Here is a 72,089-nt window from a genome sequence, read left to right as displayed (position 1 = left end):
GTTTCAGGCAGGCCAAACAACTCAGTTCATTTCATTTCACTTCCATTTCAATTTCAAGCACGGGACAGGCCAAACAACTCATCTCATTTCCCAGAGGAGCAACCTTTACCCAGCCACTGACACTCTCCTCCGCCTAGCGGAGTTGGTACTCACCCTCAACAACTTTACGTTTGACTCCTCCCATTTCCTCCAAACACAAGGCGTAGCTATGGGCACACGCATGGGCCCCAGCTACGCCTGCCTCTTTGTCGGGTACGTCGAACAATCCTTGTTCAATACGTACCAGGGCCCCATCCCCGACCTCTACCTCCGTTACATTGACGACTGCTTTGGGGCCACCTCCTGCACCCACACACAACTGACTGACTTCATCCACTTCACCACCAACTTCCATCCAGCACTTGAATACACCTGGACCATTTCCGACACTTCCCTACCATTCCTTGACCTCACCATCTCCATCGCAGGGGATAGACTTCTGACCGACATACACTACAAACCCACTGACTCACATGGCTATCTGGACTACACATCTTCCCACCCTGCCCCCTGTGGGGATTCCATCCCATACTCCCAATTCCTCCGTATACGCCGCATCTGCTCCCAGGATGAGACGTTCCACACCAGGGCATCGAAAATGTCCTCGCTCTTCAGGGAACGGGGATTCCCCTCCTCCACCATAGATGAAGCTCGCACCGGGGTCTCGTCCATACCCCGCAACACTGCTCTCTCTCCCCATCCCGGCACTCGCAACAAGGGCAGAGTCCCCCTAGTCCTCACCTTTCACCCCACCAGCCGGCAAATACAACAAATCATCCTCCGCCATTTTCGCCACCTCCAACGTGACCCCACCACTCACCACATCTTCCCATCTCCCCCCATGTCTGCCTTCCGCAAAGACCGCTCCCTCCGCAACTCCCTTGTCAATTCTTCCCTTCCCTCCCGTACCACCCCCTCCCCGGGCACTTTCCGTTGCAACCGCAAGAAATGCAACACCTGTCCCTTTACCTCCCCCCTCGACTCCATTCAAGGACCCATGCAGTCGTTCCAGGTGCGACAAAGGTTCACCTGTATCTCCTCCAACCTCATCTACTGCATCCGCTGCTCTAGATGCCAGCTGATTTACATCGGTGAGACTAAGCGGAGGTTGGACGATCGTTTCGCCGAACACCTCCGCTCAGTCCGCAAGAACCTACCTGAACTCCCGGTGGCTCAGCACTTCAACTCCACCTCCCATTCCCAATCCGACCTCTCTGTCCTGGGTCTCCTCCATTGCCAGAGTGAGCAACACCGGAAATTGGAGGAACAGCACCTCATATTCCGCCTGGGTAGCCTGCGGCCGGCGGGCATGAACATTGAATTCTCCCAATTTTGCTAGCCCTTGCTGTCTCCTCCCCTGCCTTAACCCTCGAGCTGTCTCCTCCCATCCTCCCGCCCTCGGGCTCCTCCTCCTCCCCTTTTTCATTCCTTATCCCCCCACCCCCTATCAGTCTGAAGAAGGGTTTCGGCCCGAAACGTCACCTATTTCCTTCGCTCCATAGATGCTGCTGCACCCGCTGAGTTTCTCCAGCATTTTTGTGTACCTTCATCTCATTTTCATTTCATTTCATTTCCATTGCCATTTCAATTTCAAGCACAGGGCAGGCCAAACAACTCATTTCATTTTCATTTCATTTCATTTCCATTGCCATTTCAGTTTCAAACACAGGGCAGGTCAAACAACTCATTTTATTTTCATTAAGTGCTAACAAATCATTTATTGCAAGTACATTGCAGACTCACAATTTGGTTGACTCACAGAAGAATCACAGTTGTGGCCTATCCCTTGCGATCTTCTCGAGTGACTGACTCACGTCCAGGCATCCGGGGTTTTTTAGTCCTGCCCCCCCCCCCAGGGAGGGGCGTTACCTTCATTGTGGTGATTGACAGGCGAGAGGACCAATCAGCTAATCTCAAGATTTTATAAACATACATAACTTATTTTTCCATCGATCGGAAAAATCCTCGGGGCTGCCTCAGCGGAGGAGGACTTTGAGTAAGATGGCCAAAAATCATAGCGATATAGGGTAGCGTTTTTTCTAAAATAAATATAGAGCGCAGACAGGAAGTGGTCAAGATGAGACTTTAAGTTATATAGATTTCACATTTGAAATCTGCTGCCTTGTTTAAATTACATATTGTGGTGTTACCTAAATATACAGTTGCTTTAACAAACTTGGCATGTTATTGCAACAACATGCATGAGCACTTTTAAATATTTTCAGTATGCTGCAGATGGTCTCATTTGAAAACCATTGCAGTAAAGGTTTGTCTTGTAAAGAGTATAGACTCACCTCTGAAAAAATTGGTGAAGGATCTCACAAAATTTTGCACAAGATTTGTGAAGAAAACTGTGGGGCAACCAATGAAACAGAATTTCTTGCTAAAATAAAGAATCAAATTTGAGAATCAAGAGGAGATTCTAGAGTCTTTAATTGTCACATATACCAACATGCAATGGTGACATTCTTACTTGCAGCAAGTTAAGATGCCAGTAAACCCAATACACATGGATAAATATACTAATCAAAAAATGAATAACTATAATACTAGCAGAGAAACAAAACTGAAGTCTGCAGTGCAATCAAAGAAACAGTTCATAGTTGCTGAGGTTATTGTCGTGCAGTGTTCAGAGGCTTGCTGGTTGCTGGGAAGAAGCTGCTCTTGAATCTGATGGTCAAGTTATGCTGGCAGAATATGCTGTGATGCATATGTAACTTTAGTCAGAGGGTGGTGAATCTGTGGAATTCATTGCCACAGAAGGCTGTGGAGGCCAAGTTTTTTTAAGGCTGAGATAGATAGATTCTTGATTAGCACGGGTGTCAGGAGCTATCGGGAAATGGCAGGAGAATGGGCTTAGGAGGGAGAGATCAATCAGCCATGATTGAATGGCAGAATAGACTTGATGGGCCGAATGGCCTAATTCTGCTCCTATTAATTATGAGCTCATGAAAATACTCAGAAAAACACTATGGGATTTAGTAAAGATTATTAGTTGATGACTGGCCTGAGTATGGTGGGCTAAAGGATCTGTTTCTGTATGGGTTTGTATAAATAACCATAATTAAAGTGAGAGAGGGATGATATTTAAGATGTCCTATGTTAATCTCCAAAGACAAAGAAGTGTGGAAATATTCTGATCCCCAGAGATAATCAAGGAATTAAAAATGCTGTCTTCTGTTATCTAAATCATATTGCTTGCACACTCTGGTAAAAGAATACTCTTGTTCAATAATTAATTGACAAACTTTCTTGCAATTAACAAAATGACTGAAATAAATGTACTTTAGTTTTCACAGGCATGCTGGTTTTTCCCAAAATGTCATCTTAAAAAGATACCGAGGGTTCTGCATGCGATGATATGTAAATAAGTATTGAAATGCAGATGAAAGTAAACAAAGTGCAAATGATGGAAATCTGAGGTAAAACAGGAAGTGTAGTAACCATTCAGTGGATCAAACCACAGTCTGTGGGAAGAGAAATGATAACATTTCATGCCAATGACCTTTGATCAGTTCCAATGAAGAGGGTTAATAGACATGAAATGTTCGCACTATTCCTCTCTCCAATGCATGCACCTTTTCCAGCATTATTATTAATATGTATGTTAAGGGTGGCCTGGTGGCACAGCAGTAGAGTTGTTACCTTACAGCGCTTGCAGTGACGGAGACCCGGGTTCGATCCTGACTATGGGTGCTGTATGTACGGAGTTTGCACGTTCACCCCATGGGTTTTCTCCGTGATCTTCGGTTTCTTCCCACACTGCAAAGACGTGCAGGTTTGTAGGTTAATATTTGTATAAGTGTAAATTGTCCCGGTTTGTATAAGTGTCAATTGTCCCGAGTGTGTGTAGGCTTGTGTTAATGTACGGGGATCGCTGGGTAGTGTGGATTCGGTGGGCCAAAGGGCCTATTTTCGCGCTGTATCTCTGAACTGAACAAAACTAATTGAAAAATAGACACAAAACGCTGGAGTAACTCAGCGGGACAGGCAGCATCTCTGGACAGAAGGAATAGGTGACTTTTCGGGTCAAGACCCTTCTTCAGACTAGTTAGGGATAACGGAAACAAGATATATAGATGGTGATGTGGAAAGGTAAAGAACAATGAATGAAAGATATGCAAAAAAAGTAAAGATGATAAAGGAAACAGGCCACTGTTAGCTGTTTGTAGTGTGAAAATGGAAGCTAGTGCGACTTGTGTGGGGGAGGGGTAGAGAGAGAGGGAATGCCGGGGCTACCTGAAATGAGAGAAATCAATATTCATACCACTGGGCTGTAAGCGGCCTAAGCAAAATATGAGATGGTGTTCCTCTAATTTGCGTATCTAAACTAAGTATATCCATTATTACAGGTTCATTAATACTTTGCAAAATGATTTGTGGTGAATTGTTCCCCAGCTGATTTGGGGTTTGAATGTTGATTAAAATGATAGTGCTAGACTTGATATTTCATTACAATTCATTGAATACTTTTGACTTTTTGACTTTATGATGCTTTGCTAACTGATTTATTATGTGTATAGAAATGTTTTTAGTCGCCTTTTCAAATTGTGAGGTGATTTAATAATAGATTAGTAAGCCTCCGATATCATATTAATTCACCACTGACTGCATCTACAATTCACGCTGCCTTGTAAAAGCAGCCAACACAATCAAAGACTTGCCCCATCCTGGTCATCCCTTCTTCTCCCTGCTCCCGTCTGGCAGAAGGTACAGAAGCTTCACACCACCAGACTCAATAACAGTCCCCTCTGTTATCAGGCTTGTGAATGGTCCTTCCATAAGCAGGGGTACTGTCCAATTTACCTCTGCCCCATTGTGGACGTTGAATTTTGTCTCTGGAACTGATGCGCTACAACACACTACAATGCTGAGAACCATATTCTGCACTCTGTCTTCTCCTTTGTGCTAACTAATTGAGTTTGCATTAATTGTATTTATGTTAGGAGGGAGAGATAGATCAGCCATAATTGAATGGTGGAATAGACTTGATGGGCCAAATGGCTAATTCTATTCCTATCACTTATGATCATAGAAACATAGAAACATAGATACATAGAAAATAGGAGCAGGAGTAGGCCATTCGGCCCTTCGAGCCTGCACCGCCATTCAATATGATCATCGCTGATCATCCAACTCAGTATCCTGTACCTGCCTTCTCTCCATACCCCCTGATCCCTTTAGCCACAAGGGCCACATCTAACTCCCTCTTAAATATAGCCAATGAACTGGCCTCAACTACCTTCTGTGGCAGAGAATTCCAGAGATTCACCACTCTCTGTGTGAAAAATGTTTTCCTCATCTCGGTCCTAAAAGATTTCCCCCTCATCCTTAAACTGTGATCCCTTGTTCTGGACTTCCCCAACATCGGGAACAATCTTCCTGCATCTAGCCTGTCCAACCCCTTAAGAATTTTGTACGTTTCTATAAGATCCCCTCTCAATCTTCTAAATTCTAGAAGATCGTATGACTTATAATAGTATTATCCATTCTGATTGAATAGCATGCAAAACAAAGCATTTCACTGAACCTCAGTACACATGACAATAATAAACCTAAAATTGAACCTAAGCAATATATTCCGTAATACATGTAAACACTTTCTTCTACATGTCTGTGTACTCTGCACCTTTAGTTGAAATTGCAGATGGCAATGGGCTCTCCCTCTCTGCAGCATAACTCGATCCATAGATTGAAAGAGAACTCTGAACAATATCTTCAACAGCAAATTGTAGCCATTTATGTCATTCCTCTATAATTTCTACCAATCATTTACCTGTGGAAATTCCAGGTGTATGTTTATACTGTAATTTAGGATGTACATTTTGAATGACTTGCTCCAAGAGCGTTTCACTTCCACTTCAACAGCCCGATCTTTCATGGTATTGATTAGCTAGTCAATAGCATTGCAAGAAAAACAGAACAACATAAAAGGTCTGAGCTATTTGTTACTGCATCCGAGGGGGGAAGGAATTTTCTCTGTTAACCCTGCTAGAAAAGAAGATAAAATTGAGTGAAACAGAATATCACTGATGTCCCAGCTTCAAGCTGCATCCGTAACCCATTGAACTGAATCAGACCAAACTGAATCAGTCTGAAGAAGGTTCCCGACCCGATACGTTGCTGATCCATGTTCTCCTGAGAACCCGCTGAATTACTCCAGCACTCTGTCTCTTCTATCCTTAACCCATTTCCCTGATCTCTCAGCTTCATAGGTCTATGGTGCAAAACCTGACATCGGCTGGAGTTTGTGCAAATGGTGATGGGAGTAGAAGCACAGAAATAAAATGAAGAGACAAGACCTAACAGTGATCGCCTCATTCTCAATTTTCTCCAGATTTTCTGTTGGAAGTTTTTATTGAAAAGTTTGCTGATTTCTTTTAAGATCCTGTTCTCCCTTTATTGCCTTCAACTATCCCATGATGTCCCAGAAGCTGATACTGGCTGCAGTCCTGCCAGAGGCTTGCATGAAGGGAAACTACTCACATCAGAACAGCGAGTGAGATGAATCCAGTCAACCGAGGATTTAATTTATTGAATAGTTTTCCACTCAACAAGCTCCAAGCTTCGTATGTAAGTATATTGCTTAAATTGTTAGCACATGAATTTCAATTAATAGTGGTGTCGCAACCTGTTTACACTTCTGTTGGTATGTTGGCTGATGATAGATCAAATTATTAAAATATGGGCTTTGCCAATGTAAAATATCTGTAAAAGGGAACTCGGAATGATTTCATTCACATCATTCAGTGACCTGGAGTCATATCATGGCACATGTGCTCCATATGGCATACATCAGAAACTAATCACAATGATAAATGCATTATGTCATCTGCTAAAACCATTACAAATTATTAAAACAAGACAAATGTTAAAGATAGGTCTCTGGCCCAGTAATGTCTCTAATAATTGTTAGCATATTAGTTATAATGTATTGCAGTGGTCAGATATTACATACCACAGGCAGAATATATACTGAAGCCTTGAGTTGGATGTAAGTGAATCAGGAGATCCATGTATCAAGAGAGCTAGCTAGCTCAAGTCATTAATCAGTATCCTATCTATCTCACACTCGTTAACTCAGTTCGGCAAATGGAAGTGACACATTATCTCCCATTCTCTCGCACAGAAACATAAGCAGCCTATCCCTCTAACCATTCATGTTGGCATTCGAATAGAGACATGTATTTATTAATTCAAAATCAAGAGTAAAAATTGAAATATTATTATTTTTCTTAACGAGGCCATAATAACTATTGTGATATAACGATGGCACCTTTCTGAGAAAAGGTCTTGACCCGAGACATCACCGATCCATGTTATCCAGAGTAGCTGCGTCACCTGCTGAGTTATTCCAGCACTTTGTGTCCTTTTGTGTATTAACCAGCAGCTGCAGTTCTTTCTTTCTATCTTTCTGTTGTGGCGCCTTCATGCCCTCATTGGTTTTGCACACAGCCGGTCACCGCTGACGGCTCGCCAGCAGCCTCATGAGAAGGTCCAGTCGCAAGAGCTCAATAACAACTCCAAGGTCAGCCTTATCTGCACACGGGTTATGATTGGTGAGAATGTAGGTAAAAGGGGCTTCTGGAATAAACGTGACACAAGGTGTCTGGCTCAGCCAAGTGTCATTTGTTTTTTGCTTTCTGTCGTGGGATTCAGTAGATCCTACAGTGTAGCCTTTGACAGAGTCTATAGAACATTGGAAAATGATCACCGATGCATACTCAATTTCTCGGGCCACCTCCTTGGGATGCAGGCCATCAGGCCCTGGGGATATATCTGCCTTCAGTCCCAACAGTTTACCCAACACCATTTCATGACTAATGTGAATTTCCTTCAGTTCCTCCGTCACGATAGATCCTCAGTCCCCTAATATTTCTGGGTTTTGGAGAGTAATTTTCCAGTATTTAGTAAATCTGTTAACTAAAGCAAGATAAGAACAGTTGTGGTGGATGTGGAAATGGGGTAATCCATGTACCCCGTTAACCAGAAAGATCAGAAATGTTCCTTTAACCTCTCAAGCAAACCTTTCATTGATCACACAGGTTTTTTTTGTTCAGCTCTTCAATTGTCTAACCAACTCTGCCAATCCTGTGCAAGCCACAATCGTCATCTCAGCCTCCTGCATTTAAGACCTAACTTTTGCTTCAGTCAGCATAAGCTTGGCAGTATGGAACTTGTCAAAGTTTCAGTCTGGCAAACCGCCTGAATAGAAGGGAATTTTCAAGCTCGCATCTGGCTGGAGTGAATGCAGCATCCCCTAGCTTTTTCTCACACCTGGCCAGTGGCCAGCTTGTCAATTTGGTCCACTGTCCTGTTAGAAACTAAATTTTAAAACATTATTAAAATCTCCTGCCACTAAATTGGACAGAGTCTCTGATTCTCTGGAATATCTGGAATTGTCTACAATCACCACATAACTTATGTTCTCTTCCTGTTTCCCCATAAATGTCAGGCCTACAGTGTTCATGACTGATGCTTCCCATGACTTCCACGCCTAACGTTATTCAGGGAATTTGCTTCCTACCTAAAGCAATATGTTTGCCCTCTCAAGACTTGCAATGTTCTACAGATCATAATACTGATATAAACTATTTGCAGTTTCTCAACTCTGTCAATGCTAAAATATGCCTATTCCAAGTCTGGCTGACCCATTCACGAGCATGTTGTTCACACTCATGCTCATTCAGTCTATTAACAATTGATCCATCAACAGTGTTAGAGTTGTACTCCAATTCTCTATTTGGCTCTTTCAATGCATTCTTCAACAAAGCAAGTGATAGTTGGTTTTAGAGATACAGCAATATAAACAGGCACAGTGGACCACTAAGTCTACACTGACCATCGATCACCCCTACTCACTTGTTCTATGTTATTCCCAATTTCTCATCCACTCCATATACACTAAGGGCAATTTACAGTCCAATTGACCTCCAAACCCGCACGTCTTTGGGATGAGGGAGGAAACCCACACAGTTACAGGGAGAACATGCAATTTCCACACAGACAACACCAGAGGTCAGGATCAAACCCAGGACTCTAGTGCGGTGAGGCAACAGCTCTACGGGCATTCCCACTGTGCTGCCCGCACATTGTTCTGGTTTGGCCTTGTGTCTAGTGAAGTGAAAAGAAAGAGTGAGGGAATACAGAAAGGGAAGTAACTAAAATACGAAAAAGAGAAAAGAAGGAAAAAGAAAAAGAAAAAGAAGGAAATAAGAAATTATGTTACATTTATGTCATCCCTTTTACAGTCCCAGGACATTCCGAAATATTTTACATCCAATTAAATGCTTTTATAGTCAATTGAATATTGGATTACACAGTCCCTACATCATGTAACCGCTTATCACTCTGGTACAATCCGAGCAAATACTGCTTGTCAAGCCTTTCCTTGATTGCTCTTGAGATGCTGGTGATGGAGACAGATCTATCCCTAATTGTCCTGTGGAATGGAGATGTTTTTTTCGTTATTGAGTGTAGTTGCTCAGCGACAATCCATGAATCTTGGTGTAAACTCTTAGAAACATAGGGAGTTGTATATTTTCTTGATATTTTGATATTTTCCATATTTTGCCAAATTTCAGTGTATTTTTCTGGCACATCAGAGTTTACATTTGTTGAGTGCACTATACCGACAGTACTTTCCTTTCAATTAAAGCTACAGATGAGGGAATTAAGAACATATCATCCATGCAAAGTGATAATTTGCTCTATATTTAGTCAGAATTATATTTACTATTAATTGGTTTATTTTTTATTCCCTAATTTAAACACTGACTCATAATTTCTGACCATTCATCAGTACAAGCCAAATGTTATCAAGATCAAAAAGGATTTTATTTTAGCTAATGCTCAGATATTTAAAGTGTACTAAACTTAGTGGGACCCATTGGGTCCCAGCACCACAGGGGACGACTGGTCCCCCAATGCAAATTCCAATATTGGTGGCCATTGGGGGGGGGGGGGGGTGGGGGGGGCTTTCTGGAGCGCTACTATGGGTGTTGTGGGCTGACGTGACTGGTTTCCAGATAGCTAGTATGGACATTGTGGGCCGAATGGATTATTGGACTGGCGGCTCAGTCACTCAAGCCTGTTGTACTGGCAGCTCACTCACTCACGGCTGGTGGGCTGGCAGTTGACTCATGGCTATTCCTTGAAATTTCATTTCAAGCAGGGTGCAAGGCCACCAAATTCAAGAGCAGTTTCATATCATTTCAAGCAGGATGCAAGGCCACTAAAGACAGCGAGTCATGACCTCTCCCTCCTCCATCTTGCAGAGACTGAGCCACGACTACACTTCTGGGTTTTATAGTCCCTCCCCCTCCTCGGCACCTGATGAGCGGAGGGGGACTCTGAGTAAGATGGCCAAAACTCACAGCCGTACGTGGTAGCGTTTTTTATAAAATCAATATAAAGCACAAACAGGAAGTGGTCCAGATTAGACTTTTAATTATATAGAAGGCAAGGCAACTTTAATTAGGCAAGGCAACTTTAATTAGGCAACACAGCTATAGCATTTCCAAACCAAAAGCAACACAGCTTTAGCATTTCCAAACCAAAGGCAACACAGCTTTAACATTTCCAAACCAAAGGCAACACAGCTTTAGCATTTCCAAACCAAAGGCAACACAGCTTTAGCATTCCTAAACTATATTTTCAAACCCCATTAAGGGCACTGACAGGTCAGTAAAACCACTCACAGTTTAGTAGACATGTGTTTAGTGTTATTCACAGCTCAGACTGAGAGACGTGATCCTCTCGCTTCCCCCATCTTGCAGAGACTGACTGAGGCACTCAACACTTCCGGGTTTTATAGTCCCTCCGGAAGGGGTGTGGCCTTCAGGAGAGAGAATCTCAACATTTTATAAACACTAATAACTCTTTTATTTTTCATCGATGGGAAAAATCCTCTTGTCCTGCGCAGTGGAGGGGGACACTGAGTTAGATGGCCAGAAATCACCGCCGTAAGTGGCAGTGTTTTTTTCTAAAATCAATATACAGAACAACAGGAGGTGGTCAAGATCAGACTTTTAGTAATATAGATATCATAAAGTCCACTTCAATATTAGTACTGGTACGATACAATCAAAATATGGGTGTCAGGGATTATGGGGAGAAGGCAGGAGAATGGCATTGAGGGGGAAAGATAGAACAACCATGATTGAATGGTGGAGTAGATGATGTCTGAATGGCCTAATTCTGCTTTTATAACATGACATGATTATTAAATGCAACTTTAACACATTAAAATTCAATGATCTCATACCTCAAATTAAACAGTGCAGAGCGAAAAGTTTCAAATGATCAACCGCGTGGCACTATCATAGCTTAATTTAAGGGCTATAAATGTCATGTATATTGTCAGGAAATCAAATCTCCACACAGATGGGGTAAAAATTGGCCCTGGAACATTTTCAGATGGATACCCAATGGTGCATACACAACAAGCCAGTTCCCAAATTAGGACAAATGATACTAAGCCAATATTTCAGACTTAACTGAAATGTACAATTTGGTAGTATTTTCCTTAATATTATGTTTCAATTATTTTGTTGGTTTTGGGCCAAATAGTGCTTTGCTTTAAGCCCCATGGATAATAATTATAATAGTCATGGACCTCTGAATATATTGTTACATACAGACAAAATTCTAATGTAACAGTATGTCTTAAGCTCATTTGACTGTAATACTTTTACTAAGTGAATATCTGATATGTGAATTTTCCATTGACTGAAAATCAATCTAGTTTTAATCTTCTCCTAATTGCTACTGTTAACTGAATGTGGGTAATTTGTGCACAGAACCCACATTGGTTATAAATGTAATAGAGATGGGTGCATCATGTTGCAAATTGCAATGTGTGTATATTTAATATCTTATCATTAAAATTATGTCTTAGGCCAAAATAAGACATACTTCGCTGACAACTTGCTGTAAGGTTCTCTGCCTGAATAGTTACATATGTTTGTTGGGGAAAGGCACACAAGAAGCAGTGTATATTAATATCAGATTCAAACTGGTTTCTAATAACTGCATTCTTGAAGGAATTTCTGGTGCCTTTATTCGTGAGTGTCAGAGAATGAATGTGGCAGATTTGCAAAGAGAATTTGGAGTTACTAATGCAAGAGAATTAACAGAGAAACAAACTTCTCCTCTTGTTGATTAAGACACAACTGAGTTATACATTTTCTCAGGCAGTGTTTTGTGCTTTTGCTACTGCAGAGACAACACTAAGCTTCTAGGGATATCCAGATGACAAGGTGATATTTTCTCCTCATAGTAATTGTGCACATTTTTCCATCTGACCAATTTAATCTAATGTTGATGCAACAAAAGGGGCAAGGCCTAGAACTTTGTCAAGCATTATGTGTTCTCTTAATCTGTGGTAGAATGGAAATTTACATTTCCTATGAATGGAATTAAAAAATAATAATCATGCTATACCATACCTATAACAGTTTGGGTATTTAATGCGATTAATGCACAGTCTCGAAGATTTCACTAAAACTAACATCGCCCCAAGACAGCCTGAACTAGCTCAGAAATCGGGCCTGCATAAAGCCTATCAAGTTCTTCATATAGTAGAACCAAGGAACCAGTGGCGGACTGGCCAGGGTGTCAGCTTGCCCGATGGCAAGTGGGCCCCTGATGAAGTGGGCCCTCTTTGTCTCCTGGCAAGCAATATTTTTAGACCCAGTCCGCAACTGCAAGGAACTGCAGATGCTGATTTAGGAAAAAGGACACAAAGTGCTGGAGTAACTCAGCAGATGAGGCAGCATCCCTGGAGAACATGGATAGGCGATGCCTGGAGTCAAGACCCCTTCTTTACTCATTAATTACTGCGAACTGACATTTTATACTCCATCCCCAACTGTTCTGGAATGGGCGAGGGAGTCCGGAGTTACAGACAGGTTGACAGACAAGTTTTTAACAACAATTCAATATTCAGTTATTAACACGAACATCTCATTCCAAATTGACAAGTAATTAAATTTAAATTTGAAATGTTAACTGCTATTATTAAGGGAGTTATTGCAGCGCACTTAGAAAGAGTTAAGGTAATCATGCAAAGTCAATATGGCTTTGCAACAAGGAAATCATGTTTCACCACTTTATTGGAATTTCTTTGAATAAATAACATGTGCTGTGGATAATAAGTAGAAATTTGGGTTACCAGAAGGCATTTTTATATGATGCTACATCAAGCAATATTGGAGAATATAGAAGCAAATTGGAGGTACTCATATTGGCATGGATAGAAAGTTAGCTGGCTAATATGGAATCGTGATGAAACTTAAATTAGTCTTTTGTTTCTGGCGGGAAAGATGCAATGAGTGCGGTGCTGTAAGGGTTGGTGCTGATGGCCAAGTGTGTTTACAATTCATATCAATGATTTAGATGAATTTACAGATTTAGATGAATGGCACAAAGATAGGTAGTAACATAAGTTGTAGTTTAGTTTAGTTTAGAGATACAGGCTCTTTGGCCCATCGAGTCCATGCCAACCAGCGGTCCTCGCACACTAACACTACCCTACATGCACTAGGGACAATTTTACAATTACATTTACACCAAGCCAATTAACCTACAAATCTTTACATCTCTGGAGTGTGGGGGGAAACCAGAGCACCTGGAGTAAACCCACGCAGGGCACCGGATGAACGTACAAACTACATACTGACAGCAGCCGTAATTAGGATCGAGCCTGGGTCTGGCACTGTAAGGCAGCAACTCTGCCGCTGCACCACCGTGCCGCCCAAAGAAACAAGGAACTGCAGATGCTGGTTGACAAAAAAAGGCACAAGGCCCAATCTTCAACTAAACCAGGTGAGTTGCAGACACTAGGTTGTTAACATATACAAACAGGAAAACATATTCACGTAATAATATCTACCTGCATCATGAAAATATAAAGGTCTTCCAATAGCTACCTTTTTTTGTTTAACCAGTTTTACCATAAATATTTACATATATAGGTTATTGTAATGAGAAATTAATTTGAATGTAGAAATAATTGCTTGAGCCAAAGCTCATCCATATATACTGTATATTTTATTCCACTGTCGGAAACTGTTTTAAAGTAATAGTGAGAGTTAAAGTCTAGCCCTTACTTGCTTATTTTATTTCTTGTTGTCAATATTTCTTTCCTACAATAAACATTTCTTTGCTAAGCCCAGAATCAACTTTCCATTTGCATAGTATTGCTCTTCCCATTCCTGTGGCAATTCATATTGTATCTGATGCACTTCAGTGGAAGATAAATATTGTTAACCCCGATATGAAATTAATTTTCTAATACATTGCAACCAAAAGAGGAATGCACCCTGATAATGAATAGTTTTATGCAGCAGGAATACGCTAAAATCATTAGTATATAAAGCATGTGCCAGAGGTCATAAGATCATGTCATAAGTGATAGTAGAATTAGGTCATTCGGCCCATCAAGTATACTCCGCCATTCAATCATGACTGATCTATCTCTCCCTCCTAACCCCATTCTCCTGCCCTCTCCCCATAACCTCTGACACCCGTACCAATCAAGAATCTATCTATGTCTCCCTTAAAAATATCCACTGACTTGGCCTCCATAGCCTTCTGTGGCAAAGAATTCCACAGGTTGGACATGTCGAAAGAACAAAGGGCGACCATTGGGACTGCATTGAATACTTTGCATGATTTGTGTATGGTATGCACAACAATAAATTTCACTGTGACATCACATGTGATAATATAGTATCATTCTTTCTTTTTAAACTGAGTGCTTTCTTACCCTTCATAGATTCTTTATTACTTATGTCATCAATATACATATCAAATTATTTATTTTATCCATGCAAAACAGCCTTTTAAAACTGTGCTGAAACTGATATTTTAGAAACTGTGTTTTCACAATGTGTGATATATCTCCAGACGATGGAACAATTTCTTCCCGGCTGTTATCAGACAACTGAACTATCCTATCACCAACTAGAGAACCGTCCTGACCTACCATTTATCTCATTGTAGATCCTTGGACTATCTTTAATTGGACTAAACGGTTTCCCTTTATCCTGTACGTGTACACTTTCAACGGCTTGATTGTAATCATATATATGTCATCATATTCCATGCAACAAAAAAGCTTTCACTGTACCTCAGTACACGTGACAATTAACTGCACTAAACTAAAACTAAACTAAAAAAAAAACATATTATGAAAGACAAAATGGCTGGTCTAGAATTTTCCAAGTTGAAATAAGAGTAAATAAAATAATAACAGAAAAACTATATATAGGCTAATTTACAATGGTTGAAATAGCAGTAAAGTATTCATTGGTTATATTTGTTAGATATAGAACTACAATATATTGCTCATGAAAACAATATTTAAAATTATTTTTCTATAAGACTTTGAAATAGATCATTTTATAAGTAACTTCCATTTAGGAAAATAATCAAGTCATCAATTATTTCAGCTAGGAACATTTTAACATTCTGTATTCACCTCAAGACTCCAGAATCCCTGTTTCTCTGTAACAGTTTTGAGAGAATGGAGGTACTGAATAATCATAATAATAATATCTTTTATTGTCATTGCACATAAGCGCAACGAGATTTGGTATGCAGCTTCCATCCGATGTCATAACTTAAATAGCTAATAAAATTTAGACTTAGATACCCAGAGAACATGGTTTGTAAAAAGAACATTACAACAGTAAAATAGTCAAACCAGTTCAAACAGACTAAAGTGCAGATGTGTCTGTGCGACGTGACCATCTGAGGGAGACAGTCCATGGGGGGTGGGGGACACTCAGCAGGGCCGGTTCAGAGCCGCTATAGCTCTGGGAATGAAGCTGTTCCTGAGTCTGGAGGTGCGGGCGTGGAAGGCCTTGTAACGTCTGCCGGAGGAAAGTAGTTCGAACAGTCCATTACAAGGGTGTGAGGAGTCTTTATGGATGCTGACGGCCTTCCTGAGGCACCGTGTGTGGTAGATGCCCTCCAAGGCTGGTAGCTGTGTCCCAATAATCTTCTGCGCTCTGTGGACGACGCGCTGAAGAGCTCTCCTCTCCGCCTCCGTAGAGCTGAGATACCACACAGATGCCATACGTTAATATGCTCTCTGTGGTGCTGCGGTAGAAGGTGTCAGCAGCTGTTGGGGTAGACCAGTCATTACTGTGCCTTCTTGACCAGCGCAGCGGTGTTGGTGGACCATGTGAGGTCCTCTGAAATGTGAATGCCCAGGGCATATATAATCCCTGGGCATTAGAAATAGATAAACGACCCAGTTAAAAGTGAATTCTGAATCCTTGCCTTATTGATAAGTGCTAGGTACAGTTTGGCAGTGAGCCAATTTTCTGATGACTTTTCTCTAGTCTGCGACTATCCTTTGAGCAACTTAAGGGAACATGATTCCAAATGTACTTTCAGGTTTTTACAAAGGTACCACACCTTTCAAAAACAATTGAAATGAAATATTCTTGGAATGGATCTTCTTAAACTTTGAATTCAAGTTTCTTGCTGGCCCACTCCAGAGCCAACATCACAATCAGACACTTGCCAGATTCAGGCTAACTCAATTCATTTTAACCCAAAATCTAATACAATTCAATTGAGAAAAACACTCCCTTTGTTCTTTCCTAAAAATACAACAATTACCAATCAAGTTTAGTTTAATGTCATGTGCACAATATGGTGGTACAAATGAAATGTCCAGAGCCTTCAAATGCTCCTCATACATTGACCCAAACATCCCAGGATCATTCTCGTAAACCTCCTCTGTTCCCTCTCCAACGCTAGCATATCCTCCCTCAGATATGAGGCTCAAAACTGCTTGCAATATTCCAAATGAGGCCTGACCACCACCATATAAAGCCTCAGCATTACATGCTTGCTTTTATATACTAGTCCCTTCAAAATGAATGCCAGCATTGCATTTTCCTTCCTTACCACCGACTCAACCTGCAAATTAACCTTTTGGGAATCCTGCACCAGCACTCCCAAGTCCATATTCACCTCCCCAACATCAGTGCTCCATGACTATTTTGTTTGAGGGACAGATTGACTTCTGAGAGCCATGTACGTGAAACTATCTTTATTTTAGTCATATATAAGTAACCAGACACTAATCTTGAGTCAAAACAGAATCATGAAATCAAAAACTGTATCAATTGCCAAGTTAGTGATGCAACGACATGTTCTAAAATTAGAAGGTCCACAGCTGGCTTGCATGGAGCCTGAAATCGACAAAACCCATGAGATTAAAACTTGCAGCCATTTCAAAAGTCTGCTAAACTTGCATAGTTCTTGCATAATACTACCATTCAACTATGTGGAAGTATATGATTTCCAAAAATTAAATTTAAGTTATTATTTCTGATGTTAGCCCTTGTTGCTCTTTTAGAATTATATTTTTAATTTTTGACAGATAGTTTTTGCATATATATTTAAGTCGATGTGTACTAGTAAACTTACTACCAAGAATTAGTGGAACAGATAGGTTCCATATGTTATTTTACAACAGCCAGTATGATTGCCAATTTTATCTGGTGGATATAATGACCTAGCAACACATTTGGCACATGCTAGATTTCCTGATTTGTGCCATGATGGTCCACTCAGGGTCACTGAGGGATTAGAAAGCTCAGTTCTAGTCATGTCATGTGAACCCAATGCATCAAATAGGTTGATCTGTTCTGGGAACGTCCCTTTTTAAGTTAAGTGAAGTGAATAAAGTTAATAAAGTTAATAATAATTAAGTTAATAAAGTGAAAGCACTCAAAATGTGGGTAGTACCATGGAAATCCAGTGGATCGATGGTCGGCGTGGACAGTAGACCGAAGGGCCCGATTCCACGTTGTATCTCTAAAGATAATGTCATAAATGAAAATATTCACTGATACCATTTGCTCATATTATCATGCTACTATATAGCATTCATTTCAATAAAGTGTGAAAATGACTGGTGTGTAAATACTTTAAAAGTACATTCACAGGTGGGTAAAGCAATAAGCTATTGTGTCAACACTTAATAAATGAAAGATTTTGGCTGGTCTGGAATCATGCAGATGTGGTATCACCAGTCATTATTTTCAAACTGCATTGGTATTAAATAAATAAAACAGACTTAGGTTTCTAAGATAAAAAGTGCTAGTTGTTTCATTCACCATTAGCTTCTCTGCATCACAACTGAACAGACCAGTGGCTTTCCCTTTCCAATCCTCAGCTAACTTAACCTGAACTTCTGAGAAATGATGAATGAAATTTGAAGATGAGCGAAATAATTAGCTTTTTTAGATGATTATTTAAGATAGTGAATATGGACCGTATAAACATTCCTATTATATTTGTAACACGTTCTTGAGAACATTTCGGGACAAGAACCTCCTTCAATCTGAAGAAGGGTCTCGACCCGAAATGTCACCCATTCCTTCTCTTCAGAGATGCTGCATGAGTTACTTTTTCCTCCTAAAACCAGCCGAGTGTTCCCTAACCAGAAGATTTGGATAAACCTGGCATTCTACTGAGAGCCATGTTTTGGGCATTCTAGCCTGGCGATGCAGTTGTACATGAAGTCCAGACCATCAGAAAGGCTAAAAGGCACCTTTGCTCCAAACTGGAGGATGAGGTGAATGCTCGGCAGCTGTGGCAGGGCTTTCTACAAGGCGGAATGAGAGGGCAGATCAAGTGACAGCGAAGCATCACTCCCACAGGAACTCAATGTGTTTGATGCATGCTTTGATAGGGAGAACACTGATGTGCCTTCCCAGTCCCTGCAGCCCCTGATGGTAATGCAATCTCAGTCACAGAGGCTGATGTCAGAAGATCCTTCAGGAGGATTAACCCTTGAAAAGCATCTGGACCTGATGGTGCTCTGAAAACCTGTGCAGACTAACTGGAGTTTTTGCGGACATCTTCAACCAAAGGCGGCACGGTGACGCAGCGGTAGAGCTACTGCCTTACAGCACCAGAGACCCGGGTTCAATCCTGACTGTGGGTGCTTGTCTGTACTGAGTTTGTACGTTCTCCCCATGAATCTGCATGGGTTTTCTCCAAGATCTTCAGTTTCCTCCCACACTCCTAAGACGTGCAGGTTTATAGGTTAATTGGCTTGGTATAAAATGTAAAATTGGCCCTAGTGTGTGTCAGGTAGTGTCAATGTGCGGGGATCGCTGGTCGGCACGGACTCGTTAAGCCAAAGGTCCTGTTTCCGCGCTGTGTCTCTAAACTAAACTCTCAGTACTGAAGTCCTGAAGTCTGAGTTTGCCCCACACATCTCCTTTAAACTATGCCCTTCTTGCTTTAATGCTATGCCCTCTAGTCTTTGACATTTGTACTCTGGGAAACAAGTAATTGACTGCCTGCGCTATCTCTGCTTCTCATAGTTTTATATGTTTTATATAATTTTATATATGATTTTATTTATGTTTGAGATTGAATTCTTATGGCCCTGTCCCACTGTACGAGTTCATTCAAGTGCTCTCCCGAGTTTAAAAAAAAATCAAACTCGTGGTAAGTACGTAGAATGATCGTAGCGGGTGCGTTGGAGCTCGGGGACATCTCTTAGTGGCCCGTAACGCTAACAGCAGGTACTAGGGAAACGCGGTAATTTCGGGAAGACTCGTGAAGATTTTTCAACATGTTGAAAAATGTCCACGAGAGCCCCGAGTAACTGCGAGCGGCCATTACCGTAAATCTCCAAGTTCAAATCAGGGCAAACTCGGGAGAACTCTTTGAATGAACTCGTACAGTGGGACAGGGCTTTTAGCAGTGTTAAAATCTGCTGTGGAGAACACCATGGAGCCACATTCATAAGCTACGTTCAGTTGAGGTCATGATGAGGACACTCAGTGAACCCTTGATCACTTTTGTAACAAGTTGCATTGGATAACTCCTGCTCATGTACACTGTGTAAATTAACTCCAGTTCAGTGGTTTCAGATCACTGCATCCCCATCAGAACATAACCTAAACTCAAGATTATCCAAATACAAATATATAACAATAGTCCAGATGTTCTTGATTCAACTGATGGTACTGTATCTTTAGATTTCTATTGCACAGCCCGCCTCACTTCTTTGTAGAATAAGTTCAAATATGCATTTATTCATGCCATCCATTTCCATGGTAATTAAATGCGAATATCACAATAGGTTTGTAATAATTATGTCATTGTCAATACAAATCTCATCACAAAGCTACTTGAATCAAAAAAGGATAAGCCTGAATAAAATCACTATCAAATTGCCCAATATTTTAAGAGGATAATGAAATTCTATTAAATGACCTTAAGACTAGTCTGAGGGGTTTAAATGATAAAGTTCTTAAATTTCAGGTTTCTGCTTTTGTCGTCTGATTGCTGAATTACTTTTTTCTCCTGTAACACAATATATGTAATTCTCAATGTAGCAAATTATGTATTATCTAAATTATGTTACGTGTATTCTTATCCAATTATGACAATTCCATCTGACTATGAATCTGGAAGAATCTGTTTAAATGCAATTCTTAATGCATCCATTATTTGTAGGATCAATTTTAAACAGACAATTATAAAATATGTGCAAAATGTTAAAATACTTGATTGAATATCACTGGAAATGGATTAAACTGAACAATTATCTGCGATAAAGTCTAGAGTAATTCTGGTAGAATACGTTGCAAATAATTAACAACTGTAATAAGGTATGTTGAATAGCTCAACCAGGACTGGCATGTGGTTAAAGCTCATAAACAACAACAGGTATGAATGTGGATCACAACTCAAAGTGCTGGAGCAACTCAACTGCTCAGTCAGCATCTGGGAAAGGAATGGACAGGTGATATTTCAGATCAGGAGCCTTCAATGTAGATCAATTAATGATCAATTAATGCTCAATTTGCAGCTAATTTGCATATTGAAAGCTATGCAAATCACATGGTTCATGTGGAACGTGATATATTACGCAATGGGATGTAAATTGCAACTTGTGTGAAGTTCAATATGATTTGCAGGGAACATGAGTCTGGATAAAACATAAAGAGCAGGTGTAACTCAGCGGGTCAGGCAGCATCTCTGGAGGACATGGATAGGCGACATTATGGGTTGGGACCCTTCTTCAGACCTAGATTTTTGCATATTCCAACCTCTGCAGTTCTTTATGTCTCCTTGTCAGAGAGTCATTGAGTCATACAACATGGAAACAGGTCCTTCGGCCCAACTTGTCCACACTGACCAACATGTCTAATCTACACTACGTTTGGCCTATATCCTTCTAAACCTAGCCTATCCATGTACCTGTCTAAATGTTTCTGAAACGTTGCAATAGTACCAGCCTCAACTACCTCCTCTGGCAGCTCGTTCCATGCATGCACCACTCTTTATTAAAAGCGTTACCCCTTGGGTTCCTATTAAATCTTTCCTCCCCTCACCTTAAACCTATGTCCTCTAGTTCTCAATTCCCCTACATTGGGCAAGAGACTGTGCGTTTACCCAATCTATTCCTCTCATCATTTCGTACACCTCCATAAGATCACCCCTCATCCCCCTGTGCTCCAAGGAATAGAGTCTTAGCCTGCTCAACCTCTCCCTGGAGCTCAGACCCTCGAGTCCATATAATTTCAAGCACATTGACCAACTCAAAGCAAATAAATATGATGATCTCTATTAATCATTCACTTACAAATCCTAAATAATTATCCATAAAGGTGTAACTGATTCATCTCAAGGAGAGAACAACTATGAATTAAAGTTGAAACACACCAAACCAAATGCAACACCAACCATTAAAACAATAAATAAACAATAAATATGTAAGTTAATGAACCACGTCGGCATTTTACTTCTGAGCACTTTGGTGGGATTAATGCTGGAAAAATCGAAGGTAGACAAAAATGCTGGAGAAACTCAGCAGGTGAGGCAGCATCTATGGAGCGAATGCATAATAATAAGAATATACCAATAACCAATTTCCTTCGCTCAATTGATGCTGCCGCACCAGCTGAGTTTCTCCAGCATTTTTGTCTACCTTTCGTGGGGTTAATAGTTTGTTACTGGTTCTTAGTTATTGTGAACTTGAAACATTCATCTGTACTATTTCTTTCCATGATCACCTACAAATTTCAAAGGAATCATTATTAAAAAGGGTCATCATTAATGTGACCCTTCTGCACTTGGCTATATCCATTTGTAGCATGTTGAATGGCTTGTGATATGTATAAATCTAAGGTGGGTTGAATTCATTCCATATCCAGAAACTGAATGTCCAAATTAAGACACTCTCTGGTCCTCTGTTTATTGACTGCTGATTAACGGATGCTTGGCATGAAACCTATTACCTGATCTCTAGTTACAATAGAACAGAACTACACGTGTGTGTGTGTGTGTGTGTGTGGGGGGGGGGGGGGGGGGGGGGGGGGACCACCGGTGTTGAATAACTAGGCCAGAAACTGGAGTACCGGGCATGTGGAATAAAATCACGAGGATATCATCTGCACTGTTCTGGCGTGGGAAGCTCAGGTTAGATATTTAAATGTATCATTTTCAGAAACATTGCGTGGAAATGGACCGACATGCCTTTGACTATTAATAGAGGTCCAAATGTTATACCACAAAAATAAGCACGCCCGCGGTGCAGTTTTGCTCATCAATCACCCCACATTTCAGACAGTAAATTTAAGTTTCGTCCGAATTTGGCTTGATTTTTAGTGGCAGGAACCATTAATTAATTTCAATCGCCCCCTACCCCTTCCCTTGTCTTATATCTATGGAAAAGCATTCATTTCATCCAGACGAGATGCACGTAACATTCAGACCCCCCCCCCCCCCCCCCCCCTGAATTGGCGTGTAATTTGATTTTCCTGCAGTCACAGTTGCGCGGCACAACAACAAAAAATTGAAAAGGGAGCCAATTTTGACCCATAATTGCGCTTTTGGCTCTAGACGTTTTTTTCTCCTATAGAGTGCGTTATTATACTGATCAAAGCAATTTTCCCCGGATGTTGTTATCCATGTGGCCTCGTAATATGTTGGGTTTTGCCCGTTTTTGAAGAACATTTTTGATGCTCATATTTACAATTTCTGTGCAAACACCGCCCTCTGATAAAATATAAATCCCAGACTGAAGAACAATTGTATAGATTAATGCAAATACAATCATAATAAAACTTGGGCGAAGGGTAAATAAATGCTGACTATACAGAGTGAAGTCTGAATGAACCAAGTAACGCGTGCACGCTCCTATTTAAAATTATTTTCTTGATGATTAGGAGTGGTTTAGCCAATTGAAATCGTATTCAATCTTTATCTGAACTTACGTTATAAACAAACTGTTAAATTAACGGTATCAGTAAACGAATATCATAAAAAAAATACTTTGGATATAATTTTCATTTAAAATGTTATTCGACAATCATTGTCCTGTCAAAAAGATTGTAGGAGAAGCAGTTCTGAGAAAACGAGCAATTAACTGCTCAACGGCATGAACATTGAAGTGCCCAATTTTAGGTCACTACAAATCCCTCCCCCCCCCCCCCCCCCCCCCCCCCCTCACCCCTCCCGTGCATCACCTGGACCTGCATCTATTTCTCCCCTCCCCCTCTCCTTCCACCTACATTCCCTTCTCAAGCTTCACAATTCGCAACTTCTTCAATCCTTTTGTCTCACGCCTTCTGTCTTTTCATCTCTGGCCTTTGTCCCACCGTCTACCTATCAAGCCCCCTCCAACTCTGTTACCTGCCAGGCTTTGCCTTGCCCCTCCTCCCTCTAATCAGCCTGAACAAGGGTCCCGACCTGAAACCGCACCTAAGCATGTTCTCCAGAGATGCCGCCTGATCCGCCGAGTTACTCCAGCACATTGTGTCTTATTTTGTAAACCAGCATCTGCAGTTCCTCGTTTCTCCAATTAACTGATTTGCCCCCTTTGTGGCACCCTCTCCCTTCAGGTCATCAGAAATTCCGTCGCCTAATATTTGTATAAATAAACTGCACTCGGCATAAAAAATATTTGTGAAAGAAGTCACATCAAGTAGCCTCCAAAGATAGCAAAAATAATTTTAATTTTAGGCTGGGAAGCCAAGGTCCATTGAAAACAGAAGGGAATATATTTCTCAGGGAGTCCCCGTTATCTCGACCGAATGGCTCTGCTTCAACTCCCTCCAGTCGTTCACTTTGCAGCAGCCAAGACTTCGACAGCAATTTGGACCCATCAGGAGGAGATAGATGGCGGGGGCAAAGTGATCCTAAAGTGACAGGCGCACGGGCCCGGGAACCGCGGGATTAGTCCCCTTCCACTCGTCCCTCTCCAAAAATGCTTTCATAAACCTGCAAGATTAAACACATCCAGCGGTTATGTGATAGTTGGCCACTATCCAGTACCACAAATGTAATAGAAACAACACTGACTTTCCGAACCTACCAGCAAAAAAAAAAAAATTTGCAAATAGCTCCAGTGCGCGCTCATTTACAAGAGGACGCTGTGTCGTATTTAGATTCTTTTACACGGATTCAAACTCAATTTTGATTATATGTTTGCTTATGGGCTGTTATTTGTAAACTACAGATCAAAAGTGCTGATTAGGAGTTGAACAATACATTAATGTTAATAATACGTTAAGGTTAACAAAACCATTGTGAACGCTCCATTATTTGAAGTAGAAAATTAAACATCAAATAATAATATGATCTGCTAAGCTTGTGGTCTCTGGTATACGGCTTGTGTTTGGTGTTATTAAAAATACAAATTAAGATTTTAAAATTCGATGTGTCACAGCAGCATGGTGCAATATGGTAAACAGTTTATCTACTGTTCAAGTTTCCCTGAATATAGAAACTTTGTGAAGATGCAACGAAACTCTCTCTGTGGACTTTGGAACAGGTCTGCCTGAATGCATTGTAAACCAAAGCTGCCTCTCGGGATGGGGAAACGAGAATGCCCATTGAGTATGAAGAGCCTTTCAAATGTTTTAATCGCTGCAAATCACAGCTGCACTTTGCTTATTGCTGATAAATAGTTCAGCCCAATCAGGTCGCGATTATAGTCATTTCTATGCCATCAGAAAATGATGATTACTGCTGAGTAACACTGGCAAAATCTGAAGTATCGGAGCCATAGCATTAATGGCGAATAATGTGAATGTCTCCCAATCCTCTCCGCCCCCATATAGACGCCACAATATAGTTGGTATAACGGTCATTGTTTATTTTGGAATGGTCACATTAGAAGTAATAAGTAGTAGTGCCATAAAAAATAATGTTTGTTAAAAATTCAGTGCCGGAGAATGATTCCAGTTGAAGGTTGACAAGTTGAAAAATGATGAGAGCGATTTGATTTTATTCCAATTTACAACGATAATTTTTTTTAATGGATCGAATAATTGGATTTAATTTATTACATTATAATTTCAATTTCTCGCTATATTGAGGGGAATGTCTCCAATCTCCAATGCTTCCCGTCGCAGTTTTGTTCCGATCTCAAACTGCTACCTTTCCAGCTCAGTCCAGCTGCGTGGTGGTTCGCAGTGGGAAATGCTAGGATGCAGATAAAAATAATGTGGATACCATTGAGCCATCATTGTGAAGTAAACAGTTCGGCCAATTGTCAACTGATCATTTTTGTTGATGCAAAAGTTATCTGTTTGAAAAGTTGCAACAACCCAAAAAAATGATTGCGGTTTCAATCTGACTTTATACCATATTAATAAACGTTTATCAATACACGAACTATTGGAATACGAATGTTGAAGGTCGCGTTGTGACTAAGCACGAGTGTTTAATTAAACAGGCTCTGCTTTTAACAGAGCAAATCTCGAAAAATGAAAATCATGAGTCAGTGTATTTAGTTGTCAAAAAAACACCAGAGAGCAACCGGAACAAAACAGATTTTAGAGGCACATTGGACGCAACGATAACAATAAATATGCAATAAATTCTCAGTTATTCAGAGTAAACTAGGCCATGAATGTGCAAAGGGCGTAGAACAATCATAAAAGCATTATCAGGTTTTAGACGACGTGCGCAGGGATAGTGCACATTTTTCTAGGTAGATGTATATCCTCAAGTGAAAAATCACTGCTTTTTGATTACTGGTCGTGCAGTTCGATCAAACCGTCTAGATTGGCCCACACAACCTAATGAGTGGAATAAGCAAAGTCCAAATGAGAAGAATGGATTATAGTTAGAACAAAGCGGCTGCTTTGCGTTTCATCATTCATAGCTAAACAGTAATTTTCCTTAAGCCACGGTTACCCACTTTAACTTGACTCTGACAATATAAACCATATTTATCTTGATTAAAAAGCACTATTTTGGTTTTGTGAATTAAGGGAAGCCTCTCTACCCAATCAAATAGACCAGATTCCCCGGTGGATCTAAATAGGGCACTTGTTATTTATGCCTATCTTACACCATGGTAGTTGGTCTTGTTTTTAAAACGTATTAATTCGTTTCTAAATCGTGCAGTGCGGGTGTTGAGACGCCTGGATGTCTGCTCTGACGTTGCCATGTCTAGTTATTAGAGCTCCTCTCCTTCTATTACTCCACATTGAAGCCTCAGCCTCCAATGCATTGCTCCAGGGCTCGCCTTTGTTCTTGCTATATCCATAATTATAGCTTTTAAAAGAGGGTACCTTTCCTTTTCTCGGTTCTTCTCCGTGTTATGACAACCACTTTGAATTGTCACCAAATGATTTACGTATTGGACTGCACGATTTGCTAATCCAGCATGTTAAACGAATGTTTTTGCGAATCTGAAATGGTCCAAAAAAAATAAAATAACTCCAAACAAAAAATCTGATGCTTGCCTTCAATAACAAAGCAATGGCACCATACCTTTGCATTTAGATTTCAACATCCAATTGCGAAAATGTAATATGTGCACCTATGCGCGGGGGAGGGGACGTTCTTAGCGAAATCCCTGTGTTTTTCACGCTTCGTGTTTTAATGAAGTTATTTTAAGTTGTTACCTAATTCGAGTGCATGCTCGTGTAGGGTCATCATTTCAGGGTGTATTAAAATTAAATCGGTATAACTTGAAGAATTTGTAAAACTGGATTGACGTGGATTAAGTGAAATGTCACCCCAAAATAATCAGTTACATGTTATAACTAAAAAAAAAAAATTTGGGAAGTAAGGGTATATGTAATGCATCTGCAGGTTAAACTATGCAATCAAGGTTGTTTGTCCACTTATTAACGGATTTAGAACAATTATTTTTGACGAATTTCTTATTAAAATCACTAGTGAGCGTTATCTTCGGAAAGAAATCTTTGAAATTTGTTTGAACCATTGGATTCTTCACCAAGTACATTTGAAGCGTTCTCTATGATCGCTATTGTATGGGTTCCCTGGTTTTATCAGCCAAACTTTCTCACCTCAAACGTTATCTTCCAATGTATTCTGAATTTATCACCTTATTCTTAATAACACAACTCACTTTTTTTTCATGTTACTAAGGTGCAAGCCGTTAATTCATTCTATATTGTATCTTCCCTGCAGGATTGTTCACTGTTTATAAAGAAATGCGAGTTTAAGTACTGACTGTAAAATTGCAGATGTGCCGATCAATTAATATTACAGGGTCAGACATCTTCTAGTTGCACAATAATAGCGAAAAAAATATTCACTAAAAAAAATCACCCTTAAAACTATGAAACTGAAGAGGAAATGAAAGACGAGTTCGCCTTTTCTTAATATTTCTTAATTGTTGAACTATATTAATACATCAAGCTTGTATTTTGCAACTTGTAGCCTTAATATTGTGACAGATATATCATCTGTTGCCTCTCAGTGATATAGTGATCGGGTAAATAATATTTAATGCAAACACCGAAGAAAACTATTTATCCCTTTTATTTACCGCTACGTTTAGGGTGTTGGATTGTACAATTTTCAGTGTGTAAGTCTTACACGTAAGCAAGAATACCAGGTAGATGGTCATTAATCCATGAGATGGTCATATATGTCCAATGCAAAGAACACGGTAACTGTTCTACTTGAATGGGCATCTAAATTTTATTCAACAGGAGGAAGAGTTCAGTGTGGAATGGAGTTCTAAAGGAATGATGTAACGGACATTTAAGTAAATCGCGACGCATATGGACTGGCCAGGAAGATTTGTAGTCGATTCTCAATGTTTTAACTTAATTTGTTAAAAAAAAAAAAGAAAGATGTTTTGGCTAAAAATGGAAAGAAAATTAAGAGTGTTGATTGAAATTGTGCCAATGTCAAATGCTTTTTTAGAATTCCAGTACCTGGATAATGCAACTCGCCCATACCTCAAGCTTTAACTTTCTCAATCTTCTGATGATTTGTTTGCATAACAAAGCAGCAGTTATTTGGCAAAGTGATGCTACTCTCAGTTGCATTCCACAAACAACATCAGGCACACGGGGGGATGCAGCCATTGTGATCGGTATCAATGCACGATTCAAAACTTCATGGATGGTTATGAAAAGCAAGCGGCAACACACGGTACAAAATGAAATATATGCGTAAACCGGGTGGAGAATCAGAATTCCTCATGCCTCGAATGAGATAAGTGTAGTTTATGTACGTTAAGGAGGATTGAAGTAATGAACAGGTATATGCGTCGATGTGCTTTATCAATTGCACCTCTTCGTATCAGAGGAATAAAAATAAGATTACACCGGAAAGAATAATAACCTTGCTCAGACGCTGTTCTGCATAGCGTGTTAGTTCTTCTAAGCGGCTGGACAACTCCGCTCGCTTTAAATTAAGCATACATTAACCATAGGCATCCTTCGATTAAATATCTATGAACGCAGATTCAATGGACAGCCCTCCAGAGGTGAATGCGAAATGGAACAAGGGGTGGTAATTTCTGCAGAGTGTTTGTTAACATTTAACACAGACTGGTACAAAACCTTTGCACACAAAAAAAACTATTTTAAAAGGAGACACAAGGCGTATATAATATAGAAAGGTTTCAGAAAGAGCTGTGATTATGAGCAAGCATCCGAACGCTAACCCGCACATCAGAAATTGGTCAACAGAGCGAATTTGTGTAAGCAGGAAGCTGGCATTTCTTCTCAATACAGAATAATTGCTATATTTTGGCTAACACACCCCATCAATGCAAATATCCTGCATTATATCCTGCTTATTCTATTTTTTTAAATGCCAGTTTTCATATTAATAGACCTTTGCTTTTATTTAAGCCTGCCTCCCAGTCATTAGGCTTTAGATTTGAGATGAGCAATATTTCAGATTTCAAAATCGCTGCGTGCTTTATACTTTTAGATTAAAAAAATGAAAAGAAAATCGCGAAAATTATCCCCAACGTTCGTAAGATAGGTGCACCTGTTATATAATTAACTATTTAATAGCTCAATCCTCTCATTTCTGGATGAAAATCTTTTCTTTGCCCGAGCTTTGAATGCCCGTCCTGTTACATTTAGAAGGCTGCAAATCATCTTCCCAGCAGGGGAAAACAAACGTACGGAACGGAACAAGCTCCACACAATGAGATGTTTATTCATGGTGCAGATCTCAGGAATAATTACGGACCGCTGCAAGGCAAAAAAAAAAACTGTTAAATACTGACTACATCCCGCAGCGATCTTTTATTTTACAAAACCAATTTTAAAAAATAGTGCTGAAAATCTCGACAAAGCAGAGATATCAGGGAACACGCTTCGACACTGGGGATAAAAACACACACAAAAAAAGGTGGTTTCGCTTTGCGCGTTGTCCACACATAACTCCAGCTTGTCCACCTGTCCTTTGCCGTTTGCTCCGCGTTTAAGGTATTTTGAGATTGCAAAAAGTGTCTCCAACGTTAAGCAAAATACCGTATTTGTCGCAAGAAAAATTTCTAAACAGTTTGAATCTGTTTACGAGATGAATAAAATCGCAGGTAGGAGATAAAATGCAAAAGAGAGAGAGAGAGAGAGAGTGACCCTTTATGTCGCCTCTTGATTATTTTATTCTGTGCCAAAAAAACGAGTGAAACATCCAAATTGGAAATGTCAGCTTCTACATCAGCGAATCATGAAGATTAGACCCGGTATACGTGAGTGTCAGGCTGCATTTTGATTTAGCATCAAGTAACTTAATTTTTTAGAGATGTTGGGATTATTTGGGTGTCGCATACATGCTTAGACTAGCGATTTAAACATTAAAAACAACTTTAAATGCAACGATGATTCAATTAAATACAATTCAATAAAATAAATGCAATGACGCCTTTCTGTTGTATTGTGAATGAACTGTTTGAGCGTTTCATATTGTACATTTCACAGACCGTCAAGAGAAAGGCTCGGATCGGATTTCTTTCTCGCGTGTTCCACTCCGAGGTTAACATGCAGACCAAAACAAAGAAAATCTCAGGCTCCCCACATGCTTCCCGACACATTTGGACCTCCTCCATAGGTGTAGGGGAGGCTAGGTAGCTCCCTCATTCATTTCCAACGTCACCCCTTGCTGTCACAGCGATTTCCTATCCATCATGTTTCACTGGCGCGCGTGTAAAATAAAATGCATTTTATGTTTTTAAACAACGCGCTGACATTTCGTTCATCCTTTGCGCAAATATCATTTTCATTTGTTTACAATCTTCACCCCACCGTCACCTTGGCAATGTTACCAGCCTGTTATAATCAGATCAAGCGTTTTTGTTTTGTTCAGTAGCCTTTCCTCTTAATACAGATTCGCGAATCACCCGGTAATTTAGTGACACGCCCAACGCGGTATGAGCATAGCGAACAGCACGTTAAAAAAAAAACACACAGAAATTAGTAAATGACCTGGGCTTTAACTATTCCTCCAACGGATGCATTCAGGATTCAGCCAGCGTTCAGTTACATGATCAATACGAGAATTTTCCCCACCGTGGCAAATACCTGGTGGTACACACCGAGCAATTGTAATTCCTCACACCAAAATACAGAAGTGACAGCGCCAGACAACTCGTCGCTTGTGACAGGACTAAAGACATTTATAGTTGAAGTGGGTATCACATGAGAATCTCATTTAAATCGCCGCATTGATTAGCAGATAGCGGAAGAGACCGGGTATAATTAAGGGGTAAAGTAGGTAGATGTCCCGAATCACACTTTAAAAAAATACGTCGTTCTTTGCGCCTGCGAGGTTTTTTTGTCAATAGTGCATGGAATTGTTTACAACAACATGGAGTGACAGATGTAAGTGCTCTAACGAAATACAACTTAGAGCTTCTTGTTCTGCATCTTGCGTTATGTAACGCGTGCAATTTATATGTAGCCATTTTAGATTCCATTATCAACAGAGCAGTGAACTTTTGTCTCCGGAGTGTTGCAGAACGAGCCGGGGCGGTATTTTAAACAGGAGAGATCGCTAAAGCGGCAACTCAGTGTTCTTACAGTGGAAGTATTTTTTAATCGTTCCCTACCCGTTTCCTTTTTTCAGACAGAGAGAGGGAGAAGTATAAGCACGTCCATTTGCGTTTGCAAAGCTACGTTCGAATGATTGCTGCTGATGTTATATTTATTATTTGTTTACTAGGTTTTTTTTCGGGGCACGCCATAAAACAGTTTGGTAGCATGTTATAACGTGTTTATGAAATTGTCTGCTGATTATTTCGGATGGGTTGTTCGCTGATGGAAATGCAGCTTTCATTAACTGAGTCTAATTAAAGTTAATTAGGATCGCCGCCGGGCAAGTGATGTAAGATTCCGCTGGTCCAATCGCAAGGCAGGAGGCAGCCAATTGGATACGTTTGCATATCAGATCCATATGCATGAAGCTGCCATGCAAATCCAGAAGTTTTCCTGAATTTCACGGGGAATTCTCTCAACTTAACCCTCTTTTTTTATACTCGGCGGACAAGTGGGAAAATCACCTCTACTTGGGGGAAATTGAGGAGAAGACGCTTGGATTTGGTTGGCGATCAAACTCTGTCAGTTTCATGTGGCGCGTCAATTTCATGTCAGTTTCCTGCAGACTGATCATTCCTAGTCAGCCCTGTGCACTTCCTCGTTAATGATGACTATGACCGCGATGGCTGACGGTCTGTTAGCACCAGACTCTTCCAAGTCGGCCTTTCTCGAGTTTGGACATCCAGCTCAACAGACATCTCCTGGCATGTCCCATGGACACTACCCGGTGCACGGCTTGCACTCCAGCGGACATTCTCAGCACGATGGTTCCTACTCAGGCGCCTCTTCCTATGGCAGATCGCTGGGTTACCCATACCAGAGCCCAGTTAGCAATCACGCACCTAACCCGTACATGCCATACCAGAACAACAACACTTTGGGTCACACCAGGTTAGACGACACAGGTAAGAGCCTTTCGTACACCAGTCCCCGTGGTAAAAGCAATCGGTGTACATCATGACTTCCTTCGTCATTCTATCAAATCAGCCCCCCCCCCCCCTTTCAGAGACGCGATGCCGAGATTTGAGAGGCCTCTGTTATGACATTATTTGTGTATTTCTAAAAAAATGTACTTTAATCGCGTTCTTTAAATAGACACGCGCAATTAGGGGAATCTAATTCTGAAAATTCAGGAGCTCGGCGATACACCATTCGATCTCCTGCCAAACGCCTGGACAATTAGCCGACGCAACGGCGAAATAAGCCATTGTTTGCCGAGAGGTCCACTTTGTTGCGGAAATTGGGAGGTTAAACGATCTGATCGGTTGCGGTGGATCGCTGCAACAGTCTCCAGCGAAATACTGCTGGCGTGAAGAATTTTGAAATTTGACCCTTTTTTGTATGTTTTGTGTAGTAAGCCGTATCGTCGTGTAGTTTGGAAGTCAAATACCGGAGCTCTTGCAACGCACCCAGTATTTTCAATCGATCAAAACGTTACTGTTTTCCCTGTAATAATTCACTTTATTACGATAAACCTCCCCCCCCCCCCCCGTGGGTTCGCAATTTGAGGGCCGTTTGATTCAACCTGTATGGGACGGTTGCTAAAAAATGTGATGGCCTTAAGGTTTAGTCTTTCTCATTTCCCTCCGAGATCACGAGAAGTCGACGGTAATCGAAAATGGAGAAATCCGATTGAATGGAAAAGGGAAAAAGATCCGAAAACCGAGGACCATTTATTCGAGCTTACAGCTGCAGGCTCTGAACCATCGCTTCCAGCAGACGCAGTATTTGGCATTACCAGAGAGAGCAGAACTGGCAGCCTCCTTGGGACTCACCCAGACACAGGTAGGAAGCCGACTCCCCTCTTGGATATACGAAGGTTCTTTTTTTTTAAAGAAAATACAATCTCTTTGTTCTTGTGAGAAAAATGCGCACACTCACGCGCGCCTGAAAACGCATCCATATTTACCTAGGTCAGGTCTCGTTTTTAAACTACCAACACCGTGTTAGTTGAGTACTTGGGTTAAACTCATTGAATTTGCCAAGCTACCGTAATTAGCGATGACTTGGATTTAGAACTTCGAGCAACAAGCGCGGGACCCTTGTGTGTGGTCTCGCCACCACTCAAAGCCCCCTTGTACTTGTACATTCATCAAAAAATGCAAACAGAATTTCTCTTCTCGGAGAAGGTCATGAAATAATCAGCGTGAAGAAGCGTCCCGATCCGAAACGCTGTCTGTCTATTCCCCTCCACTGATACTATCTGAGTTCCTCCAGCACATTGCTCCTTTCTCTTCTCTGGTTATTTTAACCTCAATGTGTCATTAAACATGCAAGTTGAATGTGTGTGTGTGCAGCATCCTACCACTGCCCGCCGAAGTGACAGAGGCCAATTATCCGACTTTGCGTGGTGCCGCTTCTTGTAATTTCCTTGTGGGGGGCTTTTTATTTGATCCGCTACTATTAATCAGTTAAATAACTGGAATTAAAAGACCAAGTACATTTATAATTGCTTCTTAAAAAAATCTTAGTCAACTATTTAAAAAATAGATTAGTGCAGTCTGACAACCATGGTGTGTGATGCACCCATTTGATCTTGACACATGCACAGTGCTTTTTCAATACCAAAACAACAAGATTACTAATACCATTTTCTAATAGCCACAATTCTACATTGCAAACTTTACTAAAATCCAAGAGGCGGCTAGCAATTCCAGTCTTTCAAACCTTCTGAGAGAATGCTGTGCATAAAACAAATGACGGTGGAGGTCACAGGTAGCGGGATCACACCGGAGAAACACTTTTAAACACTGCTTAGTCTATCTACAAGCCCTTTGTAACAATGCACGTTCTACTCGAGTGCAAGTACCTAAGCCCTCAGTATGCGATTCAAGTACCAACCAAAATCTTGGCAACCGCGAAGATTTTTCTAAATCTACCATTTCACTCCACATTGTGTTAAGGCCCTATAAAGTATTTCAGTATTCTCAGAAAACTGAAGGTCTAACTTGCTCCCTTCCTGCGCAGGTCAAACTACATCAGATTGTTGTTTCTTTTTTACGCGTTCAATTCTTCCTGATATTCCCAGTTTTTTCAGTTGAAAATTAGTTCCTGACGTCCGCGTGTTCAAAATAAGTTGACCACACTGGGATTTCAAGTTCGTGTGAATGTCAATACTCGTGTTGAATATGTGTTACTGAAGAAAAGATCCAGAGCGCCTGTCCCTTAACATGGGGACCGCTACTAAGGACGTGCGACGCTCTTTCTTTCATAGGAGAGGAGGGCCGGATTCGAAAAATAACAAAAACACATTTAAATTTGACTATAATTAATTACAGTATAACACCTTCCTATTTAGATTTTTTTTAAAGCCTTTTAATTCTAACGTAGTTATTAGAAAGAATGCATTTGTCTTAAAGATTAAATATTCCATCTGATTTCGGATTTATAGTGTAACTATAGTGTATCTTTTCAAATAATATAAACATCGCAACCTTTCACATCTCAGCTACTGGTTGTGCTCAAATATACTGGGAGTATTGTACAGCCGAACAACTGCTTGCGGAACTTCCATACAGTATATGCGCATTGCTTGACCATCAGAAATAAGTGGTGAAGTTAATTAATAGGATCCAAATATAAAATAGACATTATGGAAACATATATGAAGGGAAAACTGAGGAGCATATTTCAAAGAGAAGCAGCTTTGAACGTTCACTTTTGATCTCATAGATTGCGTGAAACACACTTAAAAGGACACACGAGTTCAATGCGACTGTGGTCCTTCAACAACAGCACCAACAATAACCTAAAACGATGCTGCTGCCAATTACTGAGTACATTCTTCCGAATTTGTGATACTTACTCAACACTTAGTGCATTTGATTAGTCTGTTCCCATTGTTGTATCCTGTTACCTTCCAGAGATATATTATACAATCCATCTTAACGTTGCATATTTTCCTTATTTACATGGAATTGGGGGGAGGGTGTGATACAATCCCTTGTTGAGTTATATTTTAAACCAAAACTTGAGGTGAGTGCAAACATTTAAAAAAAAATGTCGCTATTATAAACCACGAAGGGAATATTTCCATTTTCGTTTGTAAGATAACTGGCCATTTACTGCAAACCTTAAATATCACGTAGGCTTTAAAGAAATAGTTTATTTCAGACTAATCCTTATCAATTCGGAGCCAAACCGAGCCTTATTAAAATGGCAACTTCTAAACGAAACTCTACACACGTGTATTTTAATACGGAATTACGGTTTGGATAAGATCACGAAGTTTGCGAAAGTAAATGACTTTTTCCCTTCACAGACGAGATGAGCATATGCCGATCTGTATTAAAATCCTAACTGCTTTCCTAAGAAGTTTGCGGTTCCAGTAGATTGGAGAATCTGTACCCGAAATAAACAGCTTACCACTAAGTGCTGGAGTAACTCGGCGGCTCAGGTAACATCTGTGAAGGAAAGAGATAGGCAATATTTTGGGTCCAGACCCTTCTGGAGACGGAACCGAAATCTCCACCATCCATTCCTTCCACGGATGTCGTCTGACCCGCTGCGTTCCCCCATCACTTTGTGTTTTACTTAAGATTCCAGCATCTGTAGTTCATCGTGTCTCCCGAGTCGCCTGATTTTTCACGTGTCCTCTCCTTTATATGTCCGTATCAAAACTGTTTAAAAAATGTAGTTCCTTAAGACAAAAGCGTTTCATTTCCCCCTGAAAGTTCAAAATTGAATTGTTGCAATTATTTGCTCTTGGGCCCGCTGTAAATCAGCTTGAATGGTCAAGCACCACTGGTTTGAGAAGATCGTGGGAAAGTGGTTATAGTATGTTGAAACCTCTCTATTTTGCACACCCACCCTTATTATCCATTAACAGTGTGGCTGTCTTATTCCGTTGCAAATTTATTTTAAATGGATTGAAGTATTACAATTTGGGATGTTTTTATTTGGATCACTTATAAACTTAGACTGGTGAGCAAGCCATACAACAATGTATTCTACATAGTGATGTCAGTGTTGACTTGAACTTAAACAGTGAAGTAAATAAGATGCCTCGTTTTTTTATTTTGTTTCAGGTGAAAATCTGGTTTCAGAACAAACGCTCCAAGTATAAGAAGTTGATGAAACACGGCTCCAGTGTACAAGAAGGTGACCATCTGCCCACCTCTGCTGCTTTGTCTCCATGCTCACCTAATATCCCACCAGTCTGGGACGTTGCCATGGCAAATAAAGGTGCCACTATGCCACCAAACAGCTACATTAACAGTTTTGGGTCGTGGTACCCACCGCCACACCAGGACACCATGCCGAGACCCCAGATGATGTGATTGACCAGGAGTACAATCGATCCCATGGACTTTCTAACATTTAATCAAAAAGTCACATGATTTGTGGTAGTCTTATGGACCAGAAACAATGACTGATTTGAGATACCAATGGCTATGTGCGTTCAGTCATATCCAAACAGGTTTGTCCATGAAATGCACTGGGTACTTAGAGTCAAGCTTCTCTAATGAGTGCAATGCAAACCTTGTCTGATGTTTGGAATTCAATTCGAGAAGTTTGATGCAGCTGTAATCAACGTTGTGAATTGCAAAAAAAAGGACTGATTTTATAGCTCTTCTATTAAGCTCAATTTTAATGTTGTTTAAAAAAAAACACTTCAGGATGCAGATCCTTCTTAGTTGGTTAAAATACAAAGGCTGTATTTCAAAGTGTTTACAGGCAGGCTGACCCATTCCTTGCGGAGGATAAATATCATATTAACCAAGTTTTATTTAATTATCATTATTCCAATTTGAAGCCTTGCGGCTTTCTAAACAAAACTACAAACACCTCTTTAGTTAAAGTATCAGACTGGAATTTATAGCGGTTCTTTTTGTGTGCCACAGATATGTTCTTTTGGTCAGGGCAAGTGAATATGATGAATTAAAACAAATACAGTTGCCATGATGTGTACAGTTGGAAATAATTGTTGGAAATACAATGTTATTTTCCCAGCATCTACAAAAAGCAAAAAAAAAGACAGACTAAAGTTTGGGTCTTTGATCCTTAATCCAACAATCCTTAATATTCTGGGGGGGGGGGGGGGGGGGGAAATGTGCTGTCTGTTTTCAGATGCCAAGGGAAATGGTGCATTTCCAATGTTGTCAGCATTGCAAAAAAAAAAAATTTGTCTGCACTTTTATATTTGCTTTGTATGTTAGAACTATTTTTGGAGATGGAGTCATAGAGTTATACATCATAGAAACAGGCGCTTCAGCCCAATTTGCCCATGCCAACCAAGATGCCCCATCTACCCTGGTCCCACCCGCCTGAATTTGGCCCAAGTCTCTAAATATCTTTCCTATCCATATACCTTACAAGTGTCTTTTAAACGTTATAGTACTGCCTCAACTACCTCCGCTAGCAGCTCGTTGCATATACCTGTGAAAAAGTTGCCCCTCAGGTTCCTATTAAATTTTTCCCCTCTTGCCCTAAACCAATGTTTTTTTTTAAATTAACAAAATTAAAAACAGAGGACATAGGTTTAAAGAAACTTTAAAATACCCTTTCCAATTTTAGTCCATTAACATTGAGAGACAGGACAAGTAAGTTTGCAACATTACCATGCACAGTAGTTCCATCTGCTATGTGTACATTTAAATGATTGCTAATCAAGACTGCAAGTGTTCAGAATAACTAAAGGCAGAAGACGTATTTTGGATCGAAACAATGCAATTAGGGCAAGGAAGGTATCCTCAACTCATCACCACTAACAGCTACTTCCCTCCAGATCACCATCTCGCACACCCCCTATAAACTATACAATTAATAATGAAGTGTGATGTGTTGTATAATCAACTGGATGTGGCTCCCATTTGAAATACAGCCTATGTAGGGAAATAAACCAGATATGTTTAGCTCATCCAAGCAATATGAAGGCAAAAAAAAGATGTCTTGGAGAACAGAACGGTGGAACACAGTACATGTGTGTATATATTGTTAATTAGTTGTAAATAGTGCATATGTATTATGTCATTATTCTAAGTAAATCAGTGATATGCGTTCAAAGCATCTTATATACACCCCAATTCCGATAAACATGGCTACTCGATTTAATAGTAGGTTTCTCAGGATAATAGAAGCCGGAGCGTGTTCGCATTTTTTTTAAAGAAAAAAAAAGCAATGCCGACTTACTGTGGATTTAACTCTTAAGTGTAAAGGAAAGGCAGTCTGATTGCATGTAATTGAACAAACTATTTTACACCCCAACAAGATTTCTTACTTACGTTTCCCGGAGGTCAAACATAGACGTACAGCTTACTAGATTTTTAAAATTATATAAAATGTTATGCGGTCACGTTAAAAAAAAAAGTGGAGAAAACGTGATTTTATTTTTGCATGACCACATATTAATTTGCCGAAAAGAATTGGTGCATATCTGGAGATGTTGTTATTTGTCTTTCTGATTAAAAAGGCTTTGGACTTTTAAAATCCATCTGTTGTTTGGAGTTTGATAAACAAGGATCCAAGCGGCTTTGTTTCAGTAAACCTGGAATTGTAATAAATTTGCCGGGTTGTTAGTTCAGTTAATCCAAGAGATGGATAGCATTTTTTTTTTGTCTTGATTGTTGCATCTCTATTTTTTTGAACGACACATAAAAAAAATCTGACGCTATTACTTGAAGCTGGCGCGCTTATTAAATAAAAATCCAAAGGCATTTTTTTGGAGGCAAGTGTGAGGTGCGGTGTGTTTACGTATTTTCTATTTAAGAATACGCTTTAAAGTGACGCATGCCATCTTTTAAGACCCTAAAATGCAATCGAGAGAAAAAAAATGGAAGTTAGTACTTGTCACACGTTGAATAATTGCAGGTAATCACCTGTCTTTCCAATGTTCATTGCCTGTTTGTCTACTAAAACTTCCGGCTGATGTACTTCACACAACCTGCTTTGCTACCAACCGATGGTGTCACCGGCAAACAATCATATTATATCGAGCCCAAAACTGTATATTTAATTTCACTGTTGACAATCATATTGCTTTTGCGTTTCAGTCCAATTTAATCTTTATCTCACAGTCCAATTCAATCTCTTCATCACCTAGATGCTGAAAGTTATTTTGTTCCCGAGTCAGCATTCTGAGTCATTTTATTTTGCTATTTGGAGGTTAATGCTAATGGCTATCTTCATTGTGTTCCATGTAAACCATTCATAAATAGGATATAGCACATGTTATAACCCGCACGCCCCACCCCCTCTCGCCACCATTAAACATATGCAATTGTTTAAAATGTGTGTTCCTTGACTGAATATTAATGAAGACTAAGAATCTGCTACAGTAAGCCTCTTGTTAGCCAAGTAAACACAGACCCACCGTGCCAAACGTGATTGATTAAGTAATAATATGCATTGACTGTCAGTCGGAACTAACGGCCTGAAAGCCTGTAGGCATGGAAGAATATGGTCGACTTTTTCCCCTTTAAAAAAACCCCTTAAAGCGAATAAATCTATATTCCTTGTTCAAAGGTTTGACAGATACACCTGTGTCTTACATTCCCAATTAAGAAACGTACTACTTACCACGTGTCTCCCCCGTGTCATGCCCCGCAAACTACAACACGTATTGAAATCCGCGGTTAGTTCTCCCAATTTTTTGTCAAAGTCAGTCTACAAGATAAGATAGTGTATTTACAGATTTTAATGCATAAAAGCTCCCATGTCAAGCCTCCCCCCCGTAACATCTGCACTGCAAACCGTGTGCAAAGCCCACTTCCCTGCTATTTTAAGATTTTTTTTTATGCTTGTGTGAAAGGGGCTGTAATTAGAGCAATTTTGACTATAGCTCCCTGAATAAAGCGCTTTCCATCAAGATAATTACCAGCAATTTTCGGTCGCCTAAATGCACTGCTTAATATGTAACAATTCCGAGTGGGGGAAAAAAAAGAGAAATCAGGCAGATGCTCCGGCTGCAGTTTTGTTGCACAGATTTGAGTTGTTATTACCTAAATTACTTGCAGGTGTATATTGCAATCAACAAAAATACTGATAAAAGGAAAAGAAACAGGCTTTGGATCGATATAGAAAGCAAACCGAGAAATCTGCATTACAAAGGTATTTATGCCGTGGCAGTAACATTCTGTTTTTCGTACTTCAACGGAATATACGTTTGTCTGATCCCCGGTAATAGGCTGCTACTATACCCACGGACAACCTATTGTCGAGAACTGAATAGAAAACGGCCGAGTGTTAACTCCTGTTAACTCCCCGCGTTCCATAACTTATTTTCCTGGGGAAATGAATACAAGACTCCCCTTTCCTGCCCCATGGGCTCCAACACTCTCCGGTTTCTCCCTCTCACTCTCCCATCCGCCAGTAAACGGCAGAGTGGAATTTGGTGGAACAGAGTGGAACCAAAGGATCTGAAATAATCGTTGAGGCAGAAAGCGACCGGTGATTCCAAGAGAATTTTTTTTTTAACTTAACCATCCCTATGTAGTTTAGGACAATTTTAAAAGATGGATAGTTTTACACCATTGTGTTTCATATGCCACCTGATACACCTTCTATTGTGACACATTTATCTCAAAATACTGCAGCCTTAAAATTTCCCCTCTTAAACGTTAGCATATTTTTCAAATGACCTGCCTATGGAGTTCAGTTCAGTCTCCGCACTTCTAGCATCAGGCCTGTAAGTAATTTTCAGGCGCTTGTATAATCAGCAAATAACGTATCAACAAACCCGCCTGATAAGAAGGGACGAATAATTCCTATGCAGTCAGTATACCTTTGGGGGTAACAGGGAAACAGTGCACCAGGAAATCGCAACTGGGTGTAGACCTTTCTTTTTTTTTAAACTTGCATTTTGACTGCTCTAATCAAAGTAGCTTATTAACTGTTTTTCCCCGTTGACCCCAGCGGATTACAGTTATGCGATTTGAACACTTAGTCGGTATTCCTGACCATAGTTTTCACAAAACTATCCCAGGCGCGCCCTAACGGATAGACCATCGATGCGGAAAAGTTGTGGGATTATCAAAGATCACAAGCAGAATCAGTATGCCAAAACGTCAAGAACGCCTTGGAGGCAATGAAAAACATACCACATACAGCCGCAGGGGTGAGCAGAACACACATCCTACTCACAAACCGAAACTTAACATGTTGATCAGCAATATTGCTGGACATCCCCGCGTTTCCCCCCTCTCATTACTGAATATACAGGATAATTATATCTCTTAACTCTAGCCGAGAAAATATCTGTTTCAGAGCACACGAGAAGGATAAGCGAAGGGTAAAGGCTTACCTGCTATGGCTGGTTTTTACACAGAAATTATTTTTCAGCCGAAAGAATGACAAATTGTCAGCTTCCACCCCCCTCCCCTCCCCCTCCCCTCTCCCTTCTCCCCTCTCCCCTCTCCTCTCCCTCAAATACATTCAACAAAAGTGTAGGGAATGGAGCTATCAGCGGAGATGCAGCTACTCTGGTTAAAGCTCCAAGTGTGAATTAATTCAGCTATCAGCGTCCTCTTTATATTCTCAGCTCAATTAGCCTTTATTACTGGCCATGTTTACTCATCGAGAGATGGGATAAAATGTGTTGAATAGAGAAATTGCTCATCTTTGCAAATTATAGGTAATTTTAAAGCTTGAGATTATAATAATAGCAGTCCAATCTGGACAGCCTACGTATAGTCTTCCAAACAGCATAATTACTGGAAAGGTTTAGGAACTCCAGAGTACTGAATTCATTATTTACTCTTCTCTTTGACGAACTTGGGGCTGTTTGATGAATACAAATCGTACTGATATAATTACAGTTCGGATTAATTTTTTTTCATGATTGTGAGCCTCTGGGACATATTTTCCAGTCAATCTCGGAAAGGATGCAACTTGTCCAGAGCCAGCAGTGGAGATCAGTTGTGCTTTATTTTTCTCCTTTATTACTTTGTACACAACGAGAGAGATTGGGAAAGTGCCCCCTTTAAGGTGGGGTGAGGAAACCTGCCTCGGACATACTTGAAATACTTTCCATTGTAATTGTTCCAAAAAAATGTTTTTGAGGTCAGATTTAAGCTCCTAAAATGTAAATGAAATTCTGCTGTTCGCTTTGATGTCTAACGGTCAGGGTCTCAAGAAGTTGCAAAGAAAATTATAATCCGCATCGCCGGATTTTGGTTTTCGGTTTTAAGCAAGCGAAAGTCTGAGTTGGAATCCTATTGTATTTCATCTGACAAGAATTGCTGAAGATGTATTGATTTTAACCCAGAAAGGGTGATTTTTGCAAAGTTTCCTGCTACTATAATGTATAGGATTCCTTGTGTTTTGTTTTCAACGTCGGGGCTACGGGAAGACGTGAGCATTTGTGGATGTTTCTGAATGCAAGACATGTCCATCAGTCCGCAATGAGTTACACAGTGAATTGTGCTGGGTACAGTTCCTATACAGTATTTTAAATGTCATGTCATTATTTCAACGCGCTGTGATGTGCCATGTATTTCGTGTTTAACATACCGGCGAGGAATTCGATACAGTGGTTGAATCCTTGGGTATGAAAAATCATTTTATATATATATATTACACGCAGCATCTGTAGACATCAAGGCTCATAAACAATGAAATTGGAGCTTGAACCAATTTCTAATTATAACCCCAACCTCACCGCCAACTAACCCCCACCCCAACACACAGACACGCCACCACCTTCTTCTTTCGCCCTTTGCTACCACCCCCCTCGTCCCCCCCCCCACCCTGCCCTCGTACAACGCTTTCACTTTATTTCCTTTAATGGGCGGGCTGTTTTTAAAACATGGTTTTAACGCGTCTTTGCGAGCTGTTCTTTGTATTGCCAAGCTTCCTCGGTTAGAAACGACGCTATCTCTACCATCTTAAAGGATCGCAGTCCACTGCTCCCTCTACCTGTCTCACGTAATATATTCCAGCATTTACAAACCTGGTCTCGGTTTTCAAAACAAAACTTTTTTTTCCCCCCATATCATACACATCCCTATTCCTTCCAACCATTAAACAGCGTGGATAATAACATTAAACTTCAACGCACTCTCAAGTACTACATGCTTACTTGCCCGCCGGAGTGTATAATTGAAACCAGTGTATTTACAGTGTGTTCTGTAGTCAATGCATTAGGACCAGTGTATTTACAGTATGTTCTATATTCAATGTATCTGCTATAACTGTTATGGATATTGAGCGGCGAATTGTTAATTTCTTATAAATCCTTTCAATTTTAACATGTAAAGCAAAAACACCTAAACATAAATAAAAGTAATTCCGTCTCAAAGCACCCAATAAAACCAGCAAGGTTATGGCATCCAGTTCACCTGCGCAGATTAAATCAGATGAATATCAAACACAGGCAATCTAATCTTGTAGGTGTATCTCAAACGTAAATTTTGTCACCGAGTCTGGTGGTAAAGTCATATGCATAATAGTCAGATAAACTGTTTTCGAGAAAAAAAATAGCGGAGTGAGAAAAATGACATTTCTATTCGATTTGATACAGTGGTGTCGATACAATGCTCAGCGAGTGCGCTTCACTTAAAATATAATTCATGCGGTAACCGGTAAGTGAGAATAAATGCCTTATTTATCCACTATGTTGGCATTTTAGGTGAATTTTAGGCTATCAATGTTTCGGAGAAGGCCTCTGGTGCTTTTGTTCCCGACAAAACCTCGGAAGGACGACACAAGAGGCTGCAAATGCTGGAATCTTGTGCAAAAAAACAAACTGCTGGAAAATCTCAGCGGGTCAGGCAGCGTCTGAGGAGGGAATGGACAGTCGACGGGTCAGAAAGGTCCCTGCCTATTTACCCCCCACAGATGCTGTCTGACGCGCTGTTTCTCCGGCAATTTGTTGGGGTTTTTTGCTTAGCATTTTAGTTTTCATTTCACATACCTTTTATAAAAAATGTAGCTCGTTATAGGACAATTCGGGACGTACTGCAGTGGCGACTAGAATGCATTTGAAACAACATTGGGCGTCTGTAAACATTTCAATCTTCCTGAGATACTTGTAATTTGTAATTTGTAAGTCATAAAATTGTAACACCATCTAATCACAATGCATCGTTCGCTTGTTTCCCGTACATTACATCCACACCGCCACGAACAAGAGTGGACATATCCACCCATAGTTTTTTGATACAATGCAATCACAAAATTATAGTCTTTTATTGTAACCATTCTGACACAAGCATGCTATATCTTAGAGGAACGTTTATGCACAGAGGGGAAAGTTTGCTTTAAATCATCCACTACAGTGTAGTTACTTAGATAATGAGACGATATAATAACTGACAATGTCAGTGAAACAATGCAAATGTCATGTCTGCATTTTGAATAAAGAGGACGGATAAATGATGAGTGTCTTTTAACTGCTGCTTCTACTTTATATTTCAGGGTTTCCATGAAACCACCGGTCTTTGTTCTTATCTGGCGATGTAATTTAATTATTTAGACTTCTGTATTCGGGAACTCTCTTTCCCAAATGATTTTTTACAGGTGTCACTATCTACTGTGGCAGAGCCATTCATTGAGGTGGAAATATTATTTTACTGGTCGCAAATATTCTTTTTAGATTAATTGCAATCATTGGCGTTATTAAAATTATCCTTACAGAGGTCTGGCCACATCCTGGTTTAGTTAACATAGTCTGTATAAACCAACACACGGACATCCTGCGCTGTACGCTAAATCTTCTTGGCCTCTCGTTGCTTCTGGGGCTTTTGGTCCACGTTATGCAGAATTGTGGTGTATCCTTTGCAAAAGGCTCAGACATCATTCCAACTGCAATGAAGGGACTGTTGTTAGGATTCCGTTATATAATTTTAATTACCACCCACGGTATTTAATCTAGCGTGTCTATTACGCAGACTTGTTTATTGCGAGCGCCAAGATATACAAATAACTGATCCACGAGCATCCCGGTTGGAGTTTAAAAAAAAGTGAGGACTTGTACAGCGATCTGTTGTTAGGACGCCGCGTTGGTGTGCCGGAGCGCTGGAAGGATTACACGTATTCACGATCCGAGGAAGGTATTGTCATCGTTCACCTATCTGCATAGATGTGCAAACCGATACAAATACACCCAGAACGCTTATAAAATGGACCACCCGCCGACCTGTTTATATACGGATGGGAGTGTTGTAAATACTACAGTTAAAGCTTGTACAGAGCATGTCTTTACATTTTAATATATGTAGCGTCTTGTTAATGAAATCTGAATCGATTCTGAGTTAATTATTTGGATCTCCAATCTTTATGTTACCTGAGGAAAATGAAAATACTTGAAATGCTTTCCCACCCTAAACATTCGCCTGATGCATGGGGTATAACAGGACGGGGGCAGGATAGCTCAAAAACTCATGTAATTTGGCTTAAGTTACAACCTCTTTTTCCCCTTCTGCTCCGTCGTCCCCTCCTCCATCCCAGCCCCGCTTCGATCAAGTGGTGTATAGGTCCCTTCCCATTGTAAAGGCGTGCGGTGTTATTTGTGTTCGGAGGCTGAGTTTGGTAAGAAAGGGGTTAAGTCAGGCAGCTCCTGTTGTAGTCAGCCTGGCAATCGCAACAGCTTTGATGCACTTGCTGGTATGTGAATTCTAGCACGATATTAACCCCAGGCGATGGAGCAGTTTTTTTCTGGCAGTCGTGCCTAATAAAATCCTGCTCCACACAACTCAGTGTCTCCAGAATGTCTGCCTCGCTGTCGCCTATAGAGCTTTTGCACGCAGCCCTCCAACCAAACTGCCTTTAATAGCAGGAGATGGGTGTATTTTTTTAACTATTTGCTATCCACATGCTGACCTTTTGCGTAGCTCTTGAAATGTTTTCATCTAGTTGCATTTCCTTGTTGTATTTTCGGCATTTGCTCCAATTTGTATAGTAAGCACGATCCAGGAAATGGATTAGAATGTAAATTGGTGAACTTTCCTCACAGTTTAACAGCAAGCATGTTTCTGGTCCTTAGCGAAATGCAGGTGCAACTTTGGGTCACTTTAAATAGTTCATTTAGTATAAACAGGATGAAAGTAAACTACTAAAATGATACTTTCAATCAAATGCAACTTTGTGCAAAAGTATGAATATTTAGTGATGTATAGTGACTTTCAGACTTAATGGGGCATAACGTAAATATTAAGAGTTCGTGTAGCGGTTTAGTTTTGGGTAACTATTCTCGTCAATGTATTTTGTGGCATAAGATGCTCTTTTCTCAAAATAAGGTGAGTAAAACAGATCATGGAACAATGAGCTTTATTAACATATCCTCAAGAATATCATCAAACATTTAAAATATTTTATTACAAAACAGACCATAAGTTACAATAGAGGTTATTGTCCACTGAGTCTCCTTTACAATCCAATTTGTTCCAAAGAAATGTAGGGTCTCTTTGAGGAATTCCTCGCAGTGCCATACATGATCTTGAAAATTACCCGCAATGATGTTTCTTAATTATTATTCTACAATTGATGTGTAAAATGTTATGTACATTTTATTTTAGAAAAAATGATAATTTTAGACAGAATATCATAAATACAGTTCCTATTATTTGTCAGAAAATTTGTACTCCATCATATTATCTATTGCAAATTGAGTTCCTATTTTACAGTAAATTCCATGTTGTTTTATCATATTGCATTGGACATAATTCAAATTGATACCTTATATCTGCTACATTAAACAAACTGACTGCTAATCTAATAATATACAGGCAGTAATAATTTAACCACTCCAATTAACCAAAAAAACCCTTAAATAACATAATAAAACAGGCAAAGAATGTAGAATATTACTTGTTACTAAAATTGAGAAAAACAGTTCGGTATGCAATAACCATCTGACAACAAACAAGAGTTACAAAATGCTCAGATTTTTTCTTCTTGATATACAGTTTTTTATATTATTTACAACTGAAGTGCATCACTACACATGCAAAAGGGGATGTGGGGTGTCTGTAACTGAATGAGTTATGCTGCTGACCAATTCATTTCCACCCCGATTCTTCATGAAGTATGCGTGTCGAATTTTATTATTCATTCTTTAAGGAGCTTTCACTCCTAGTGTTAAAAGGCATTGGAGACACGTAGGTTGACGTTGGCATTCCAAAAAAAAGTAAATGGCAAAAAGTTCAAAAGTTTTTGAAGTTAAAATAAAAGTTTTAATAGACTGCTCCAGTACTCTGAGCTGGGGGCTGGTGCAGTGAATTTGTTGCTGATAAGTGAGAGTCTGAAGGATGTGTTGGGTACCAGTGATTGAAGTCTTCCAGGTAGTTCTGAGAAGAATGATGTGGGGTCTGATGCTGGAGGGGATTCCTAGTTGTACTGTGACTCTCCCAGATAGCCGGAGAAGGAGGTGAATTGCATGCCATTGAGTCACTATTGTTGGGACTGTGCTCCATTGTGAGTTCCCCATTTTTATACAACTTCTTAAATTTGGATCGTCTATTCTGAAACCAAATTTTCACCTGGAAAGATAGGAAAGAAAAATTATTTACAATTGGCAAGAAATGTTTTGTTTTCAAGTACTATGAACATGATGAGTAAGCACATAAATAAGTAGCGATAGATACTATTATAAATTAATCTCTTGGAATTATGCACACCATAGCAATTATTGCAGGGATTATTTCAGTACAATTATTTAGTTCCTTTTGCTGGTCATTCTAGCATTTAACATAGGTAAACTAGTAAATTGTGAAAATCTTACTCAATTGAGTTGCTTTATATTTCATGGATGCCCTTTAAGTAATCCATGGCAGTCTATCTTAAACAACTAAGAAGACATCTTGCAGGAGCCTTTGAAATACTTTGATCTGAAATATTTTGCTCCAATGTCATCTATATTTCTTATGTTTTCCAACAGAGAAGGTTGTTTATTAGTTTTTAAGCAACAACTTCTCAACTAAAACAGGTCATAAGTAATTGTGCATTTTAACATCAAATTTTGATTAGAGGGATAGAATTCTCCAAATAGTTGTGACTCAAAGATATTAAGAGACTATTAGTTCTATCCAGCCACTTGCGTTGATGGTATGGCCACTCTGGTTCAAATACAGGTGTGGGCAATACATTTGAGTATACTAATGTAGGGAATTCCATCTGTGGACATAAACTTAATGGATGTAAATATTTGCTGAATCTTATTTTGCCATTAATCAGGTAACATGAATACACACTAATCCTGTTCTCTGCACCACTGCTCATGAATTTGCCCCACACTTGAAATGTTGCAGTCTAACATTATCCCTATTTCGTTGGCACTTATTTTGTGAAGTTTGATAAGGGATAAGGGTTGACTATAGAAATAACTATATAGTGACAGGGAGTAAAATATTTAAGGAAAATAATATGAAATATTATTCACCCTCAAAGCAGATTTATGAACAATAAAGAACGGGAAAGGACAAGTAATGGGAGATTATGTGGAATGGTTGGGGTACACTTCCTAGGAAGACATTTAAGGTATTTAAGAGAGAATATTATCTCAGCTGGTACACCCGGTTAATAAGGGAGGGCTTTTCCAACAACAAAAACGGGCGTGGAGTCTAATTCTACACTGATACTAACTTCCCTGGGCAAGCCTTAGCCTGGGGGTACAGGGTGAAGTACAAACGCAGTGGGCGCACCGATACTGTGAGATTATCGAGTTTTACCTGTGTTTGCGTAAGTCCCAGGGAAGCCGCAAGCTCCGCTCTCTCAGGTAGCGCCAGATACTGGGCCTTTTGGAAACGTTTCTGCAAAGCGGCCAGCTGGAAGCTGGAGTAGATAGTTCGCGGTTTTCGGATCTTTTTGGGTTTCCCGTTGACAATCCTCACTTCGGGATCCGGCTCTTCTTTCACTGAAACTGCAGCACAAAAACAAAAAGAAAACAAACTTTAAAACAAAGATTTCCCAGAATGGTCGAAGTTTCACAACACTGCAGTCGGCAAATCATTTCCCCTTAACCAAGGGATTAAATTTCACGCAGAATAAATCAAATGGAACAGAGAATTAAAATCTGTTGGTGGATTCCTTCAGGCGACAAGGATGTCATGTTGATTAATGTAATTGAGAAACATACTGTCTCTAAACTCTGGGCTATTTTTCCATACGGCTACTGAGTTCAAAGTTTATTTCCATTGCAACGTTACAGAAAGAGGGAAAGGGCGGATAACTATTATCATTAATAATTACTATTATAAGATACGAGCGATTTGATTTGTTGTCTCATTTGAATGTTGAATCCCTTTTCTAGTTTCCCATTCCGCTGCATTGATGCTCAGCGTAATGGTGTTTATTCACTTATAACTTGATATATTTACATATGTTGTGAGCCCATGGTACTCAGCATGGTATCCTGATATAGAGTGAGAAAGCACAGTGCTATATCAAGTCGCTAACTTCACAGCAGCGACACAAGAGTGGCAAGGATGCTTGGTTTAGGGATAATTGCGAACACTATTGAAGATGGCACTAATATGATGTTGAAAATATCCGAAGAGTTGTTTTACACTGTTTTTTATTTTGTGTGTATATGTTTTTAAATTCTGAATAAAGTTTATTTTGGGAGGAGTGGGGGGGGGGGGGGGGGGGGGATCACTCGGACTCGTGAGGCTATCTTCAAAGGTTTCAAAGGTCTTTTATTGTCACGTGTACCAATTAAGGTCCCGTAATATGCGAATCTTGTGTTGTTTATCGCCAATTTTCCCTTTTAGAATTAGTCTATCAATCGTGCGGAAATGGGACTCATAATCCACAATCCATGCTTGTCATGTAGACCCTTCACATTCTCGCCCGCCAGGACCAGAGTCTGACCAGAGATCGCGAGTTCGTTCCGACCAGAAGCTAAAATTCGGCCATGACCCTAACGCAATACCTGACCCACTTTTCCATCTCGCCACACGGGTTAGGTCGGACTCCCTCTAGAAAAAGAATGCCGCATTTCCCCACGCCAATGCAAAATAAAAACAATCTTTGTACGTTGATAAAACGATGCGGAATAACTATATTTAAACAGTGCGCGCATACAACTGACAGTGCATCTATTGATGACCGCCTCTGAACTTTCCTGCAGCTTCCGATTGCTGCAAAACTGCCATTTTCATAAATAGTGTCCTCGCTAATGGAATCCACACGATTTTCGTATTTATCCCTGGGATCTTGGTTTCACCAAAGAATCGAACACTTGACTTTTCCTGTCTCGACCGGTGGCCTTGTGAACATGAATGTGCTTTCTTACTTAAAACTCAAATTCTTTAGTTAACGAAGTGTGACGTTTACAGTGGAATCTGCCGACAAAGAGCCGCATATCCCGCCGCGAGGCTTTGGGTGCATTAATAACAGCGCCAGACTATCGATAGCTTCGCCTCTGGAGTCTATGCTATTGTACTGTGTATATTCTACCGATTCGCCTCTCTGTTCTAGTACTGCAATCGTCGTGCAATATTATTGAATATTCTGAAGAAGGGTCTCGACCCGAAACGTCACCCATTCCTTCTATCCAGAGATGCTGCCTGTCCTGCTGAGTTACTCCAGCATTTTGTGTCTATGTTCAATATTATGCCTGGTTTCTATTGTAGATATGTAGAAACAAGGAACTGCAGATGCTGGGTAAGACACAAAAAGACACAAAGTGCTGGAGTTTTTCTGACCTGTTGAGGTACTCCAGCACTTTGTGTCGTAGTGTAGATATATTGATTAACAGTTCAATTATTTAACGACCGATCAGGTGTGACTGGTCATATGCAAACATGCAGCCTCTTCGCCGGTCACTGAACCGACGAAGTTCTTCCGTTACCCCTTTTGGAGAATCCAGCATTATTCAACAATTCATTTGCAAATAGAGCGCCTTCCACAAACTCTCTGGCTCCACAGCAGCGACTGGGTAATTCACGAGTCCTTACCTCTCTCAGCCGCGGATACTTGATGATCTCTGTGGAAATGGCCATACTGGCGGTACGAGTTGTTGTAAGCGTACTCGGGCTTCTCCGAGTAAGAGCCAGGCCCCGGAAGATTGTTCAGGTTAAACTGGTGATACGGGTAGTGGTTCACAGGTTGGGAATAGGCTGAAGTCGTGTAGTAGTCGTGCGGGGGATGACAGCTCTGCGGGTTATAGTAACCAACATCTGTCGCCGTAGACTCTGGAAGAGTTGGCGAATCTTTCGCGGGATGACATCCCATCGAACTCTGGATGTCCGTCAAAAGACCCGGCAGCTTTTTCTCATAGCTCCCGCTCATTCTTTCAAAACAAAAATGCTTAACTTACACACACACACACACAAAAAAGACGATTTAATCTTTAAAGCTCAGACTATGCACACATCACTCTGCTCCGTAGAGACGGGATCCTTGTAGCAATTGCAACTCAAGGCAAACTGATGTAACCCAACGAGCCAGCGCGGTTAAACCTCTAATTATAAGGAACAGAAGGGTGGATGCAGGACGCCTATTGGTTGCAGAGATGTCGCCGGGAGAAGCTGCCTCAAGTTTTTCAGACTTCCCACGCTCGTGTTTGTGGAGCCAAGTCTATTATCACTCTTCCTCAACTATTAAAAGTGTCTGCCTGTCGGTGGATGCTCGTTCCAAACATACATTTTCAGAGGTTTGAAGAATTAAAAACAGAATTCGGAACAAGCTCCAACACGTTTCCTTATAACCCATCGGGTCGGCAACTCAACTCATTTCTTTAAAACATATAACTGCCGGCCACTTTCTTGCTGTTAACTTATTTATGCACGCTAGAAAGACTGCAAAGGAAATAGAAGCAGAATATTACACCAGCTCCTTTGAAATATCTGCAATTAGTCTTTACACTGCAATATTTCCAGGGTTAGACACAAAATGCTGGAATAACTCAGCGGGACAGGCAGCGTCTCTGGAGAGAAGGAATGGGTGACGTTTCGGGTCGAGACCCTTCTTCAGATATATCTCCAGAGTTTGGAGTCATTTCAAACTTTGCGCTAAATTCCTGGCCGAATGGCTGAGAAGGGGTTTGAACTCGATACTGATTTAGAACCTATATTTTTTTGTTTATATTTTCTGTTGTAATATTGTCTTCCATTAAAATTAATTCAATTTTGGAGGGGTTGTGATATTTATACCCATTTAATCTATAATGTGCATCACTCACGTGTACCTTTATGCTATAATGTACACTTATATTCTTTTTTTTAACTTGCAAGATTACCAAACTGCAAAAAAACTTCAAATCCACCTCCAGCAATGCATCAGAGTGTTTTGGTTGCTGGGAGTTAGTTAGGTGTGGTCTAACCTGCGCTGCAGGTTTCTCCACGATCGCAGACGCCTGACACACACAAAAAAAACAATGCTGTCTCCACCTTTTGCGAAACACCCTTCCCACCGCGCGCCCAGGAGAAGCGAGGAACCAGAGAGGCTGCGTGTGTGAGTCACGGACAGCCGCCAGCTCTCCACAAATTCACCCCCGCGGAGTTACACCAGCGACAGGCGCCGAGTTACTGTTGACTCGCCGTCACGGTGATTAATTGTTTACCTGACACGCCAGAAAAAAAGAGAATACAGACCGTCGGCAGGTTTTTTTACACCTTTCAAGAGGGTCCAGAAAACTTAGTGGAGGAACATGAATAAGTTTGAAAACTGGAGAAATGTAACTGAGTCCCTATTGTATGTCCCATCATTCGACCATTTTTTAACTGGCCCATTAGATTCATTAATAGGCCAGGAAAACTAGCAAATACTACAAATCACAATATATACCCTGGAATATTTTACATAAAACTTAATGACATGCTTTACATTATTTTAGGGTAATGTCTCGTAATTTTACCTGAAAGTGTCGAGGAAGAGCATGTTTGCTGTCAATGTTTGCGTGTTACTTATTGATGCTATTCCAGGCTTACATTGTAAGCTAGGCAAACAAAAATTATGGACAATTCAAGCCAGCGACTCTCAGATGCATTCTCTCTCCAAATCAGTCCCTATTTATTGTCTCGGATGGAACTGCAGATGCTGGTTTACACCGAAGATAGAAACTGAAGAAGGGTCTCGGCCCGAAACTTCACCCACCCCTTCTCTCTAGTCTCGCTGAGAGTCACTCCAGCATTTTGTGTCTATCCTATTTATTGTCTGTCTCATGTGACATTCTTTAATAAATCGCCGCAAAGAGGCGAAGGCCTGACTTCAGATAGCGCCATTAACTATCACGGAACACTTCAATAAGTTTACAATCAAAGACGCAGTTTTTGAACTGAAAATGGAAAACGCCACAGCCAATTTTCACACAGTTAGCTCCTGCAGGCGGCAACGTAATAATGTGACCTACTTCAACGTTATAGTAATACTAATTAAATAGTAAGTTCATTTATTGTTGAAACATGGCCAACTGTACTTAGGCTAAACTCTCCCAATCTCCTCACAAATAGTGGACGTATTATCTCCAAACTGGCAGAGGCGATATTTTAAACAATTTTAAATTCATTTTCGATTCTAACGATGAATATGTTCAATGTTAGCGGCTTAAAAGCAGTAAACAATTAGAACACACAGTTTCTAACATAGAGTGGCACATTTGTGGCAGTCAGCGAGTTAGGATTTTCTAGGTCATCTCTCACCCAAAAGAGAGCATCTCAAAGGTACACAAAAATGCTGGAGAAACTCAGCGGGTGCAGCAGCATCTGTGGAGCGAAGGAAATGGGCAACGTTTCGGGCCCAAACCCTTCTTCAGACTGATGGGGGGCCAGCATCTCAAACATTGATCAGTACATTCCCAGCCTGGATTTTACTGATCCATTATTTCGAGTCATACTTGAACTCAACCCTTCTGACTCAGGCAAGAATGTTTACTAAATAAAATGGGGGAGAAGGAGCTGATTTTGCTATCCTTACGTGTGGTGGGGACGCAATGGGATTCAATCGGTTTACTTGTTATGAAACTCACAATAACAAATGTAGTTAAAATTGTTTCGGGATTGCTTTCATACCGACGTTGAAACTCGTGGAAAATAAGCAGCGAGAATATTGAATTCTCAAATGATTGACACTAAATTTATTTTAATAACACCCGTTTGCTGTAGGTGTGAAACGGGACACGACGCATTGATCAAATTTCAATTAAATAACTATTTTACTAAACTACTGAGCCAAGCGCACAAGACAACCAATTTCTTAACCAGTCTCTCTGGCTGACAAGGTATAATTCGATGTACAATGGTGCCACCCAGTGTTTCTTCTTGGTAGAATTGCAAAGTCCAGCTTTATTTATGAAAATAATAAATAGGCACAAAGTGCCGGAGTAACCCAGCCGGTCAAGCAGCATCGCTGGAGAACATAGCAATTATAGACCTGTTAGTTTGACTTCAGTGGTGGGCAAATTAATGGAAAAGATACTTAGAGATAATATATATAAGCATCTGGATAAACAGGGTCTGATTAGGAACAGTCAACATGGATTTGTGCCTGGAAGGTCATGTTTGACTAATCTTCTTGAATTTTTTGAAGAGGTTACTAGGGAAATTGACGAGGGTAAAGCAGTGGATGTTGTCTATATGGACTTTAGTAAGGCCTTTGACAAGGTTCCTCATGGAAGGTTGGTTAAGAAGGTTCAACTGTTGGGTATAAATGCAGGAGTAGCAAGATGGATTCAACAGTGGCTGAATGGGAGACGCCAGAGGGTAATGGTGGATGGCTATTTGTCGGGTTGGAGGCAGGTGACTAGTGGGGTGCCTCAGGGATCTGTGTTGGGTCCTTTGTTGTTTGTCATGTACATCAATTATCTGGATGAAGGTGTGGTAAATTGGATTAGTAAGTATGCAGATGATACCAAGGTAGGGGGTGTTGTGGATAATGAAGAGGATTTCCAAAGTCTACAGAGTGATTTAGGCCATTTGGAAGAATGGGCTGAAAGATGGCAGATGGAGTTTAATGCTGATAAATGTGAGGTGCTACAACTTGGCAGGACAAATCAAAATAGGACGTACATGGTAAATGGTAGGGAATTGAAGAATGCAGTTGAACAGAGGGATCTGGGAATAACCGTGCATAGTTCCTTGAAGGTGGAATCTCATATAGACAGGGAGGTAAAGAAAGTTTTTGGTATGCTAGCCTTTATAAATCAGAGCATTGAGTATAGAAGCTGGGATGTAATGTTAAAATTGTACAAGGCATTGGTGAGACCAAATCTGGAGTATGGTGTACAATTTTGGTCGCCCAATTATAGGAAGGATGTCAACAAAATAGAGAGAGTACAGAGGAGATTTACTAGAATGTTGCCGGTTTCAACAACTAAGTTACAGAGAAAGGTTGAATAAGTTAGGTCTTTATTCTCTGGAGCGCAGAAGGTTAAGGGGGGACTTGAAAATGATGAGAGGGATAGACAGAGTTGATGTGGACAAGCTTTTCCCTTTGAGAATAGGGAAGATTCAAACAAGAGGGCATGACTTCAGAATTAAGGGACAGAGTGGTAGCGGTGTGGAATGAGCTTCCAGTGGAAGTGGTGGAGGCAGGTTCGTTGGTATCATTTAAAAATAAATTGGATAGGCATATGGATGAGAAGGGAATGGAGGGTTATGGTACGAGTGCAGGCAGGTGGGGCTAAGGGAAAATAATTGTTCGGCATGGACTTGTAGGGCCGAGATGGCCTGTTTCCGTGCTGTAATTGTTATATGGTTATATGGTTAACATGGATAGGTGGCGTTTCACGTTGGGACTCTATTTATGAATAGAGGTGGACTTGAAGATGAGGGAACATAACAGGCTGTAGATGCTGGAAACTTTAGCAAAACTCAAAGTGTTGGAGGAACTCAGCGACATGCCCCTGTCCCATAAAGGCAGCATTTCTGGAGGGATTGGATGGGCGATGTTTCGTGTTGGGACTCCCTTTGATCTGGTATTTTGTTGGTTCACATGCTTGATCAATGGTGTTTTATCATTAATGTCTTATTATTATTAATGTTTAGTGTTTTCTGAGTCATTCGTAACTGTCACTGTATGTCATGTTGTTACTTATGGGCGGAGCACCAAAGAAAATTCCTTGTATGTGAATACTTGGCCAATAAACTTACTTACTTACTTAATTCAGACTAGTTTAAAGTCTGGAGTCTGAAAACGGGTCCAACCCGAAATGTCCTCTGTCCATTCCCTCACAGATGCTGCCTGACCTGCTAAGTTTCTCCAGCACTTTGTGTTTTGGACTTGATGATTCTAGGGCAGCTCTGATGAAGGGTCCAGGAGCTAAAACATTTTCCGTTTTTAATTTCAGAGTTGCAGACTTTGCAGGGTTTTTTGAAAACGTTGTTATTTGTGAATAGTCTTCCTGAAGTGAAAATCCATTTTAAATAATCTTGTTACCAGCATTTCATTATTAGCCAGCAGAAGTAATTCAACCATATCTAAATTGACTTGAATTAAATAACATTTATTATAATATAATTTATGACTTGTTTTAAAAATGGGAAACTGGAATTATTGCAAGCTTTTTCTATCACTGAATAATATAGTGAAAAACACATTCAACATGTGAATTGAAAATTAATCTGTTGTGTAACTAAAGGCACTGCCAAAGAAGGAAAGGTTCAATGCTGAATAACATGTCCATCCCAATCCGACCTGTTGTATGTATTGGACATGGCACACACATGTTTTTATGCATTTTGCTTTAACAGCGTGGGTGTCTGGCAATAAGTTAATACACGCTGGGCCTAAAGAACTGAGGTGTGTATATGAAAGATACGCCCAGTAATAATATTATTTATCATACAAGAAAGGCACAGAACAAAGTGTCAGTACTGCTTACAAATTTAACAAATGCTATGATGTAATCAATAAATATTCCTAAATCATGGATAGACACAAAATGCTGGAGTAACTCAGCGGGACAGGCAGCATCTCTGGAGAGAAGGGATGGGTGGTGTTTCGGGTTGAGACCCTTCAGTCAAGGGAAAGGGAAGCGAGGGATATATACAGTGATGTAGAGATATATAGAACAAATGAATGAAAGATATGCAAAATAAGTAATGCTGATAAAAGTAACAGGCCATTGTTAACTGTTTGCTAGGTGAGAATGGGAACCTGGTGTGACTTGGGTGGGAGAGAGATGGAGAGAAAGATGGAGTGCAGGGGTTACGTGAAGTTACATAATAAATTGTGTACATACAATTGTGTTGTATGCTGCTCAAGCAAAATATGAGGCTGTTCCTAAATCATGGTTTCTCATGCTGAGTTCCTCCAGCACTTTACGTTTTGCTCAAGATTCCAGTGTCTGCCATTTCCCCATGTCTTCATTTCCCAATGAAGGTGCCCCAACAGGGCACGTACGTGAGGATGCTCTTCGTTGACTATAGCTCTGCATTCAATATGGTCATCCCCACCAAGCTCACCACCAAACTCCACCAGCTAGGCCTCAACTCGCCGATATGCGATTGGATCCTGAACTTTCAGACGGAGCGACCGCAGGCAGTGAGACTGGGCCCGCACCTGTCCTCCACTATCACCCTGAGCACCGGCATACCACAGGGCTGTGTACTAAGCCCCATGCTCTACTCCTTCTTCACTCACGACTGTGTTCCTGCATTCGACACCAACACCATCGTGAAGTTTGCAGACGACACAACAGTGATTGGGCTGATCACCAACGGTGATGAAACAAAATACAGGGCGGAGGTACAGAACCTGGCGGACTGGTGCACACGTAACAACTTGTCACTAAACACCTCCAAGACCAAGGAGCTGATTATTTACTTCAGGAGGTCTCATAATGGAGAATACGCCCCAATCTCCATTTACGGGGAAAGTGTGGAGAGAGTGTCCAGCTTTAAGTTTCTGGGCACTCACATTTCTGAGGACCTCACATGGTCCACCAACACCGCTGCACTGGTCAAGAAGGCACAGCAACGACTGTTCTTCCTGAGGACACTAAAAAAGACTGGTCTGCCCCAACAGCTGCTGACAACGTTCTACCGCTGCACCACAGAGAGCATATTAACGTATGGCATCTCTGTGTGGTATCTCAGCTGCACGGAGGCGGAGAGGAGAGCTCTTCAGCGCGTCGTCCACAGAGCGCAGAGGATCATTGGGACAGAGCCTTGGAGGGCATCTACCACACACGGTGCCTCAGGAAGGCCGTCAGCATCCATAAAGACTCATCACACCCCTGTAACGGACTGTTCGAACTACTTCCCTCCGGCAGACGTTACAAGGCCTTCTACGCCCGATACTCCAGACTCAGAAACAGCTTTATTCCAAGAGCTATAGCGGCTCTGAACCGGCCCTGCTGAGTGCCCCCCACCCCCCATGGACTGGCTCCCTCGGATGGTCACGACACACAGCTTATTTATTTATTTTACTTTTCTTTTTCATCGGTTGGAGCTGCATACTAAATCTCGTTGCACTGACATGCAATGACAATAAAATATATTATTATTATTATTATTAATATCTCTTTTGTTTACTATGTTTTTGGAGATCATGCCTACTTAAGTGTTTTTTTGCAAGTAATTCATTGCAACCTCTTCAATCCAATGAAAATAAATAAACTTTCAGCTATGGATTCAAAAGCAAATTAATGTAGATGCTGGGCAGAAAGTGAAGGAAATACTCAAAGGGGTGGACAGCCTATATATTAGCCCAGAACTTCTGCAAAGCTGTTTGTTGCTGTATGCCCACCGGTTAAACCTGCTGTTACCTGATGTGATGCTTTTACAGGAAGCTGGCATTGAGCTCAACTGCGCAGAGCCAAGCTGATGGGAAATTCCACATAAATACTTTGACTGCAACATCTCATGGTTGAACTAACTACCAAAGAACTCAAATACATGTGAGCTTCTGCATAGTTTTGGAATTGGAAAATTGCTGCCCTTTTTTTGTTTCCAGAAAATTCAGGCCGTCAACTTTGTTGTTTTCCACATCACACTTCTCAACTGGATGTTATTTAGGCAGTTTCTGGTTTTATTTTAGTGTATAGTGCATTAATACACTTCACAAAATGAGTGCAGCATTGCATCCATTGAAATAATGAAAAGAAAATGCTGAAAATGTATGTGAAATGTCAGCACCTGAGGAAAAATAAAGTTCCAATCATTATTGTCAGCATTTTCCAAATAATTCAGCTACCTGCAAAACATTTCTCAACTTCTTCTTGGTATTTCAGACTCCTGAAATTCAAGTTTCCTGTTGCCATGGAGAAATTGTTCTGCTTTACATAGCTGAGAATGCAGTGGGAACATCGTAAGTAATAGACCACTTACACTAAACATCTTAAGCTGATGTGGAGTATTTTAACCGTGCTCTGACATGCACACACAGGTCTGTGTGATTTGGGTGCAAAGTCACAAATTTCACTTCAATGAGAGGTGTAAGTACTTCCCCTAGACATATTCTTTACATTGAATTTTGCTTTGCTAAAATATAAATAAATTCAAGAACCATACATGGGCTAAAGCATAATCTTAACATTATAAACAACATCTTATCAGAGAACTAACTGTCCTAATGAGATCGTACTTGCACAAATCTTAATGTACATATCTAATAAATCACTCAGTGGTCGGTAATCTGGAACCTTTATTCTGAAGGGTAATTTTTTCACACCAAGGGTGGTAGGTGTATGGAACAAACTGCCAGAGGAGATAGGTGAGGCAGGGACTATCCCCATATTTAAGAAACAGTTTGACAGATACATGGATAGGACAGGTTTGGGTGGGATATGGACCAAATGCAGGCAGGTGGGACTAATGTGACTGGAACATGTTGGCTGGTGTGGGCAGGTTGGGCCGAAGGGCCTGTTTCCACACTGTATTGCTCTATGACTCTGTGAAAACATATTATCCCAGTTACGCATCCTGCATAATGGGAGCAATTTACAGAAGCCAATTAAACTACAAAACTGCACATCTTTGGAATGTGGGAGGAAACCAGAGCACCCGGTGAAAACCCACATGGTCACAGGGAGAACGTACTAATTTACTAAATGACAGCCTCAAAACGTACACATTTACAAAATCAGAGCCTCAAATCCTGAGTATAGCTGAAGGACAATGCAACTTATGCAGAAATTAAGTTTACTTTCATGGCGGCCTTCGCATTATTCAGTTAGCTTTTCTATTTGTTTTAAAAAAAATATTTATTAATGTTGCATTTGTTCTTACCATTCAGAAAGATGTTACATTATAAAAAGGTGCAACTTGCCCATTGGGCAAAATTGGACATCAAGTCACAATCGCCCACATGGATTATCACTATTGCAGATCAGCTTCCAGACACCCTGTTAAAACAGGTTTCAGAGGTTAGCTTTCTCTGGCCAAATATTTTTATGTATCAAGTCATGTAATTTATGGGTTTTGAAGCAATCTTTAGAATCTGAGAATCTTACCTGAGTTCATCCTCTCTTACAAGAGGATTATTGTCTGAGATGCAGTTATTGGATGAAATGATAGTGGGCTTTAGCTACTTGGTGAAGAGGGTATATATATAGGAGGTTCTTCAGTATCACTGGAAGAGGAGAACGTGATCTTGGTCAATGCTTTAAAGATACAATTTATTTTTCTTTTGGGCTACATAACATTTAATTGATGGAGAGAAACACAAAGTGCTGAAACAACACAGTGGGTCAGGCAGCATCTCTGGAGAAAAGGACCAAGTGACGTTTCAGGTCAAAACCCTTCCCAAGGGTCCCGACCTGAAGTGTCACCTGTTCCTTTTCTCCATAGATGCTGCCTGACCCGCTGAGTTCTCCAGCACTTTGCGTCTATCTTCGGAATAAACCAGCATCTGCAGTTCCTTCCTACATATTTAATTGAAGGATTCGCCTACATAAAATCATACAGCAAAATTCAGAAAAATCTAATTTAATAAATGTGAAGTACTTTGAGATTCCATGAGAGTATGATCCACGTTCTTTCTTTACTTAAGGAAAAATATAAGCAAATAAGCAGGTTAATTCTTTCTTGGTATCCTTTTTACTGGGAACATGCTACATTTATATCAAAGGGAATCCAAAGTAGTAAATTACCTACTTACTTCTGATGTGCTAACCTTTCATTAAGACAGACAAACAAAAGAATTTCATAAAAACAAGAGAACTATACCATTGCCATTTCATAACATCACAGTGGGTTGGATCATGCACTTTCTGACCTATGAGACCTCCGAGCTAGCTATAATCGTACTTTAGTGGACTTTATCTTGCACTAAGCATTATACCCTTTATCCTGCAATTGTACACTGTGGACAACTTGATTGTAATCACATATAGTCTTTTCACTGACTCGATAGCATGCAACAAAAAATGTTTCACTGTACCTCAGTACAGGTGACAATAATAAACTGAGCTAAACTAAACTAAACTAAACACACAGCTACCCTAACCCTCACCATATGTGTTAGGGTGGCACAGTGGTGCAGTGATGGAGTTGCTGCCATAAAAGTGACAGGGACCTCACTATACGGATGCTATCCGTATGGAGTTTGTACGTTCTCCCTGTGACCGTTTAGGGTTTTCTATGCGTGCTCTGGTTTCCTCCCACATTCCAAAGACATGCAGGTTTGTAGGTTAATTGGTTTCTGTAAATTGACCCTCGTGTGTGGAATGCGTATCTGGGATAACAGAATTAGTGTACGGGTAATCGTTGGTTAGCATGGACTCGCTGGGCCAAATGGCCTGTTTCCACATTATATCTCTAAACTAAACTAAACCTAATGTGCCATTCTAATGGCAGCACCTACATTTAGCAGCCCTGAATGTTATATACTCTATGGCTTCCTGCCATGGACTATTCATGAACTGGAGAGGTTCATGAGCAGTCAGATGGCCTCACCAGATAGATCCTGAAACACCAGACACAAAGTGCTGGAGTAACTCAGCGTGTCAGGCAGTATCTCTGGAGAACATGGATCAGTGAAGTTTTGTGTTGGGACCCTTCTTCAGACTGATTGTAGTTGGGGGGAGTGGGGGGGAATGAGGGTAGAGGAAGTTCGGATGTCACCCATCCATATTCTCCAAAGATTCTGCCTGACCTGCTGCATTACTCCAGCACTTTGTGTCCTTTTTGTTAAACCAGCATCTGCGATTCCTTGTTTCTGCATAAACAAGTTGCTGCTACTGAAGGCCTTTCCTATTTAAGTACAGTTCAAAAGGTTTAAATAATCAAACTCTACAAAAAATTGTAAAAACATTTTTTTAATTTAAAATGCATTGAAGTGATTGAAATTAATTAAAAGATATGTAACTGAAGAAAAAGAAACAATTCATGCTGCATGTCTATATAACTCTGGTTTCCATCACATTCCAAACACGTGCAGGTTTGTAAGTTAATTGTCCCTAGTGTGTAGGATGGAACTAGTGTAAGGTTGATCGCTGATCGGCATGCACTCGGTGGACCGAAGGGCCTGTTTCCACGCTGCATGTCTAGACTAAACTGAACTAAACTAAACTTGTGTTCACACACAGAGAATGAAGTGGAATGCCTAATGATAATTTACCTCCCCATACCTTTTTAATTGAAGCTTGTAGATCTCATTCAAGTAAATGAGCCACGTCGAGATGGCTGGCATGGAACTGAATGGCCCGACTCACCAACAACCAACTTCCAGCCTATTCCTGACTTTCACATAGAGAAGCACGTCAGGAATAGGCTTCCTTTAGTTCTGCCAAAGAGCAAGCAACACACTCCAATCTAAAGTATTTTAAACAATATCTCTCTGGATGTTTCATGGAAGTGATTCAAGACCCTGTCAGTGCTTGTCTCCTATAATTCTTTGATCCAAATAATGCCCAATGCAAATGTACTGTGAGAGGATATTCTTGTATAGAACAATTTTCCTATGCGTTCACAGTTTTGAAATGAATAGATCAAATTCCATCTTTGGGATATTTTATATAGTTACATGGAATGAAATACCTCCTGTCAGTAGTTTTATAAAAAATAAACTTGCTTCGAGCTCAAGGCATTCTTTTTGTGAGATCATCACTCTGGATAACACCCAGTTTGTTTCGTGTACGTTCAAAATGCAATCTGATTTCTCAGAAAATATGCTTTGAGTTAGCCATTACTTTCACCATTTGTCTGTCAGAGCTGCTTGTTGTTGCTCAACTTGTGAACACAGAGGTGGTGTGTGGGAAGGCAAGTGAGTCCAAGGCATTCTGTCAACAGTAGGAGGCTTACATGTTTAATGGAATTTGTAATTCTTATTGCCCCAGTGCTGAGAGCTCAGCAAATGATTCACTCGGTAACATTCTGTTGTCAGCTGTGAGACCGAACTTAAATATGATGCAGGCAACCCTTGATGCTGTTCACTTTGCCTTTTTGTGCCCTTGAACTTAACTACTTATCGATGGTTTTGATTGAAAGATACAGCATGGAAACTGCCCTTCGGCCCACCAAGTCCACACTGAACATTGATCATCCCTTCACACCAGATCTATGTCATCTCACTTTTGCATCCATTCCCTACAAACCAGAGGCATTTTTACAGAGGCCAATTAACCTACAAACCTACACGTCTTTGGGATGTGGTTGGAAACCAGACCACCGGAGAACACCCATCCTGTCCGAGGGAGAAGATGCAAACTCCACACAGACTGCACCTGAGGTCAGGATTATACCCGGGTCTCTAGCACTGTGAGGCAGCAACACTACCAGCTGCCCCACTCTACCACCTAAGCTGGCCAATTGCTGAAAATTGGGACTCCTGTGCTGAACCAGACATCAGTTTATGTCTCTGCAGTAGCCAGGAGAGATGATACCATTGCATGGGTCCTAATTATTGAAGGATGCAGATGCAAGGAACCGCAGATGCTGGTTTACAAAATTCATTTGAGGCCAAGGAGGATCACCACATATTATTTGGCTCCGTGAGAAGCAACATTGAAACTTCCTGGCCTGCTTTTATGTGCAGCCTTCAGTTCTGTCCTTAAGACCAGCTGGTGGAAGCTTGGGACAAAGTGCCGGGAACACATTTTGCCTGCCTGCACCCAAAAAATTTGCAGTCAGAACCTTGCAACTGGTGCGGACAGCTGGTTTGCACATTTGAGCCACTTCCTCCCCCCTGTGTCAAAGCGAGCTTGCTTCTCGAACCTCTTACAGGGCCGGTTGCAAATTGTGAAAGGCAGGCCTTGGGTTTTAATGGAGTGGCTAAGGTGTTTCCGCTCTCCCCACTTTCAATTGCCAGCTGCCCATTTATCAGGCGAGAAACAGACAGCGAGCAATTGAAACTTAGCCCTGAAATCCCCAGCAGTTACAAACGTGCATCTTAACCATATGGAAAATCAACTTGCTAGTCATAGTCGACATTTATTTAAAGTGAAACTGATCCTAAAAGTGTAAACTTCAAACTCCCTCTCATGGTGACAAATATTTTGTGCGGGTCAGATGAGCCCCTTTAGATCTTAGCTGGATGAAGGCCATATTGAAAGAATCAACTTGTCAGTCCCCGGGAATGTATAGAAAATAAAGCATTGCTGTCTATGTTTTGAGTCTCTTAGACGGGGTTACCGCAGGTTAGCAGTGTTCTTCAAGGCGTTCTCATCTCCCTGCTTTGTCTGCAACACAATCTGTAGTCTGTCTGCTCCAGACGTTTCAAAACCTTGTTTCCCAATTTGATTTATGCTAGCGGTTTTCCACCACTGAAATGCAACCACTGCATAAAAGCAAGTGCATGCAAGTCAAAATAAGTCTTTGCATGTGAGTGGGTAACGCATTGCGTAGTTTTCCAGTGGGAGTAATTTTCTCGGTTAACAGGTTCCCATTGTTGTAAGAACCTCAAGAATAGGAGCAAGAGTTGGATGTACAGCAGATAGACACAAAATCCTGGAGTAACTCAGCGGGTTAGGCAGCATCTCTGGAGAAAAGGAATAGTTGATATTTCAGGTCGGAACCCTTCTTCAGACTAAAAGATAGAGCTAGATGTGGCTCTATCTTTGAGCCAGAAGAAGGGTTCTAACCAGAAGCATCGACTATCTTTTTTCTCCAGAGATGTTGCCTGACTCACTGAGTTACTCCAGCATTTTGTGTCTATCTTCGTTATAAACCAGCATCTGTAGTTCCTTCCTACACATTTTGGATGTACAGCACCTTATGATAACCTTGCTTTGTAATCAGACCATGGCTGATCTGATCTTTGATCGCAATTCCACTTTCTTACTGATTCCCACAAGGCTTCATTCACATATAATTTCTCCATCTCTTTCAGCATTGGATATACATAATGACTCACTGTCCACAGCACTGTAGATTAGACATCTCTGAAGATTAACAGCCAAATGAGAAAATAAACGCCTGAAACGTAGCCCACAACCCCGTGATTGTAGCCCTAGCTCTATACTCCCCACATCCGCACATCAACTGCTCCATCAAACCTTCAGAATCATGTCCCATTCTCTAAACTCCATGCAGAATAGGCACATCTGCTCAATCTCTGTTCATAGAAAATCCTCGTCAACCCAGGAATCAATTTGACTGTGACATCTTTTTACTCATTTTGACCTAATTCTTCATCTGTCGACACAAGATAAACACATGACCATGCCCTGAAGCTAACGGCTCCCAGCCTTTTCTGTCTGCGGATGAAAATGTATCAAACATTTGGGCTTACGGCACATATTTTAAGATGGCATGATAAATTAATTGATAATTCTGTTAAATGATTGAGTTTTCAAAAATGTTGGGCTTTCAAGCTTACTAATCGCAAATAAAAGCATTAAATAAAAATCATATTTAGTAATTTAAAACATAATTAAAGCAAAAAATCAAATCAATAATATGACAACATTGAATGCTCCCACTAGTCTACCCACCTGTCCTTTGTGTGCAGTAACTTGTACAACAACCCCAGGGTAGCAATGTCAACCATTCCAACAACTTTTGCCGGAATATTTCAGAATTTTATTAAAATACATTTTGGACCTTCTCACGGCCCAGTTTCAATCCTTTGCAGCACGACAATGATGTCACGGCTGGATGTTGGGAACCAGCATCTTGAGCCCTTCAGCTTCATTGATATTATTTCTTGGGTAAATATGGGCACCAAATTAAGCAGGCAATGCCTGCACAAACAGCAAAGAAGTGAATGACGTCTGGTCTATTCAGGTGCCATTTATAGACTAGATGAATAATAACCGGGACTGGACAGGGGGCTGAGATCAGGGTGGCAACCAGCTAGTCATAGAAATGTTATAGGAAGGAACACCAGATGCTGGTTTAAACCGAAGATAGACACAACATGTTGGAGTAACTCAGTGGGACAGGCAGCACCTCTAGATAGAAGGAATGGGTGACATTTTGGGTGGAGACCCTTCCTCAGACTGTCATACAAATGTTTACCCTCACTTGCAAATTCAGGGATGTATCAACATCACATTTTAAAGGCAGCTCAGCTGGCTATGCAGTTATGGCGTGTGGACGTTTGGTCGCATGTTTAAACTTTGCAGTGGAAAAAAAATCTTTATCCTGATCCAGAGGTGGGGAAGAGGAGGGGGGTAAGACACTGAATATCAAAGGGAAAAGAGCAATGTGGAGCTGTAATGAAACTATATCTTGCTAATAATGTGAGGACCAAAGTCATTCATTTTTGAAACACAAGGGAGGAAGATCTGAATAATTGAATGATAGACTAGAAGGTACAGCTTTGAAGTGAGGGCAAAATGTAAAGGTGATAGACGGGGCAGGTTTTTATCCAGAGTGTGGTGAGTGCCTGGAGTCTGCTGCCAGTGGTGGAGTGGAGACAGATATGACAGTGGCATTTAAGAGGCTTTTAGATAGGCACATGGAAATGCAGGGAATGAAGGGATGTAGAACACAGATGAAATTAGTTTATTTGGTATCATGTTCAGCACAGACATTGTGGACCAAAGGGCCTGTTCCTGTGCTGAACTTTGTTAACTTCTTTGTTCTAATGGAAAATTAAATTCCCATCACAACCGGCACTACAGAAGAAGGCTGGAAAATACTGCTTCCTGCAGAAAGCATTTTAGGTTTGGCCTTTTATGTTGCAATGGATTGCAAAGTTTTTTTTTGTCGTGAAGAAAATTATGCAATTTCTCTTTCTCAAGCCACCGTTATCTTTTATTTTAAGAAAGACTTGAATTTTCATCTTTTTTTTAGGCTGTTAGTCAAGGAACCTTTCAAATTAATTACAGCTGGTCAGAACAACCCCAATTTTTTGCTTCCTGGAAGCCTGGAATGTAATGTAAATATTGAAAGCGACATTAATGTGGTTTTACAAATATTTGCTCATCTTGAGGAAATGCTTGATTTGAAGGCTGACAGTGCATGCATAATAAGGATGGATCATTTTAGCAGAGAATTCTTATACAACTATCCTCATTTAAATATTTTGAATGTTTTTGACAGAATCTGAAAGGAAACCATTTAAGTATTTAATGTTAAAATCCACTCTAAATGTAATATAATATTATAGAAAGAAGCTGAACTATGCTATCTGGCTCCTTGTCTTTGGTCAACCCTCAAAAAATCATGGCTGTCTTTTAGGTGTTCTCTCTTGGCAATACTCCAGTCTGTAAAAAGGTCCCAACCTGAAATGTCCATTACTTCCACAGATGCTGCTTGACCCACAGAGTTGCTCCAGCACTTTGTGTTTTGCTCATGATTTCAACACCTGCTGGTCCTTGTGATTCCAATATTCCTGAGTGTCCAAAACAAATAGACCTCAGCCTTGATCAAATTAGATGATGGAGTCACCATTGCCTCTAGGAAGAAAGAGTTTATCTCCCTTGAGTAAACAAATCTAATCAACAGCCCTTCATATTTCGCTTGGGCAGCTTACACACCAGCGTTCTTTCTCTCCGCCCCCTTTCTCTACAGTCATGTCAGCCTACCGTGTTGAAGATTTCTTAAACATTGGAAATAAAATAAATATTGACTTCTCTAACTTCAAGTAACCCTTGTTTTCACTCTCTCTCCATCCCTCCCCCTTCCCAGTTCTCCCACCAGTCTGACTGTCCCTGATTACATTTTATCTATGTTTGCTTTCTTGTTACCTTCTCTTAGTTAACAATGATCTATTCTATATTTTCTTTGATCACCACCCCCTGATGTCTCGTTCTCACACCTTGCACTTCCTTATCTCTGTATCTCCCCCTCCCCTGACTCTCAGTCTCTCGACCCGAAAGGTCACCCATTCCTTCTCCCCAGAGATGCTGCCTCTCCCGCTGAGATACTCCAGCATTTTGTGTCTATCTTCGGTTTAAACCAGCATCTGCAATTCCTTCCCACACATATCTACTGACACTATGGCCCATTGAGCCAGACATTCACTTTTGTCCCTTTTTGTCAACTAATCTCTTCTCGCTTCTAATCATCGTATACCTCTTTTGTTCTTTCTCTCCGCCCCCTTTCTCTACAGTCATGTCAGCCTACCGTGTTGAAGATTTCTAAATCATTGGAAATAACATAAAACACCATATGCATGAACTTTGGAAACATTTCTAAATGAAAGTTGGAATATTCACGTGATAAATTAGAAGCTGGCTTACAATTAATAAACTTTATTTTTTTAAAACGTATATTTTCTCAAGTTGTGAATTTTGTATACTAGAGAATAATACAACTGTTCTCCGACTAATATAAGGGTTACGTACCGTGGACCCTTGCGTAAGTCAGATGTCACACAAGTCGGAAATGGAAATTCTACCGCATACGTATTATTCGACGCGGAGACCATGGGGGAGCTCCGATGTGGAGACAATGTGGGAGCCCTGACATTGAGACAATTTGGGACCTCTGACATGGAGACCACGGAGGAGCTCCGACATAGAGTCCATGGAAGAGCTCAGAAGCGGAGACCACGTGGGAGCATCCACAAGAACAGCTGACTGGCTTGCGGAAATGGCCACATGTGATGGAAGTCGTGCACTGCAACTGAGACTACCGAGACACCAAACTCTGGAGTAAACCAGTGAGTTTAAGGAATGCTTACATAAGTGAGAATTGACGTAAATCACCTGTTACATAATTCTGGGAGTTCTTGTAATAACATTCACATGAGATTAAGTGGAAGCTGGTTTAAAGTGAATGAACATTTTGAAAGTTGTATATTTTCTAGAGTTGTGAATTTTCTATATGAGAGATTAATAACGTGATTTGTTACCTGAGAATCAGTTACAAATAAATCTTACTTTAACCTCTGGTGACATTTTTCTAGGATCTTACAATGAGACTACTTCCTACAAACCTTACCTCTGCACCAATTCTCATGATTACCATTGGATATGCTGGTGAATGTCATCGTCATAAAACCTCTGGACAGGTTGGATCACGAACAGTGAACATATTCTGCCAGTGCAGAAATCCAAAATTGCTGCCAGTTTCATGGAATAAGGGTGTTGAAAAGCCAACGTTTGCACCACATAATCTGTGCCATTGATAAAAACAAAGTAATATTTTAGGGGATATGTATGAATTGGGCAAACTGTTATAATTTCAACAATTAAAATTAAAATTTAAATTGAAGGATAATCAATATTTTAAATATATACAGGTATGTGACTTTATGAAGAAATATACACATAGATTTCAAACTATATTTTTAGACCCTTTAGAAGAAGCAATGAATATTAAGGCTGATTCACAAAAATTAATATCCGACTTTTATAATAATATATTAAATAGAGAATCACCCTCAACAGAAGCACTAAGGGAAGATTGGGAACATGAGCTAATGATAAAGATCTCGAAGGATAGATGGGAAAAGTATTTGATGAATACACATAACTGTTCTATTAATGCAAGACATAATTTAATTCAATTCAAATTATTACATAGACTATATTATTCAAAAACGAGGTTGAATAAATTTTATCCAAACGTCTCTCCCAGATGCGATAAATGTTTGTTTCAAAACGCTGAAGAAGGGTTTCGGCCTGAAACGTCGCCTATTTCCTTCGCTCCATAGATGCTGCTGCACCCGCTGAGTTTCCCCAGCAATTTTGTGTACCTCCGCTAATATAACACATTCATTTGTAGGATGTACAAAGTTGAATAAATTTTGGAGTGATATATTTGATATATTTACAATGCTCTTCAAGTCAAGAATAGAACCCAAAATGGAATGGATTATATTTGGAATAATAGGAGTAGATACCAATTTAAATAAAGACCAAAATGTTTTTTTTAATTATGGGTTAATAATTGGAAAGAAATTGATACTTAAATTTTGGAAAAATACAACCATACCAACTGTTAAAATGTGGATTAGGAATATGATGGACATAGCACGCCTTGAAGAAATGAGACTCCGACTAATAGATAAATATGACCAATTCTTAAGGAGTTGGTCTCCTTTCATCGACTTTTTGGAATCATGTGATGCAGCGGTACCATAAGGATTGCTGATTTCAGTTCATGACGTGGATAGATCTGCATCTCCGAATACAGATTTGAAAAATTCTCTTTTAAGGGGCCTTCTCTTCTATTTCTACTTTCCACTTTTTCTTTTTTATTTATTTATTTTTTATATACACACTTCACATTTGTCTACTCTCTACCATCTATTTTTCCCACTTTTTCCCCTTTCTATTGTTTTCTTTTTCTTGTCTTGCTTACTTCCTTCTCATAACATAAAACTAGAGGTTGTACATAGAATGGATTACGGTATGACATAGTTGGCACCTAAAATTAGGTTCCACTGTACTGTTTTGTACTGTATTAACTTCTAATAAAATAAACAAATAAAAAATAAAAAAAAAATAAAAAAAAGCCATTGGATATGCTGGTGAATGTCATCGTCATAAAACCTCTGGACAGGTTGGATCACGGACAGTGAACATATTCTGCCAGTGCAGAAACCCAAAATTGCTGCCAGTTTCATGGAATAAGGGTGTTGAAAAGCCAACGTTTGCACCACATAATCTGTGCCATTGATAAAAACAAAGTAATATTTTACTTTTTTTCCCAAAAAACAGACAGGGTTGTTGGAAATCTGAAATGGAAATGGAAGATACCTCATGGACTATTTAGAAACAAAAAGGTTAACTTTAGGCTTTAGAGATACAGAAACAGGCTCTTTGGCCCACTTAGTCCATCCTGACCAGCGATCACCCTGTACACTAACACTATCTTACACAGTGGGGATGATTCTACAACTTACCAAAAGCCAATTAATCTACAAACCTGTAGGTCTTTAGAGTGTGTGAGGAAACCAGAACACCCGGAGAAAACCCACATGGTCACAGGGAAAATGTACAAACTCCGTATAAACAGCACCCAGAGTTAGAATCAAACCGGGTCTCTGGCAACTCTACCACTGTGCCACCCTAACACATATGGTGTGGGTCAATGCTTTATATCAATAATGTTTGATTAGACTAAGCCATGTTGGCAATGATGCATGGGGCATAATATTAGCAAGAACATGTTTAATGTCCTTACCTATTTTCTCCCTGCGGGCCAATTTAAGTGAGAGTTGAAGATTACTTTCTCCGAAGAACATTACTAAACTAGCAGAATTTTTACCGAACAACACTTTTTTCTTCATCATGCCTTCTGTCATTATACTGCCATCTCACCAGCTTGCCGTAAATATTTCAGGACAAAAAAAGCTTCAAGACTTGCAGTAACTTCCATGTGTCACTTATCATCAGATATTTTTAGTACTTTGCCACATCTATCCTGATGTGGTTGCTTATAGTTGTCTTAATTTATAAACCTTATTGTTACACCAATTGATGCAGCCTTTGACAGTTTGCTACTTATCTGTTACAAAAAGTATAATTTGATGAAGGGTCTCCACCCGAAACATCACACATTCCTTCTCTCCAGAGATGCTGCATGTCCCGCTGAGTTACTCCAGCATTTTGTGTGCATCTGCAGTTCC

At 40.3% G+C, this 72,089-nt stretch overlaps 2 protein-coding genes and 1 long non-coding RNA gene across 3 annotated transcripts; 1 reads left to right on the top strand and 2 right to left on the bottom strand.

The window, feature by feature from the left end:
• Nucleotides 1-24,031: 24,031 nt before the first annotated feature.
• On the bottom strand, nt 24,032-30,959 carry LOC116982054. The gene is made up of 2 exons (XR_004414341.1): nt 30,756-30,959; nt 24,032-24,315 (listed from the first exon to the last, which is right to left on the bottom strand). It is a non-coding gene; the product is annotated as an uncharacterized LOC116982054 (long non-coding RNA).
• Nucleotides 30,960-31,006: 47 nt separating this feature from the next.
• On the top strand, nt 31,007-38,796 carry LOC116982053 (homeobox protein DLX-6-like). Its single transcript, XM_033035338.1, has 3 exons — nt 31,007-32,269; nt 32,956-33,149; nt 36,392-38,796. Exons 1-3 carry the CDS (start codon nt 31,969-31,971, stop codon nt 36,641-36,643), a joined length of 747 nt encoding a protein of 248 aa, XP_032891229.1. The 5' UTR covers nt 31,007-31,968; the 3' UTR covers nt 36,644-38,796.
• A 7,755-nt stretch (nt 38,797-46,551) lies between these two features.
• dlx3 (distal-less homeobox 3) lies at nt 46,552-51,858 on the bottom strand. The gene is made up of 3 exons (XM_033035337.1): nt 51,197-51,858; nt 48,968-49,158; nt 46,552-47,779 (listed from the first exon to the last, which is right to left on the bottom strand). The coding sequence occupies exons 1-3, from the start codon at nt 51,528-51,530 to the stop codon at nt 47,474-47,476; spliced, it is 831 nt and encodes a 276-aa protein (XP_032891228.1). The 5' UTR covers nt 51,531-51,858; the 3' UTR covers nt 46,552-47,473.
• Between the last annotated feature and the right edge of the window lie 20,231 nt (nt 51,859-72,089).

This window comes from Amblyraja radiata, chromosome 16 (genome assembly GCF_010909765.2).
Source record: "Amblyraja radiata isolate CabotCenter1 chromosome 16, sAmbRad1.1.pri, whole genome shotgun sequence".
Classification (NCBI taxonomy): Eukaryota; Metazoa; Chordata; class Chondrichthyes; order Rajiformes; family Rajidae; genus Amblyraja; species Amblyraja radiata.
Note: the sequence above shows the minus strand (reverse complement) of the source record. Positions and strands in the feature narration are given on the sequence as shown.

Excerpts from the sequence above, each read along its gene's own strand:
- LOC116982053 (XM_033035338.1), top strand. The coding sequence starts at position 31,969 with ATGATGACTATGACCGCGATGGCTGACGGTCTGTTAGCACCAGACTCT. Across the intron at positions 32,270-32,955 it reads CACCAGGTTAGACGACACAG|ATCACGAGAAGTCGACGGTA; the intron begins GTAAGAGCCTTT and ends TTTCCCTCCGAG. Across the intron at positions 33,150-36,391 it reads TGGGACTCACCCAGACACAG|GTGAAAATCTGGTTTCAGAA; the intron begins GTAGGAAGCCGA and ends ATTTTGTTTCAG.
- dlx3 (XM_033035337.1), bottom strand. The coding sequence starts at position 51,530 with ATGAGCGGGAGCTATGAGAAAAAGCTGCCGGGTCTTTTGACGGACATC. Across the intron at positions 49,159-51,196 it reads AGTATCCGCGGCTGAGAGAG|TTTCAGTGAAAGAAGAGCCG; the intron begins GTAAGGACTCGT and ends TTTGTGCTGCAG. Across the intron at positions 47,780-48,967 it reads TGGGACTTACGCAAACACAG|GTGAAAATTTGGTTTCAGAA; the intron begins GTAAAACTCGAT and ends CTATCTTTCCAG.